Genomic DNA, 69,520 nt, shown 5'->3' on the forward strand with positions numbered 1-69,520 from the left:
ATGGGTGAAGACGGTGCCCAGGCAGCGGCTCCTAGAGGCTGTCGGCCAAGCCCGCCCCTTCAGGAAAAGATAAAGCATCAGACAAAAAAGTGCAGATAAAAGGGAAGAATGGCGTAAAGGGCAAACAGGCTGAAGTAGCTGACCAGCAAACTACAGATCTACCTGAAGAAAATGGAGACACAGAAAACCAGAGTCCCACCTCTGAAGAAGAGAAAGAAGCGAAGTCTGACTAAGCATCCATCACGTCTGTCAGTGGTCCCTGCCTCCCTTCCTATACATTCCAGAGGGATATTTTTATCAACTATTTTGTAAATGCGAGTTTTTTAGTAGCTCTAGAAACATTTTTAAAAGGTAAGGGAATCCCACCTCATCCCATCTTTTAAGTGTAAATGGTTCTTTAAGAGGTTAAATCATTTGCTGGTTGTTTATTTTTTGGTACAACCAGAAAATATCAGGACACTGAATCAGGAGAGGCTGTGACTGTCTCGGGAGTCACCATAACATTCCGCAGAGGGGGGTAGTTTTACATCCTACAGTACAAAGCATATTAAATGGCGGTTTGGGGTCTCAGTCGTGCATTCATGTCTGGGATATTTTCTGTTATATCTGGTCCTGTGTTTCTAGTAGAAACATTTTGTAAGCTAGCCAGTCTTTGATCCTCGCCCTGTAAGAACTGTGATGCCTGTGGTCATAGCAGTCCGTTTTTCTAACAGTTGTGATAATGCGCTGTGAAAAATGGAGATTTTGAATATGTTCTATGTGTGGCATAAAACTGTGAGTCGGTGGAATGGAGGATTATGAGCATTTGGTTGTGAGGAACTTGCCAAGTTTGAGACTGGAACATCATGGGAATAAGTTCAAAGAAAAACAATATATAGCTCCTTCATTTGTGTACATGAACACAATGTGACTCTTCAGAGTTTGGGTAGGTGTGGTAAGAATTGGAATGTCTGTGTACTCTGCTCCTTGACCAATAAAATCTTTGTTAAGAAAAAGTAAAGAGAGAGAGAGAGAGAGAGAGAGAGAGAGAGAGAGAGAGAGAGAATGAATGAATGAATTAGACAACACTGTAGTATGACCCCAGCCAGTCCTGGGGCTGAGGAGGGTTTATTTTTTTCCAGTCTGCTTTTATACCATCTTAATTAAACGCAAATAATAAGGTCAGTTCTAGGTCAAGGAACAGACAAGACAGTAAACACAAATAGTCAAGGAACAAGCAAGGCAACCAAGTCCACATGATCACTGTTTCTAGGGGCTTATCAAGACCAAGCTATCTGAGCCTACTTCCCTGTCCTAGCCCCAAAGTCAAATTCTTGCCTGAAGCCTACTTCTTTGTTCTACCCCCAAATCAGATTCCTGCCTGAGCTTACTTCTGTGTCCTGGCCCAATGTTGATTTCCTGCCAAATTTCTAGATGCAGCCCCAAAAGCTCTCCATAGATGGATGAGTGGATGGATGGATGGATGGATGGATGGATGGATGGATGGATGGATGGATGGATGGGTGGATGGATGGATGGATGGATGGATGGATGGGTAGATGGATGGATGGATGGATGGATGGATGGATGGATGGATGGATGGATGGATGGATGGATGGATGGTATGGATGGATGGATGATGGATGGATGGAGTAGATGGATGGATGGATGGGTAGATGGATGGATGATTGGATGGATGGATGGATGAATGGATGGATGGGTAGATGGATGAGTAGATGGATGGATGGCAGGCAGAAGGGTGGATAGATGGATGTATGAATAAGTGAGGAGACAGGGGAATATGTAGGTGGCAAGACGTATAGATCAAAGAGCATGTGGATGGGATGGTGGGTAGATGAAAGAGGCAGAAACCTAAGAACTTTGAAATCCCTCTTAGCAACTGGAAGCTGCCTTGTTCCCTGTTCCACAGACTGCATTCCAATTCCAGCCACCTTGGCCCCGTCTCCAGGTTGCTATAGATCCAGCAAGCTGGATCAAGTTCTGAACCCATTGTCCGTGTCTGGCAGCTGTGATAAGCAGTCAGGTGACTGAAGGATAGCTTCCTGTCCTTGCTGTTGTTTATCACCGGGCTCCACAGGTCCCACCAAGAGACTTGGGGACATCAACAGCAGGCTGCAAATGGGAATTTCTCAGAAAGCAGCTTCTTCGGCCGACCATGACTGAGAATAAACTCTGCTCCAAAGGAAGTCCAGGACCTGAGGGTGAGGGCTGGCATATGAGGAGCATGCACTGTGCTAGCAATCTCTTTTAGCTCTGTCTGTGTTTTCCCATCTATAAATAGGTAACACCAGGCAAGAGTTCGAGGAATGACAGGGGTAAAAATGAAGCAGCCTGCCTGTGGTAGGTTCTCAGTAAATAGAAGGTCCCTTCCTTTTGTCCCTGATCATGGAGAAATTCTGGATATGGAAGAGAACATGGCTGCTGGACATCTGACAAGATTTTGTTTTGTTTCAGTTTTTTCCTGAGTCCTTTGAGGCATGAAGTGCATTTGAGGGCAGTAGTGGAAGGAATAAATAGATTTCTGGTAGGGCTTTAGGTACAGGGGTATTCTGCAGAGTCCCTAGTGGTGATGCTCAGAAACCCTTTAACAGGGGTATTCTGCAGAGTCCCTAGTGGTGATGCTCAGAAACCCTTTAACAGATCTAAGGCAGTAACCAGAACTTCCATGTGCCTTTGACTTCTGCACAAACACCTCTATCACCCATGTCTCCCTAACCCAACAGTCCCTATTCTTCCGGAATGGTTGACCTTCAGCCACCTGGTAGAAGAGACCCCTGTGTTTAAGTTCGGGTTTGGTGGCACAGTGTTACCACTGAGACTGGGAAGTCATGGAGACTAGATCCAGGGTTAGCTGTGCTCCAGGCTTCAGTTCTCAGCCCTCCACCTGCCATGATGAGCCAAGGAGCCAGGGATCCCTGAGAGATGAACTTCAGCCCAAGACAGCCTTAGGCTTGATCTTGACAGCTCCTAAATGTCTATCTTTGGACCCGATTCAGCTCTGAACTTCAGTTCTTGCCCATAAATGGGAACTATAATGAAGGACCCTAGGGGTTTTCACCAGCCTTACACCCATCCACCTCTGGTCAAGGCTAGACAAAGTTCCATTCTCCACCCACAGGAACATTCTTGAATAGAACATTCTCAGAATGTACTGACTGATGCTTAAAGGTCAATATGCTTAACCAAAAAAATTGAAACTGTAACCCTGCTGATGTAACCTGCATCCCTAAAAAGTATTAAAAATGGCTTGTAATAGCCATTCAGAGTTGCCTTCTAGTCACTTGCTTTGAGAGATTAATTGAAGGTCGACACTGACGCACTGGAAAAGAAACCTCTTACTTTGCATCAATATGCATCTCAGTGTCTCACTCAGGGGCACCTTGAAGTACCACTGACAGAGGGTCAGGGTCTTACAGTAAAATCACCTATTTCATTGTTTTGAGTATTCAGTGAGGACGTGTTTGAAACAAGTGGAGTTTTGGTGTCTGTCTCATGAATGCTCAATAGTGTTTTGTTTACAGTGCTGGGGATGGAACCCAGAACCCATGCTTACACATGCTAGTCAAGCACTCTCCCTCAAAGCTATATCTCCAGTCTAAGATATGTTGTCTTCATTATTAAAAGGGGTTTCTAGGTTATGTCCCATTTGATCTGGGTTCCATGTGCACACATGTTCATGTATGTATCCACATATTCAGGCATGTATCCACTGGACGGTAATCTTTGAGCCCCTCTATTCTCCTATTCAATCTCTGCAGTCTTCTGTCATCCTTTCCTTCCTTTGGCCCTTCTTTCCTCAGTGCCCATGCAGCCAGCCTCTCCTGAATATAATCCTCCCTTTGTCCCACTTAAATACAGTAACTTCTGCAAAGGAAAATTTTAAAGATAACTGGAAGAACAGAAGTGGCTTACTAAATGCCTCACTGGTTGACATTCCAGGTCTTGTCCCCACACTCCATTTCTGGGGGGGGTCTCCTGATCTTGGGTGCTCTTGTTGGTGAGACACCGGGGCAGGCTTCAAGGTTTCCAAAGATTGTGTCATTCCCAGTGTCTGTCCACCTCTCTTCTCTCCTCCTCCTTCCCCCAGCTCTTGGTATTAGCCGCTCCCTGCTCTTCATGGTTGTGGATCAAGATGTGAGCTCTCAGCTGTTCCTCTGCTCTGACGTCATAGGCTGTCAAGCTCTAAAGCTGTAAGCCAAATCAAATGCTTTGTTTTATGAGTTGCCTTGGTCATGATATAAAGGTAACTAAGACATTACCTTTGCTTATTTGTGTGTATGTGTACACACACATGCACCACACAGTGTGTCTTGGAAGTCAGAGTGTGATTTGTGGGAGTTGGTTCTCTCATTCCACCATGTGGGTCTCGGGGCTTTAAATGCATGTGGTCAGTCTGGCAGACAGTACCTTAACCCACAGTAAGAGGTCATCTTGCTGGCCCCTTGCTGCTGACTTCCATCTGTCTTGCTGCCTCTACTCTATGATGCTAGCCTTCTCCAGGCCCTAGGTTTGATTACTCCATTCATCTGCCCACTTCAAGCCCTCCTGAGGTCCCTTCTCATTTCTGCTTACATTCCTTTGACCCATCTCAGTATCTCTGAATTCAGGAGTTGTGGGGTTTTTTAGAGGAGTCCTACTGCCTTGCTCTTGCATGGTTCTTGGGTTTCCATGTTGTGGTTTGTGCATTGGCTGGTTAGGGTAGCTCTTCAGACTTCATCAGGACATCTTAGCAAGCAGCTTGCTCTCGAGGGCTAAATCACTACCACCCCTCGGGGGAACAAACTACTACAGCATCACCAATCACCACAGAACAGAGAGTGCTGAAACTAATAAAGGCCACAGCGTGACCAATTAAAGCAGCCAGGAAAGGATGAACTCAAGGAATTTAGAAAATCGGGGGAAATGAAGGCAGAAGAGGAGCAGAGAAAGTGTTGTGAAAGAGAAGAGGAAGAGGCAACAAATTAGAAAAAGAAAAAGAAGTGGTGATGCACACATCTTTAATCTCAGCACCTAGGTCCTTGAAGGTGGGAGACCACTGGGAACATGAAGGCTGCTTCTTGTTGCTTACGTTGAACCTGTATTGGACAAGTATCCAATGTCTGCCAGAGCTGCCCTCTCTTCAGAGCCGCCCTCTCTTCAGTAGCTTCTGGTTTTTGTGGACCAGACTTCCACTTCTGGCCACATCTGGTTTTGCAGTCTGTGAACTGGGCAGGTTTTCCCACCCATCCGGGACTCTGCAGTTCATATCCCCCAATGGTTACTAGAGGGTGTTTGTCAAGTGTAGGAGAAAAACGCACACCACTGCCCTGACCATGAACCCCCTACTGGGTGGATGTGGCTGTGGATGCTAAGTGTTCTGCAGGATCTCTGGAATTCTGAGACAACAGACGAGATATCTCAGTGAGTAAAGGCACTGACTGCTGAGCTTGTAAACCTGAGTCCGCACCTACATGGTACAAGGAAAGAATCAGGCCTGCAAGCTGTCCTCTGACCCACACACACCCACACACGCACACTCATACAAATGAGAGTAAATAGAAATAGGAATGAGAGGAACCGATAATCCAAAGAGAACTAGGAAGGAGTCCATCGTGCCCAGCAAAGTAACCCAGAAATGATCTAATACTAATAGGATTGGAAAGTGGGTGGGGCTGGAACGATAGATCAGCCAGTGAATGTTTGCCTTACAAACATGAAGAGCCGAGTTTGAACATGGGTGCGGCAGGCGGGATGTGCATTGGAGAGATGGACGCAGACAGCTTGCTGGGACCTGCTCGCTGCTGAGTCTAGCCAGATCAAGGCACAAAGCAAAAAGAGCTATTTCTAAAAAGGAAGTAGTTAGCACTGGAGAAATAAGCAAGAGTGTCCTCTGGTCTCCATATACATGCACAACGTACATGTGTACCATCCACAAGCATGCACATAAAAAAACTTCAGCCAACATTAGCAATCCAATGTCAGTGGTAATCTTAAATGTAAATGGCCTCACAGCTCACCAATAAAAGAACTGAGACTAGTTGATTGGATTAAATAAGACAGATCCCATGTATCTGCTGTCTCCAGGAACTAGATCTCACTAGCAATGACATCCTATTTAGAGTCAGCAAAGGATGGAAATCAATTGACTCAAGCAAATGGAGCCTCCCACTTCCCTGCAAAAGCTTACATAGATAGTTTCACATCCTTTATTTTCATATTTATTTATGATGTGTATGAGGGTGTGTGTGTGTGTGTGTGTGTGTGTGTGTGTGTGTGTGTGTGTACATACACCATTGTGCATATATGGAAGTCAGAAGAAAGTTTTAGGGCCTCTTTACACCAGGTAGGGCCCAGAGATTCATCAAGATTGGCAGCGAGTGTCCTTATCCACTGTGCCCCAGAGAGAGAGAGAGAGAGAGAGAGAGAGAGAGAGAGAGAGAGAGAGAGAGAGAATATCATGGAAGATGGCAACAGTAATTAATAACAATTATAAGGCTATACATCACATACATCATATCCTTACTTTTATAAAACAAACACTAAAGGGCATAGAAGATCAGGTACCTCCTGACACAAAAACAATACAGACACTTGCGGGATATTCTTCTCAGTGGCCTATGTAGCCTTCTTTAAAATAGGTTGTAAACATTCTAGGTTGCAAAGCAAGTTTATTTAACAAATATCAAATAATCTATTTTCTATTATCAAATCAATAAAACTAGATATCAATAGCAACAGAAACCACATGAATACATGTGGACTAAACATACTCGCATGAGGAGTGGTTCACTGAAAAATGAGGGAGAAAATTAAAATGGTACTAGAATCAAATGAAAATGAAAGCCCAACGTCTTCCAGCCTTTGCAACAGAGCGATAGAGCCCAGGCGGTTCTAAGGGGAGAGCTCACAGTTGACATGAAAAGATCAGCAAGATTGAATACAAACAACTTAATGATGCACCCAGAGGTGTTAGGGGGAAAAAGGCCACCACAAGCAGGAGATGGCAAGAAAGAAAGGATATCCCGGTGTAAACCGATAAGACTGAGAGGCTAAGACGTAAGCAGGCACTGTGTCTGGTTGATAGCAGTCCCAGGTTGAAGCACTCCTTGCATGAGGGAGTAGGAAGGCTCATGAGACTCAGAAGGAAACAAACTTCATATGCATGGGAAAGCTGACACTTAAAAGATTCCCAAGAGCTGTGCCGCATACTATAGAAACAGTGAGCTTGCTGGGGTGGGTGAGCATGTGGCTCTGACCCACGAAGCTGCCTGGAAGAGACGCTCAGAGCCATCGAACTGTTTACAAGTTGTACAGAGAACTTCATGGTCGCCACTTCCAGGGGTTATCACCCGCACCAGGCCCGGCTTGTGGTGATACAGATACTTTTGAATTCCTGCTGCCATAAGTAACCCCTCAATCATACCTCTGTAAGTACCATAAATGAACGTATTATCTCACAATACGTGCAGCAGTTCACCAAGTTGGATTCTGGTGTGATCGGTGCTTTGGTCTGTCACGGGTTTCCTACCTGAGGTATTGACAGATGTAAGTTGTGTCTCCTCAGGAGAGCTCACCCGACAGTGGCTCACACCTGTAGTCCCAGCACTCAGAAAGCAAGAGGAGCATGAGCCCAGGGCCAGCAGGTGAAAAGTCAGGACTGGCAATATGGCTCAGTGTGTAAAGGCACTTGACACCAAGCCCGACACCCCGTGGGTTCAAGCTCCAGAATCCACAAGGTGGAAGGAAGGAACCAACTTCTGATAGTTGTCCTCTGACACACACACGCATGAGTAAATACAATTTTAAAGATTTTTAAAGGAAATATTGATAGATCTCTACCTAGCCTAACCCAAAGAGAAAATTCAAATTAATAGAATTGAAATATAGAAGGGGGATCCTACAACAGACTTCAGTGAAATCCAGAGGATTGTTTGGGAATATTTTGAAAAGTAACATTTGAAGACTGGGAGAGCGGCCCAGTGAGATGGCTCGGGGAGGTGGGGGTGGGGGGAGGAGGCACTTGCCATGCGCGCAGGCCTGACAACCAAGTCCCATCTCTAGAATCCACGTAAAGGTGATGGGAAAGATCCAGGTGCAGGAAATTGTTCTCTGTCCCGAAATCTCCATCTGAGGTGAGAAGACCCACTCTGGGCCACACGTTCTGGTGGTGAAGGACCCTAGTGGCTTTCTCCAGCCTTACACCCACCCTCCTCAGGTCAAGGCTTGGCCAGGTTCCATTCTCCACCCACAGGAACATTCTTGAGTAAAAAATTGTCAGAAAGTACTGACTGATAGCCACCTGACCCTCTGGAAAGCCCCAGGTAGAGTTCAATTGTGTGTCACGATCTGCTTGTTAGCCAATAGATTTATGCTTAGCCAGTAAGTTTGAACTCTAACCTTGCCGAGGTAAACTGTGCCCCTAAAATATATAAAAGCTGCTTGTAATAGCCATTCAGGGTTGCCTTCTAGTCACTTGCCTCGAGGGGCTGATTGAGGGTCGACCTCAATGTGCCAGAAAATAAACATCTTGCTTTTGCATTGGATCTGCATCTCACTCTAGGGACATCTAGAAGTAAGTACCGATGGCCGAGGGGTGGGGTCTTACAGTGGCAGCCACATCAAAGGACATGGAAGGAGGAAGCTTGTGCTGTTTGTCTGCTTTGCCTTCACTCTGGCTGGCAAGGTCATCCTCATTGATAGGGCATTCCCTTCACCAGTATTAGAACCTACTTTGGGATTCCAATGTAGCCTGAAGAGCAGCAGCTCTCTAGGAATCTTCTGGGCTCCAGCTCTAAATGTGAACTGCTGAGACAGCCAGCCTTGTGGACTCAACAGCCTCTTGGCCTTTCCGTTATGAAACGTCCACGCCAGACTACTGAGCCCATGGCCAGTAAACCACTCTAATAAATCCTAATCATTCCGTTTGAATATATATATATATATATATATATATATATATATTCATTCATTCTATCCGTTCTGCTCCTTTAGAGAACCTTGGCCAAGACAGCAAATAAAATAAATTTAAAACATTGTTAAGGCTAGGGGCTAAAGACATAGGTCATCAGTTAAGAGCATTTACTGTGCTTGCAATGTGAGAAGCTATTTCTCTGCCAGTGAAATGAGCCAACCCAAGCCAGAGTAAAATATATTAAAGGCAGGTTTATTGGAGAGCTGCTCTAGGGCGGGTGACTTCACTGGCCTCAAGGAAGAGGCTAGGGGAGTGGCCATGGGGAGAGGGGAGGAGGGAAGAGAAAGTAAGAAAAAAGAGAGGGAGAAAAAGAGAGAGGGGGAGAGGGACCAAAATGTCTGGATTATATAGGGAGGAACATTAGGGGAAGGGTAGCCCAGCCTCTGGGGTGAAAAGGTTCATAGTTGGGGGCACAGTATGCTTTGTAGGGACTGAGGAATGCTGGGAGAATCTGGAGGCCAGGTCTGCTTTGATATGTGAAATATGCACCTCAGTCCCAGATCCAAAACCAAACACAGTGGACCTAGGTTCAGCTCATGGAACCCATGTCAGGAGTTGGGGATCTAACACCCTCTTCTGGCCTCCTCAGACACCAGGCACACATGGTATATTCACTTCTGTGCAGGCAAACACTTATACACATACATCTTAACCATAAATATTTTAGAAATATAAAATAGTGAAAATGGGTAAAGAGAAAGTAAGAAATGCCAATTAAAACTGCTCTGAGATTCCATCTCGCTAGAGTCAGAATGTCTGTGATCCAGGCGACCAACAACAGTAAATGCTGGCAAGGACACACTGGCAGTCACAATAACACCACTGTCACCACTACAGAACTTACAGCTTCCTCCACAAAATTCAAACTACCATCTCACCCACTCTTGAGTTTCTACCCGAGAGACAGCAAGGCAACATAAGACAGAGATATATTTACACAGGTATGTTTATTGATAAGGTATTCCATTGCTGAGAAACAGAACCAGGCTAGATGCCCATCAACAGATGGCTTTTTAAAATATACATATAAAATGAAATTTTATTCAGAAAAAAAGGGAAAGCGGTATTATATTTGCAGGAAGGTAAATGTAATTGGATATTATCTTCTAAGGCAGAATAAGTGATACATATATAACATGCTTCCTCTCATGCAGCAGGGAGGGACTGGTAAGGAAAGACTGAGCTTGCTAGCATACACCTATAGTCCCAGTACCCAGGAGACAGAGGCAGGAGGATCAGGGGTTCAAGGCCATCCTCAGCTACATAGCAAGTTCAAGGCCAGATAAGTCTACTAAGACCCTGTCTCAAAAACCACTACCACCACCACCACCACCACCATCACCATCATCAACGTCATCATCGTCGTCGTCGTCGTCATCATCGTCGTCGTCGTCATCATCATCATCATCATCATCATCATCATCGTCGTCGTCGTCGTCGGGGCTGAAGTAGCTTGGCTGTAAGAGCACTAGCTATTCTTGCCGAGGGGCTGAGTTTGATTCCTGACACCCATATGGTGCTCTGAAGCCTTTGTTAAGTCTAGCGTCAGAGAACCCAATGCTGCCTCTGGCCTCTGCAGACACTAGGCACGCACATGGAACACAGATATGCAGCTATCAAAACACATAAAAAGCCACAACTGGTCAAAAATGCAGAGGTCAATTGACCATGAGGTAGCTGACCCGGAGAGGTACAATTACACACAACTCCTCCCATCCTCAAGGCTCCAGGGACATCAAGTGGGAGGAGCCAAAGCCGGAAGACCATCATAGGAGGAGGAGCCAAAGCCGGAAGACCAGGACATCCACTCAAGATGTCTTTCCTTAAAAAAGAGCACATGGGAGACAGTGGGGCGGGTGTGACCAACAGACACTGTGTGGCATTCTCTAGGATAAAATAAAAATTTAAAAAACGAGTACCTGCTCCATTTCCCAGAAATTGTGGTTAGAGATGCCAACATCACAGGCTGATTAGGAAAACACATACCGACAAGTCAAAGCCAATCGAACCGATGTAGCTGTGGATACTGGAGTACAAGACTGGCCTAACATCAGGCCTGGAGAAGCATCCAAAGAGACTTGTATCAGATCTGAGAGGGGTCTTGCTTCCTGCCCTTAAGGCATGCAATTTAATCAGGGCTTGAGACCAAGACCTGAGCGCTACACTGCAACAGAATGAAGCCTCCAGGAGAATCCAAGGTCAAGGAGAAAAGCAAACCATAAGTTAAGCCAGCTACAGGGAGGGACAGACTGGAGCTCCAAATTTGCTGTGCAGAAGCACCAGGAGGGCTGGTAGCCAATGGGTAGCGCCATCATGACTGCAGTTGGAAAGAATGAATGCCCGGCGTGGCGCGCGCCGCCTGCTAGCGCCCTCAGAGGCAGGTTACCTTTCTACTGTCTGACTCTTTCAGATAAGGAACAGGAACCCAGAGAGGTTTCAAGATCCTAGAGCTGGTAGGCTGCTGAATAGCATTGCCTGGTGCTTCACCCTGACCTCCTTATGACTCGGATAATGCACAGTTTATTACTCATCCTTTCCATTGAAGATGTCCACAGCCTCGGCGGAACCCGCAGATGCGTCACCTCGGGGGTGTGTGTACAACTGGGTGCTGAGCAGACCGAAATGAGGAGGGAAGGAAAGAAGATCGGACATGGTAGGAGGGGTAGACAATGTAGGGAGACAGAGAGACACACAGGAACAAGAGAAGGAAAAAACAGACGGCTTAAGTTTCCATGTTTGCACAAACCAAGGAGACTGGCTTGCCTCTGCCTCTTCCACCGAGCATGGGTAGCTGTAGGGATTTCACAGGGATAGAGGGGTTGGCGTGGAGCAAAGCAGGTTAGAACTGGTGCGTTTTGCGCTCCTATCCTATCCGCAGCTTTTCTTTTATTGCTCTACTGTTGTGGAGACCAGCATGCTCTGGGGCTGCTCCGCTCTCACCAGGGCGGTTTTGTGTTCCTGGGGCAGATCATTCTGCCACGGTTCACAGTTGTTGGCTCGCCAGCTCAGTCGAGCCTCAACAGACCCGTTTCCTATCCAAGTACTGCTGGGTGCTCATGGAATCCCGCCTCCAGCGCATCATCTTTCTCAGCTGGTCGGTCATGAACTTCTTTTTCAGGTGGTCGTACAAGTAGCTCATCTTCCTCTTGGTCTTGTCAGAGGCTTTCATCTTATGAAAAACAGAGGTGGATTTGGGATAAACAAGTCACTTCGTAGCAAGAGACATCCGAGGCTGCTGACCTGACCTACCAGTGGCAAGGTGCCTGTTAGACCCGATTTCCATCCCACAAAACAGCTTGGACTACAGGGAACCTCAGTTTCCCTTTTCATAAAGCCTGGGCACCAAGCTGGGTAGACTACTGTGGTGTTCTCTGATGCTGTGCAGCTGAGGAACCTTGTTTCAACCTTAACAATCTGAAGACTGAGCTTAAGGAATAGGTATTTTGGGGGCCAGGAATGTAGCTCAATTATGGAGAACTGGCCTAGTGTGAAGCCCTGGATTCAATGCCTAACACCATAAAAATAAGTAATAAGTATATGAAAATCATGTGGGAATGTAGAAATGGAGGTCATGGGAGCAAGGAGGTTCACCTTGGTTTGGAGTTTGGTTTGTTTCCCAAGACAGTTGCCCTGGCTATCCTGGAACTCACTCTATAGACCAGGCTGACCTCGAACTCAGAGACTGAGATTCTGTGTCTCCCAAGTGCCAGATTAAAGGTGTGTGCTGCCTATGCCCGCCTTCTATCTTGCTTCTTTCTCCTTCCAAAAATCCTCCCACGGTGTCCCTGTTTACCCGCTGCACTGTTTACATACTATCTGTGACTTCTAGCTCCGAGTGTCTACCTAACCCATGTCTACAGTTACCTGCCACAGCCTGTCATCATCGGGAGTTCTAGCTTCATCCTGTCCATAATTCCTGTGCTGTGGTCTGGGAGGACAAATCCTTAGCTTACTCACTCAGTGAGCGCTACAATGACCGGGCTGCAGGAGGGAATGTGGGAGCCAACTGCAGGTAAACCCCCCCTCAACTACAATGTAATCAGGGTGTAAGATAATGTTCAACTATTTCTAAGCCCGGTAGACAGTGACACACCCCTAAAAGAAATCGAGACTTTAGATACAGACAGCAAGAGCTATGGAGGAGGCTGGGAAGAGTCGGCTACCCTGTCCTACCTGTTACATGAACTCACGTCCTCTAGTTTGCTTAAACCAGTTCAGATTTACATTACAGAACCCATAACTAGAAGAGTTTCAAACCCTGTTTTACAAATAAAGTGTTTAAAACTGGACTATCTCTGAGTCCTAACCTATTTTGCCAGACCATAGCATGAGACATCTAACAGAACATACATGGAGCCCGACCCTGTTTGTGTCTTGTCCTGGGTTTGCTGCTGTTGTTGCTAGCTTCGGTTCTCCTCTGGAAATGGGATAACTTTTATAAGAAAAAAAAACAAAAAAAAACCTAACCACGTAGTGCTGATGCCAACGCGAACCGTGAGCCTGTAGTTCTGCATGAATGATAACGCGTTTTGAGGAGACGAGACATAAGCTAAGGGGCACGGTCGTTCCATCTGCTATGCAGAGTAAGTGTGATACCTTGGGCAAGACACCAATCCCATGTGTCACCATCTCCTCTGTAAAGATGGGGCCTGACTTCAAACACTTTCATGGCCCCCTATGAGCTCAAAGAGCTGAGAGCTCCACTTCTAACCCAGGAGACACAGGCAACCAGCAAGGGAGGAAGGAAAGATGAGGAGTGTGAACTGGTCAGGCCACTAATAGGCTCCAGCCCAGACCCTGGTGGGCACTTTACCTCCATCTCATAGACGCGCTGTGCGTTGAGGTTGTCCCGAATAATCACCCGAGACAAATGGCTCTTGGGTAACATTTTCTTCACATTTGCATCACTGGTATTAATTAAGCTAGAGGAGAGAGGGGAAGATGGGATAGGTTAGACAGCAGGATAGGTCAGAGAGCAGCTCGAGGCCTGATTTGATAGGTGCTGGAATGGTGGAAGACACCTCTTTGGGTTTATTTAGTTTTTCTTTTGGAGACAGGGTTTTGCTATGTTGCTCTGGCTGGTCTGGAACTCACTGTAGACCAGGCTAGCCTAGAACTCATCGAGATCCACCTATCTCTGCTTCCCAAGTACTGGGACTAAAGGCATGTGCCACCACACCTGGGTTTCAAGAGAAGTGGTTTTCTCATTTTCGGAGGAGTGAGGAAAGCATTCTAAGTTTTGCCTGTAGACAAGGTATGCTAAAAGGCTGTTTTCCTGAGCACGGGATGGGGGTGGGGGACAGGAAGGTCCAATGCAGTCCACAAGAGAGGTGGCAACAGAGTCCTCAGAATTATGACTGTTATTTAAGGGACTCTGGCCAGCTCCAGTGGGTAGAGCATGGCTCTGGTAGGCCTCGCCTTTCTCCCCCATTTCCTCTGCCTTGCTAAAAACAGATCACATCTCTAAACTGGCCCCCAAGATCTGGTCCCTTATTTGGCCACTTCCTCCTCCTGAAGCTGACTACCCAGGTCCAGCTATCAAAATATTGAAGTCCAGGAATTAAAAACCCCCTTCGGCTCACCTAATATTAACATGCCCAACAAAACTTAAACACCCATCCTAGCACATGGTTCCCCATTGTACCTTTATAAGCCACTATTTCCTATGTGCCAAGTCGGTCTCCTCTCAACCCAGAGGCAGCCCTTTGCCCTTCAGGATAAATACCTCTGTCCCATCTCCTCTGTTCCCTTCCCCTTCTCCCTCATCCTCTATCGCCTGTCTTTGTCTCCTATTTCCTGCCTTCTGTCACTCTGGAGCAAATAAATCTCTGTGCTGAAAACTTGGTCTTGGGGGTCCTGAGCCAATACTTTCCCTAGCAGCTATTGTCATCACTGTTCCTCTGTGGAGGTGCTGGTGTGGAGCCTGGGGCTGCAAATGCTAGTCAAGCACTCTCCGGTTGAGCAACCCCCCAAAATGCTGAGTGGTCAGGTCAGTGAGAAAATGTGGGGTAAGAGCAAAGGTGTGGAGGTCTTTGATGGATAAAATTTGGAAGGTAGAGGTAAAAGATGAATTTGAGGGCTGGAGAGATGGCTCAGTGGTTAAGACTACCGACTGCTCTTCCAGAGGTCCTGAGTTCAAATCCCAACAACCACATGATGGCTCTCAACCATCGGTAATGGGATCCAATGTCTTCTTCTGGTGTGTCTGAAGACAGCAACGGTGTACTCATATATAATAAATAAATCTTTTAAAAAAAGAATTTGAGAGAGGAAGAGGTGGGGAGCTCTTCCTTCACAGCCTAGATCTAAGGGGGATCTGGGAGGAGTTGGGGAGAGGAGAACAGGATAGGAAAAATAAAGGGAAAAGAAAACTGGCTGTGTTGGTTCATGTCCGTGAGCTCAGCACTTGGGAAGCTGGAAGCAGGAAGACAGGGAGCTCAAGACCAGCCTAGGCTACACAGGCAACTGTCAAAGGGAAAGGAAGGAAGGAAGGAAGGAAGGAAGGAAGGAAGGAAGGAAGGAGATAAGGGAGGATTTAGGTGGACACAGATTTAGCTAGTAAGTAAAGTCTAAAGGAAGAGTTTGGGAAATGTTTAAAAATGAGGAAAGTTTGCTGTGTTACAGGACTTTTGAGGACTCTGAGGAGTGTTCCAGTCATCACTTTGACACGACAAGACAACAATGCCACTGATCAAGTTTACTCTCAAGAACCAAGTTAATGTTTCAGTTTGCTACGTCATGCTGTGTTGGATGTTGGTATCCATAGGCATCCTGGGCCCTGTGGCATCAGTGGTTGGAGACACCTACACGAGTAAGAAGTGTGGAGCAATATGAACGGAGTGGGCAACTAGGAATGAGTTGGTAGAGTGTGTTAGCACATACATGGTTCTGATAATCTCCAGCATCAATAAAAACTCACCTGTAATCCCAGCACTTGGGAGGCAGAAGCCGGAGAGTCAGAAGTTCAAGGCCGTTCTTAGTTACTTTATGAATTTAAGCCAACCTGGCCACCTGTCTCAACAAACAACAGATGATGTTGCCAGCCTGTAGGGTCTTATGTTTTTGATAATTTAGTTACAGTATGAAGTGTTTTTCAGTGGTTTTCCCCATTTAAAAAACAACTGTTCACACATTCTAAAACTTGGAAGCCAAGTGGACAACTGTGCTAAGTCAGTTGATAGAATACATATAACCAAGTATGAACAACTTGGTATAATAACTAGGCAGGAAAAAAACAGATCACTAAACAGTGAGTTTTTGTGTTGTATTTTAAATATAACACGCATATACTTAGATATGTATTATCTTAGCCTATCAGTTGCTGTGATAACATATTGACCCAAAACAACTTGAAGAGAGTGTTCACTTTCAGCTTACAGATTACAGTCCCTCATCGAGAAAGGCCAAGGCAAGACTCAAGGTGGGAACCTGAAATCAGGAACTAAAGCAGAGACCACGGTGGAAGGCTGCTTACTGGCCACTTTTCATGGCTTGCTCAACTGGCCTTCTTATACAACTCACCCACCTGCCCAGGTATGACACTGCCCACCGCCTACATCCCCCACATCGATCATTAGGAAAACGCCCAGCAGGCCATCAGCTGTAGGCAATTCCCCGACTGAGGTTCCCTCATCCTAGGTAATTCTAGTTGGTTTCAAACTGATAAAACTAACCAGCACAGGTAAACATCACAATGTTAACAGTCATCATCTCTAGTCGTTCGGTTTGCTGTCCTGACTTCTGTTTGGTTCGTTGTTGTTGTTGAGTGTACATTGCTTTTGCAATGGTTCACAAACCAATTTAAAGGAAACCAGAGAAATGACGGATAGGCTGGTGAAGTGTTCCCGAATACGGAAAGGGAAAAACCACACACACCTGAACTGACTGAAACAGAAATGGCTGATACAGGAATAGAAGGAACAAACCTGAACGCTTACACTAAACTCAGACTCCATTGGTTAGCACATCAGAATAAGATCATCATGAAATACACATTTATAATTAGACCAAACAACAACAACAACACAACAAACCCCAACAAACAAAAAGATGGACATTTTTTGACAGGGTCTCATGTATCCAGGTTGATACATGGGGGGGTGGGTGGTGGGTGGGGAAGGTCAGGAATTTACACGCAATTCTAAATCCTATTTTCAACCAAAAAAAAGCCTAAATATTTAAAGATCCTCTTTACTCAGTAATGCACCAAATTTATCAATATTGGAAATGTAGGGGTTGGGGATTTAGCTCAGTGGTAGGGCGCTTGCCTAGGAAGCGCAAGGCCCTGGGTTCGGTCCCCAGCTCCGAAAAAAAAAAAAAAAAGAAAAAGAAAAAGAAAAAAAGAAAAAGGAAATGAAAACAGGAGAAAGATTGTAAGTAGTCTCTATCAAGTAAAAGATGGTAAGTTTTGAACCAGTTGTGCTTCCATAATAAATCCTCTGTAGGGTTTATTACATCCTTGGCTGACGCTGGGAAAGGGGTTGAGGAGGGGGACAGAATTAGAGCCAGACAATGGGGAACTGAAGGCTTTTGCAGGACACTGGAGAATGGAAAGGCCTGGCGTTGTCAAGTAAATTGGAGCCTGAGACCTGAGCTTTACCAGGCGTCACGTCAAAGTGCGCTCGGCGCACGATGTCAAGCCTACAGTAAGCTCGTGTCAGGATTCATTCGGAGGGCTGGAAATGGCACAGCGCCTTCGGCCCAGAGACTGGGCTTCTGAGCGTCCTATGGGGTTGGCATGGGTCTGAAAAATCCGGACAGTGCTGCGAGCTAAGGAACTCGTATGGGCGGGAGGTCGGGGGTGGGCAACATGAGTCTGAAAGCTTGGATTCCCTTAGGGTTCCCGGGTCTGACAACTGCTTTATAAACCCGAGCCACACCTGAATAACAACTTGGGGATTGGGGACCGCGGCCGCAGGAAGTAGATCTGCGGTTGGACGTTGAGGCCAATATCCGGCTGGCTATCTGTTCTCTCGCGCCGGAAGTCCGAGCCAGAAGCGATGGTCTCACTCGAAACGTCCTCGTAATCCGAGCCCAAGTCCCACTTGACGGAAGGCCTTTTGGGCTGTGTGGAGGGCTCTGGCGGACTAGAATCAGAAAAGCTAGCAAAGCGGAATACCATGATGGAAGGACGAGGACACGGAGCGACTATCTACACAGGAGCCTAAGGCGGAGCGCTGCGCGTTGCCAGGGAAACGTACAGGGCAGAGGGACCTGCAGGCGGACCTCGTGACAGTGTTTTGGCGTTCTTTGTGACTCTCAGCTGGGCGTGTTGCCTAGGAGACAGACGGGCGAGTGGGCGGGGCGTGCAGGCCATGGGCAGAGCAATGGTCCTTCCGGTTGCTTGGCGCGTTTCCGTGGAGACGGGCGGGTCCGCTCTGCTGCAGCCCACCCGGCTTTTCGGAGGCGTTTGGGAACTGCGCGAGTCCGACGAGGTACAGAATCAGTCGCGGGGGTTCCTGTAGGCCCAGAACTGTCCATTGTTCCGCGAGGAGAAGTCGTTGCCACTGAGATCCGGAATCATGAAGGGCCCTCTCTGTTTTAGAGACGGTCGCCCGCGGCTCCGCCCTGCAGTTGCTTCCTGAAAGATTTCCGGGGTACTGAGGGAAGGAGGTAAGATCGTGTGAGTCTTGTCTCTGTGTTGAGAGGCCAACTCTCTAGGATGCTTCCTGGGCTTGATGTGGCACCTCCCACTCATCTACTTGTGGACTCTGTTTCACGTTTATAACCCGGAATTTAACCAACGCCCCACCTATATTTGCCAACTTTCTCCAGAAAGTGTAATCCACCAGAAATATCAGCCTTCAGAACTTGCTGTCCGATAATGAACAAAACTGGTTTTCCTCGAGTCTCAAGTTTCAGGGGTACAAATTAGATGTCAAAGACCTCATTGGTTGTAGAGTGAGAAAACAAAGGTGACGAGGTTTGTTTCCTCTTTTCCCCCTTCTCCCTAGTTCTTCCTCCCCCTCCCCCTCTTCGGTCCTGAGAGTTTCAGTAGTCAGGCTGATCCGGAACATCCAATCTTCTTGCCTCAGCTTCCAGGTCAGCTCTACCATGCCCTACTGTCTGTGACCACTTCCTACTCTCTTTGCAACACTATAACCCCAAGCCTGAAACAAATGCCCTTAGTTGTCATTCCCACAAAGCTTTGCATTTTAACTTTACTACAAGCACTTGTAGTACCTCCCGTTCATCGGTTCATCCGTCTGTCTTTATGAGGTAGGCGTGCTGCCCCTATCGACCAACAGTTTAAAGACCCCATTTGACTTTATTTTCTATTCTGAAATTGCATAACACCCCACTCTGGACGGTAGAACATTCGTTCCATTGAGCTAAGCCAAGAAGGTCTGTGGATTCTACAGATAGAAAAGGACTGAAGAGAGCAGAAACAAAACCATCCGGTCACTTGGAAGTCACATTCCTTGGAAAGCAGGGACAGTTGAAAAATAACTGGTGGGCCTGAGGTTACCTTGAATGACTTTTCATTATGAGGAGATTAAGATAGGCGTTGTCCTTGTGCTAGCTGAAACTGGCCTGCCTGGGAAATCCTGATTTTTCAAAGGTTAATTTAAAACAACAACAAACAACGAAACAGCTTTGTTTCCGTGACAAAGACAAAACTAAATCAAAACAAAACAAAAAAAAACCCTGTAATTTGTTTCCTTGGCTCGCTGTTGGGGGGCGGGGCCCATGAAACAAAGGCCCCCACCTTCCTCTTCTACCTCCTGAATATCATGTTCCAGGTGAACATCACAGAGCCTCTTCTCCACTTGCTCTCAGTTGACTTAGAGGTCATTACTGTTGGAAGTCACACAGCTGAGCAGAGAACATGGAACGTTTCCCACTAGCTAGCTCTGCTGTAGATGGCACCAGTTGTGTGGGCATTCTTCAGGGACCGGGACCCCTTTTGGCTGAGAACAGCTAGACTTGCTGACTGGTTATGAGAAGATGGAAAGGCTTGGCATAGCATTCTCCCTCTTGTCGCCCTTAACCTTTGGGTCCAGTTCTACTTACGGTAATAGGAACATGTCTACCCCAATGTTCTTTCAGCAGCTGTACTCCCTCAGCTCCTAACCACCCTCTTTCTCCTGGATCCACCCAAGTAAACCCAAGGCCCACCCCTTCCATTGTTCAGTCTCCCTGGCCATGGCTGACCTCCCTTCCTCCAGTGTTTCCTTTGTGAAAGGACCCCCAGCGCTCAGGCAATGGTTCTGGCTTTCGATGTGAACATTGGTGTAATCACTGAGTTCTCTGCTGTACTTTTACATCGATGATCAAAGGACTGCCTCTGACCTTAGACACCCAGCCATCCCCTTCCCAGAAGTCTTCTGGGTTCTTAACCTCCAAACTTCCTCCTCCTTCTTGCAGGGTTCATAGCCTAGCAGAAAGATGAAAGCTTAACACGTCACCAACTGTTGACCTCCACCTTGATGACTTCACCTTGGAGTGCCTGCCCAGTTCAATTCCCACAGCCCTCAATCAGTGGCCTCTCACAGATCACCAAGAGCCTGTTTATCAGCAATGGTGCGGCTGCCAACGACAAGCTCCTACTGTCCAGCAATCAGATCACCACGGTGATCAATGTCTCAGTAGAGATAGCGAACACCTTCTATGAGGACATCCAGTACGTGCAGGTGCCTGTGGTGGATGCGCCCATCGCGCACCTCTCCGATTTCTTCGACCCCATCGCTGACCACATCCATTCGGTGGAGATGAAGCAGGGCCGAACGCTGCTGCATTGCGCTGCTGGCGTGAGTCGCTCGGCCGCCCTGTGCCTCGCGTACCTCATGAAGTACCATGCCATGTCCCTCCTAGATGCCCACGCTTGGACCAAATCACGCAGGCCCATCATCCGGCCCAACAGTGGCTTTTGGGAGCAGCTCATCCATTATGAGTTCCAGTTGTTTGGCAAGAATACGATGCAGATGGTTAACTCTCCCATGGGACTGATCCCCGACATCTACGAGAAGGAGACCCGTATGATGATTCCACTGTAAGCCAGCCCGCCAGCTCCTGAACTGGGGTCGGTCATACAGCTCTTGTCATTAACAGCACCCCGAGGTCTAAACCTGAACATTCTACTTTTGTTGCTACAGGAGTACACCAGATGGTGCTTTTCATAAGGGCAAGGAAAAAGCGTTGCTATGACATTTACCCTCGTAATCCAGCCAGGTTTGGTGGTACATGCCTGTAGCCTCAGATTGCTGAAGCAGGAAGATGACAAGGTGAGTTTGAGGCCAGCCTAGGCTATATATGAGACCCCGTCTCAAAAACAAAAACCAACAAAAGAAAATCCCCAACAAGTGCTATCCTCTCATCTATGTTTTTAGAGATTAAATTTATTGCTTATAACACAGTGAAGGTAACTTCTCCATGAGTGGTAGGTTGCTGGGTGGGTGGGGTGGAGCGGGCAAGTGGTGCCAGGCCATAAAAACCAATGCCCAGTTGCATATGTCGAGCTTGGGTTCCTGCAGCCCTTCTCGAGATGACCAACCCAGAGATGAATCTGCCAAAATACCCACCTCGTTCATTCAGAGGCAGAGCCTTAAGCATTCTGGTGCTCTCCGATGTCTCACAGTAAGTGCCAGCCTACTACATTAGGGGCCTTCAAGCAGGGCTCCAGAGGCTGCCCCTTCTACCTTTATTTACCTCAGTGGCCCAATTCTGGTCTTCTAGATCAGATTCACACAGTGCTTGGATCATGGTGGTGCCCAGATCAGCTATCCTCCCCATACACAGGCCTTTGTTTATACACGTCCTCAGAAGCCTCTGTGTGAGAGAGAAGAAGGTCTAGTTCCCCATAGCCTTTGCCAGAGCTCTCCCTTTGCAACCTAGGAATCCTGACACAAGGCCTCATGCAGAATTGCAGACCACGAGATCCAGGGTCCCAGACTGGCTGACTGTTGAGGAACTGTGAGGACAGAGGTCAGAACAAGTGAGTTGTCCCTAGTAGGCCCTAGTAGTGTGACTCAGGGCTGCTCAGAAGCCTTTGCTGTCAGGGTCTGATTCAAGAAGGCTTCGTTTGGCTTAAACCGTGGTCCCAAGTAGCCCAGGCTGTGTAACCTCGAGCATCTGTCTCCTTGCCTGTACTTTAGGAAGGCTGGGCTCACAGGTATGTGCCACCTTGCCCAGGAAGAAAAGGTTTATTTGACTTGTATGTTGCTCTGTCATAAAGAAATAAGGCTTGCTCCCCATGGCTTGCTCAGTGCCACCTGCCCAAGTAGCACAACCACAGTGGACTAGGCCCTCTCACATCAAGAAGCCCCCTTGGTGGAGGGTCCCTTGTCCCAGGTGACTCCAGTTTGTCACACTAACAAACACTAAGTCTAACATAGAGCTTTTCAGAGCATTTAGGAGGCAAACAGCACAACTGTCCTGTTGGGGTTGCTATGGTGCCATGCATTCCAAGAGCTATGGGGAACTAGACCTTCCCCATGTGTGAGTCGGGTTCTCAGCAGGCACAGAACTGGTACGGTGAAGAAAAATGAAAAGTTTGTTAATTTAATGTTTGGTGAAATAGTAACCAACTTGTCTTCTGCCTGAGAGGCTGAGAGGCCAACAGTTGCTTGGCCCTTGAGGCTAGGTGCCCAGCAGTGGGAGCAGTCCCCCAGTGGCTGTCTCTCAACGGAGAGGCCCACAGCCCAGGAGCTGCTCGGTCTACAAGGCTGGGACATCAGCAATCCCGACTTGGCAGCAAAAACCCGAGGCTTCCTGAAAGGTCACTCATCCTTAGTCCAGAGAAGCCTGGAAAGACTGGTTTTGATGCCAGTGGAGAGGATCAATCAACTGAGCGGCAAGCGGGAAGGCCGAGAGGTCTTCAGGCCCTCACGCCCTCCTTACCCGAGCTACTTCCCACCCATTAAAGGCAACTGGGCAAATTCTCCTGCTGTGGCTCCCTGTCAGTGATTCTGATCTGTGACAAGTTGACTTTAAACAAATCACTACACTCCCTAGATCTACCCTTGCCCCATTTTCACAGAGGGACTGCCCGGGGGGAGAGGGGGTTGGAATGAGGCAGTCAGGAGAGGAGGAAGCTAACTGCTGCTCTAGACTCCTGTCATCCCTCAGCAAGAACAACCCCACCCCTACTCACCTCACAGCCGCAGGGTGGCTAAGCCCCCGACACCTCACCTTTCAGAAGAAGCAGCCCCCACCCAACAGACTGGTGTGACAGAGCCCCCGCCATGCAACTCTCTTGGTAGGAACACAGAATCGTTTTTAAAAACTTTATTCAAGTCTTTTGGTCATTAAAAGAAGATATTTGAAGGCGGAGAGATGGCTCGGTGATTGTGAGCACTGACTGCTCCTGCAGAGGACCTGGGTTTGATTCCCAGCACCCACTTAGTGGCTCACAACTGTCTATGGCTCCAGTACCAAGGAACCCATTGCTCTTTTCTGGTCTCCTAGACACCAGGCACACAGACAGACAGTAGGGAAATACATGCAGTACACATACATATATGTAGGGAAAACACTCGTACACAGAAAATAAAAATAAATCTTTTTTTAAAAAACCTAAATTAGCACATAAAATTAACTCAAATTCAAAGTTCTCTGGGTCAACCGACCCTAATTGGACTCAAACCTAAGGCCTCACACGTGCTAGGCAGATGCTCCACCACAAAGCTAATCCCTCGTCCAGTTCTCTGACATTGGTTTTGGGTCAGGGTCTCCCTACGTAATTCTGACTGCCCTGTAACTTGACACGTAGTCTAGGATTGCCTCCAATTCAGATCAGCCTGGAGCACAGATTCATATATTTATCACAAATCAGGACTCTGGCAGTTCTACTGCACAAAATATCCTGTCCAGGGTCCCTTTTGTGGTCAGATCCCCAGCCCAACCCTGCAGTCTCTGATAAGCTTGTACCTGTGTGGATCCTATGGGTTTATCGCTACTCGGTGCAGCCTGGAGTGCACATTTCTCACAGCCGCACGTCTTTGCTCTATGGTGTTGCGTGTGGCTATGCCACTCTGGCCTCAATGAAGCATACTTGAGTAGTTAGTTTTAGGGGATTGTAGATACAATTACTATAAACATGTGTATGCAGGTTGCTGTACGTGTGGACATACATTTCCATTTCTCTAGGGTGTGGACGACGGAATGAGATATTAGTCATGTGATAATGGTGTGTGTAACCATCTTTATGTTTAAAATGCTAACCTTACAGAGTAGCCCTCTTGCCTTCTCACCAGACTTGGATGAACACTACCCACCCCTCATTTCCTCTCTCACTCCCTCCCACATTTTCTGAACACCTTTTCCCAGTAAGTTACATTGCTCCCCCCCATGCACATGATATTTCTGTGTTCATGTCTTAAAAAACTATCTGGGCTAGCATAAAAGTCAGGCTCTCTGTTGTAGCAGCTTCATGCATGGCGTTACACTGTTCTAGGTGTCCCCCTCCTGGTCCACATTTTTATTTTTTAAACAATATAGTTTTGGGAAATACACATGGATAGCATCTATTAGCTCATCTCCATTCTTCCAGTTCCTCCAGTTCCTCCAGTTCCTCCTCGTGCCCTCGTCCTGCTTCCCTCCCAACATGTCCGCCCTTTTTTGTTCTTAACATCAATAACCCTGAATCCAGTTAGTATTGCCTGTCTGCTCATGGTGTGGGATCATCTGCTAGGGTGTGGGCACCTTACTGGCAGTGTTGCCAAAGGAGGGTGACCTCCCTCCCTCAGCAACCATTAGTGCCAACAGCTCCTCCCCCAAGGGCAGGTGGATAGGCGCATAACCACCAGTGCTACAGCTGACATGAGGACAACCTTAAGCTAGCCAGCAGCCAGCATCCCTCTCCTCCTCGCCCTCCGGCTCAGACATTCTTCCCACTCCTGGGGCATGAAAAGGAACAGGAAGCTGTTTGACACCTCCTGCAGAATTCCAGCATGATTAGCATTTGTTGTAAGGATTGTCAGCTCGAACAACACTTTTTATTTATAGATATTTTGTGTTAAAATAATAGCGAACCCTGCTCAAGGCCTAAATTTATTCAGGTATGGCCTTACTTCTACATAGTTTCTGGGAATTTAAAAAATAAGACTAAACCTTTTTTTTTTTTTTAACAATAAAAATGTCTTGGGGTTGGGGATTTAGCTCAGTGGTAGAGCGCTTGCCTAGCAAGCACAAGGCCCTGGGTTCGGTCCCCAGCTCCGGAAAAAAAAAAAAAAAAAAAAAAAGTCTTAACTTCCTCTGTAAGCCTGTGACCTGTGGCTTTCTTTACCTTAGCAGCTGTGATCCTGTCCAATGTATAGGAACCAGCCGTGATCACAGTAGGCTAAGTTCCAAAGCCACTGGAAATGTGTGTGTGTGTGTGTGTGTGAGAGAGAGAGAGAGAGACAGAGACAGAGACAGAGACAGAGAGACAGAGACAGAGAGAGACAGAGAGAGACAGAGAGACAGAGAGAGGCAGAGAGAGAGACAGAGAAGACAGAGATACACACACTGGGGGTGGGGTGGGTTTGGGGTGCTGACTTAACCGGGTCCTCTTTTTCTAAATCCTTGTGCTTAAAATGTTTGGTTTTTAAAAATAAACTCTTAACTCTGTCTCAAACTGGCTCATCCTAAATTTCTTTTCTACTTGGAGACCAAAAATCCATCTCTACTTAAACAGAGATCCCTAAAACAGGTAAGGGCACTCCTCTGGCTGCAGAGGGGAGACAAAGACTGCTTTTACACTACAGCCTCTGACAATGAGCAAAGGAACCAGGGAGATGTATTCAGGGAGCCTATGCACATTCATACATACACATTCATACAGACACATTCATACGGGAGCTGGCCCGTTCCTGAACACATGTGCTCGGCTGGACTTCACAGTTGAAGAAGGGCCTGCTGAGCTGAGGGACTCGAAGCACGTTTAAGGGTAAAGCCGGAAGGCAGGGACATCTCCACATGCTTACCTCACCTCACAAGGAACTAGCTAAAAATAAACGGACCACTTTGCAGGCGTATTAACACGGGATTCTGCCTTTAAAGGTGCCTGCCTCGACTAGTTAGCAGAGGTAAGTAAGGTTTTCAGGGGCTCATGGGGTGAGCAGTGTCCTGTGCTAAGAGCCAGCCGCTGAGCATTTCTCGTAATCAGGCTGAGCAGAAGTCTCTCTAGGTGGTCAGATGTCAAAACATACCGTGTTGGTAGGAAGGAGACCTGCAGATGTCTCTCTCCCCTCAGACTTTATTTTGGTGTTTTTAAGACAGAGTCTCAATATGTAGACCAGGCTGACCTAGAATTTACTTAATGTGTAGCCTGGATTGATTTCAGACTCAAACACAATAATCCTGCCCAAGCCTACCAAGGGCTGTGACTATAGGTATATGGCACAGTGTTTCTGGAAAAGGGCATCAGTTCACTGTGTAAACAGTAAGTATTCTGTTAACTGAGCAGAAGAATTTGGCTTTATAGAAAATGGCTAACAAACACAGAAAGGTATATTCCAAGACCTTGAAATAGGTAATTAAAACCACAAGGAGCTGCCTGTTCATTTCAAAGTTTATGTGTTGGCTGGGGGAGAAAGGGGTTGAGGGTGTGTGTGTGTATGTGTGTGTGTGTGTGTGTGTGTGTGTGTGTGTGTGTGTGTGTGTGTATAGAGGGGTGGGGACATGAGACATGATTTCTTTATAGCCCAGGACTTGCAATTCTTTCTCACCCTCCAGAGTGCTGGAATTACTGGTGAGCGCTGCCTGCCAGGGTGAGGGACACATCATGTTCTTCAGGTTACATTTTGGTAAGGATTAAAGGATTACCAGGTAACCTCATGACCATACCAGTTACAGTTGCCTGTTTGGGAAATGGGCCATCCTTTCTTCCTGCTTTGATTTCTATTACGATAATAACCTAGTCTCGGGTAGTTGGAACTTTACCAGTTTTATTTGTAATCAGACATACTAAGGCCTAGTGCAAAAGCTAATTCAAAATACTGAACTTCCGGAATTTGTTGGGGTTTATTTGTTTTTGTTTTTGTTTTGTTTTGTTTTTCTTTCCCCCAAGACAGGGTTTCTATGTGTAGCCCTGGCTGGCCTAGAACTCACTCTGTAGAGCAGGCTAACCTCAAACAGAGATCCACCTGCTTCCTGAGTGCTGGGTTCAAAGGTGTGTGTCACCATGGAAACTTGCAGACATTTTTTTAACAATCTTTTTCTCTACTCTACCCCTATCTCTCTCACCACTGTCATCTAGCCCTGGGCCATCTGGTTCAGCTCCTTCAGTATTTCCTCCACCTGGGCTTAAACTGAAGGTCTAATTACTCAACAAAGTGGACTGGCCACCCGCTCAGCAGGTAGAGGCTCACCATGGTTTTGGGGGGGAGGGAGAAGTACGGGGACACAGAGCAGAAAGAGTCCTTTGTCTTGTTTTGCTGTTACTGTCCATTTGGTTTGGGTTTTGTTTCCATGTAGCCTAAGCTATCCCCGAAATCACTTTGTTGCTGAAAGGTGAGTGAATTTCTGAACCTCTTGCCTTTACCTCCCAAGTGCTTGAATTATTGGCAGGTCGAACCTAGTATTTTGTGCGTTCTACTAATGGAGCCATATCCTCAATCCCAAGAAGTCTAATAGAACTAGAGAGAGAAAGAGCCAAGTACAAGACCCTTGAGTTCAACCCCTGGCACTGAAAAAAAGGAGTCCTTGTTTGCCCTGGCTTTCTAGACTGACAAGCCAAGGGTGCCAGGGCAGGGTAGGAGGGGACCCCTAGTAGCTGAGGCTGAGACAAGGCTTTGCCTGCAGTTCACAGTGGCAGGATGCCCAGCATGGCTCCAGCTTCCTGGCTTCCCCAAGACCTGGCAAGGAGCCCGGGGGCCAGGACTACACCCTTGTCCTGTCTTGCAGGAGCATGCCCTGAGGCTACCAGAGTGCAGGTGGCAGAGGAAGGGTGGAGAGAAGACCAAGTTGCCCAGGGGAGGAACAGTGGAAGCATCACTGAATTAGTAACAGCAGGACGCTCTGCTGAGCACTTCCCAAGAGCTACAGAGCTAGAGTCAGATTTCACCGCTGCCCCATTTACAGCAAGGAGGCCTGGGAACTGAAGGCCCTTGCTCCAGTTCACAGCATACCAGAGCCAGGATTCAAACCTAGTTCTTGGCCCCGGAGCTCCTGTGTTTCACCAGTGTAGTAGCACACCCCCACATCCTTCCCAGTCTCACCTTCCACGATTTCTTTTGATGCTTACAAAATATCTTATATAAAATATACTTATAAGTAATATATTTATCTATCCACAATTTTTGATAGTGATCTTTGTGGAGGGCAGTCTCGGTTGTCCACCAGATAATGCCTAGCATTACCCAGGTCGGGCCTCTGGGTTTGCCTGTGGTGCATTACATCTTGAGTGGGTAACTGAGGTGGGCAGATCTGCCCACTGTGAGCAGCACCATTCCCTGGGCTGGGGGCCTGGACTGTTTTAAAAAGGAGAAACTGACATGAATGTACGCATTAACCAACCACTCTCAGATTTTTAACTGTGGGTTTGGTGTAACAAATTACTTCAGGCTCCTGCACTTGACTTCCCCAACAAGATGGACTGGAACTTCAAATACTAAACAAGCAAGCCCTTTCTTCCTTAAAAATCAGTTTTGTTGGGGAGCCGGGAGGGAGGTAGGAACAGAAAAGGTAATTAATGCAACTGGCAGCTATGGTCTGAAAATATCAAATGGTTAATTCCAGAAATAAATAAATTCCTGCGCTTTAAATCATGTGCCATTCTGAGTGGGGCGTGATACCACACCTGTCCTGCTTCTGCTTACCCAGGTTCTTGGAGTATTTCTTTGTCCAACATGTCTTCACAGGATAGGCTACCCTATCAGTCCACACAGTAGGTGTCTTAGTTACAGTTACCAGATGTGGTGTCACCATGGTTGTGCATAGTTACTTTTATTTTATGTTACCCGACAAACACAAGAAGAGCAGAGTGAACAAGTGACAAGGTTCTTATTAAGGCCTTAATAAGAAAGGCATTGAGCGTTTGGCTAAGGCCAAGACTTGTAAGAACAAGCCTGTGGCATTGTGAGAAAGAACAGCTAGTCCACTATTATACTTCAGACCATAACACTTAAGGCCAAGGGTGTGATAAGGGTTTGGTTAAGATGGAAATCGCATGAAATGCGCATAGTCAAAGATTACAGCCAGCAGAGGGTCGTTTCCATCACCGCTAGAGGTCTGTGATGCATCTGACTGTCACAGCTGCTCCCAGCCACATCCTATGCCAGTGCTGAAGACAGTGATCTGGGAGCCAGGTCTGGTGAGGAAGAAGAGAAAGGCAGATCTGCTCTCAGGTGGAAGGCCACATTCAGCTGGGGCTTCAGACTTGGTGTGTCGGGGCGGCAGGCAGTGGGGAGGGGAGAGGAGAGCTTTCCCAGGAAGGCAACATAGGTTATCTGGGGTACAAGGATCAAAGATGAAGGCTCAGAGAGAGAGGCCTCTCACAAGGCAACAGATCCCCCGGAGGGACAGAGAACTTGCAGGGGGACTCTACCTACCAGCTATCCTGTGATCTCACTCCCAATGACACCAGGGGACCAGGAAAGACTAGCTTAGGGTCCTGCTGTGAGTAGAAAGATGTAGTACTGAGACCCATGCTTTCTGCTGTGCTCCTGCTGGAAATTGGAGAGCACTGGGAGCATCAATTCAGTGCCTGGTGACAGGCCAACACCTAAGTCAAGCACAGGTCAACTTAACCCCTGTTCTGTCCCCAAACCACTAGGCTTTGACCCCCGTGTGTGCGTGCGTGTATGTGTATAGGGTGGGGGACTGACTCCCCGGGCAGCAGGCATCTATCTCTGAGGCCAGAGAGCCTTGGTGAGGGCCAGTCAGGAAGTTCCCGGGCAGTGGGAAGTCTCCAATAAAGAAGATAAGTCACCAAGGAGGTTCTCCTCTGACCAAAGCATCTCTCCTGCCCAGCCCGGGAGTGGAATCCAGAGATGGGCAGGCTGTATAAGGGTGGGACAGACCCAGCCATGGCATCTCTGAGTCATAGAGAGGTGGGTGGCAGTGACTCAGTAAGGCCGTCTCTAAGACCAGCCTGGTAGAGACTAAGGCTAGGAAATCCTATGCCTGCCTGTGCTGCTTGGCACTCATCACCTGTCCCTCTCCCACTCAGCCTCAGGCTACCCTCCATATGCCCTGGCACAGGAGCTCCTCTGTGAATTATGGCTAAGTGAATGAATAGGTAGTTCCTCTCTTGCCCCCAGTCCCAGTCTGCTCTAATGTCATCCTCACTCAAAAGGAACCCATATTCAGTTGGGTCTGCAACTGAGGTGGGGGTGGGGATGGTGGGTGACTGGCCACCTGAGACAATGACAGTCGTTTGATACTGGTCACCCACTCCCTTGACAGTGGGCTGCTCATGCCCATTCAACAACCCCCACCCCCATGATGATTAGCATCGTTAACTAGTGGTCAGAGAGGAGAGCGAGGGCCCAGAGAGGTAGCTCAGTTGGTAGGATGCTGCTTGCCAGGGATGCTTGAAATTCCAGTACCGCATAACATACCAGGTGACTGTTGTGGTAAACATGCCGGTTATCCCAGCCCTCGGGAGGCAGAGGCAGGGGATCTCTTAAGTCAAAGACCAGCTTAGTCTACGAGTGAGTTCCAGGACAGTCAAAGTTAGAGTTCAAAGTCACCCTCAACTACATAGTGGCTACATGGAACCCTGTCTAAAAAAACTAAAAGGGCTGACTACACTTAGGAATAGTTAGGTTGACAGAATAGGGTTAGGCGCCAGGCCTCTGTGCCCCAGGCTAGGTTCTTACTGTTTCAGTAAGTGTAGGGTCTCAGCTATCTATGAAGGTTGAGGTGGTGGTGGTAGTGAGGCAGGGGTTGGGGGACGGACAAAGCTGTGCTAGCCAGTTGGGGAGCTCTGGGCTAGCCAGTTGGGGAGCTCTGGGCCAGCTTTTAAGGTAGGGGATCTTGCTTTAGGTTCAGTGCATTGAGACCTGCTCCCCCAGGGCCCTGGGCTGGCCTTGGGTACTTCCTGGTACCTGCCCCTCTGCCAAGCTGTCCTTATGACTGACCCTGTGCACCTACAACCCTAAACTCAGCCCTCATCAAGCAGTCCAGGCCTCCTTGAAAGGACAGTAGCATGTTGGGAGTCTCTCTCTTCCAGGTAAGGATGTAGCCAGGAGAAGGGAGGAAGGTGTGTAGTTAAGGAACCGAGCATGACAGCACGCACGAAGGTTCTGGTGGGTGGGCTGGCACTGTGCTCATGGGAGAGGGGGAGAGAATGAAGGAGACTTCATGGTGTACAGCATGGTGTCCTCAGAGCAGAGTGGAGCTCCAGAACATGTGTTTTAGGAGGGAGGATTCCTCCAAGAGAACAGTGTCTGAAACAGATGGTCCAGACCAGGGCAAGGCGGGGCAGGGAGGGAACCAATGCCACTGTCCTGAAGCTGGTCTATGGTACCTGACCATGGAGGGGCAGCATAGAGAACAGTGCTAGGCTGGAGGCTAACACAGGGTCAGGGAGCTAGGGAGAACCATGTGGTAGCCCACCACTCCCTGGATGTTCCCTTGGCTGGAGCCTCAAGGAATGACACGGGTGTCCCAAGAAAAAATACTTTATTGGGGATGGAAGACCCAAATCCAGGGGAGGAGGCACCAGAGTGAGGCTGCAGTAGCTACCTGAAGTTGGCATAGACTACCCCATCTTTAGGGGAGCCCAGCCATGAAGAAGCCTTCTCTGGTGACCCTCACATCCTGCCCCCAGGAAAGACTGTGCAACCGCCGGGCAACGTCTTCCTCATAACACTTTGAGGTTTTCCTAAGTTTGCCCAGCAATCTTCATCATAGTCACTGACACCAATCCATCTGACAGGCGCATGTGCCAGACTTGGACCCACCATCCAGTGGCAGGGTTTGCTGTGAGTCGTGAGGAAGGCAGGGACAGGAGGTGGGTCTCTCTGAGATCCCTGGTGTAGCCTCCCAGGCAGCCCTTCCAGAAGGTACCTTCTTCCCCTGCCCTGGCAGACATAGCACCTCTCCGCTTTCCTCATGGCCACTGTCCGAGGTTAGATTCAGGCTGGGGCTGTCCGGGTCTAGTTCATGAGCTCTCCCAGGTCTCAAAGACCTTTGCCAGGCTGGTCCCTGTTCCACAACCCCCGGCGGGTAGCCCAGGAGGCCACAGACTCACAGTTGTGATAAAGAAACATTCCTGAAAGGGTGAGAGCGATGCCCACGTAGCTGAGAGCGCTGAGGTGGCTGCCGAACAGGAGCCGAGACAGGATGAGGTTACCCACAACCGTGAGGTTGCCCAGTACGTGGACGGTGAGGGCAGATGTGAGTGCCAGCAAGGAGAAGCTGGCCAGGTTGTAGACGACAGACAAGAAGCAGCTGAGCAGGACGCAGGCCCAGAGGCGAGAGTCGGTGGGAGGCAGCGGTGGGGCGGCACCAGCCTCCAGCACCAGCGCCGCGCCTGCCAGCAGGCAGAAACTGGGCAAAGAAGTGGCGTACAGCAGAGTCACCGCATCCAGCCTCTCTTCCTGCAGCAGAGCACCTGAAACCAAGAGAGTGACCTGTCATCAGCTGGTATAGAGACAGTACCCAGTGAGCCCCGCCCAGCCCCGCCCCGCCCTGCCCCCGCACAGCCCCGCACAGCCCCGCACAGCCCCATCCTCGTGACCCAGCCTCCCAGAAGCTGATCCTGACTCTGAGCAGGGTTAGGGCCTCCTGCCCTAAAGTATGACTTGCAAGCGGTAGGGGAGTCAGCCCCCCTCCCCCCCGGGCTTGTGACCTGTGCCCATTCCCCACTTATTGAGTAAACTGTGAAATTTTACAAAGCAAATACAAAAGCCTTATTATAGTAAGTGCTCAGGAAATGTTAAGAAGAAGGTCTTCGCAGCTCCAGTCAGGAAGCAGGGGCAGAGCAGCAGAGAGCCCAGCTCTGTCACTGCCCGCTATAACAAGAGAAGACGAAGAAGCTGGGGAGGGAGGGAAGGAGCACTACAGAGGAGGGGGAGGAAGGAGGAAACCGGTTAAGAAAATAATTTTGAGTCAAAATGGTGAGAGCAGTCGTCAGGCTTCAACCACGGGGATGACAAAGGAGCAACAGGACAGTCATTGTTGGCTCCTGGCAGTTACTCACTGTTTATGACAGAGAATCCGGGACTTTGTTTGATTTTGTATTCGGAAACAAATTCTTGTATAGCCAAGAGTGGCCTTGAGCTCGCCATGTAGCTGAGGCTAGCCTTGAATTCTTCATCCTCCTGTTTTCCCAGTGTTGTTATCCACCCCCAAGAGTTGGGATTACAGGTGTATATTATAGTGTCTGGCTTGATAATCTGCATATTATCTTTTTTTAAAAAAAACTACCAAAACAGTAGGGCTGGTCGAGATGGATCCAGAAGTATGAGAGAACCTTTTAGGTTTTCAAGGGAAGGGGAGCTTGCTGCCTACACAAGCATGGCTGTAGGTGCCAATGTCCATACCAGCTTCTATAGAGCTGATTGACTCACAAAGAGAAGCGTGGTCACCACCAGAGGCCTACACACCCTGGGTGAAATGTCTGGAACCTTCTCTAAGTCAGTGGGGCAGAGTCAACACTTGATACGGGTGCCCGCCTGGGCCCCCAGGTTGCTGTTTCCTGACACACACTTTCCAAGGAGCCCGCAGTGCTTATTCACAGCCCATACTTGGAACAGGAAGTGGTATTTATTCCCCTCTCAGTTCATTCTGCTGTTTGGGTTTGGTTCCCTAGGCAACAGCCTCTCCAGCTCATGCATTCCTAGAAACGAATAGATAACCATGATGCTGCCTGCTCATTCACTCCAAAGGGAGCCGGAGCTGTCCGTGGCTTGGGCCTTAAAGACAGTACAGGAAGGCTTCTGGTTTCAGGTGGACTTCACTCTCAGGGGTAGCCTGTGCACCTGCCCTGCATCCTGCCCAACCTCCCACACCCCTTCACACAGCCCACAAAAGAGCAGTGATTCCTGTGGCAGAAGTGACTAACTCCTGGTGTCCTGACTCCTCGGTGACCCTGCCCTTGCCAAAACCCTCTCCATCCTCCTCTGCTTTCCCAAAGATATTTTGTTGCTTCCTTTTGGTGCTGGGGCCTGTGCTAAGAAAGATCTTTATCACTGAGCTACACAGCCCCAGCTCCTCCCAAGCGGGGGTAGGGGGAGGGTGAGACAGTCTCTGTAACATTAAAAAATATCCACACGTTTTCATAATATACGTATATATACATATATATATACATATATGCATATATACACACATATATACATATATATATATTGCACACATGCAATTTGTGTGATGTATGTATGTATATATATGGACTATGTGAAGGTCGCAGGGCAACTTGCAGGAGCTCGTTCCGTCCTTCCACTGTGGGTTCTGAAGATCAGACTCACGTCATCTGTGCAGCAAATGCTTTCACACCCTGAGCAACCTCACTAGCCCTGAGACAAGGGCTTTCCAAGTAGCTCAGGCTGACCCAGAACACAGGCTGGCCCACACTAGACATGTGACCCTCCTGTCTCTGTTTCTAAAGTGATGGGGCTACAGGCATGTGCCACCTTGCCAGGCTGAAAAGATGTTCTATTTTTTTCTTATAGACAGAATCTGACTTGGTAGCCCCAGCTGGCTTTGAACTCATCACTCTCCCAGGATGTCAGGGTTGCGGGCATCACACCTGCCTCAAAGGTACTTTCATGTCAGCGTCTGAACACACTCAGCCTCTGCTGCACACACACAGCAGTGACCTCTTGGCCTATCCCCACGTTGCCCCTTCCCTAGCTGTGTAACAGTCACCTCTCTGCCTCAGTCTCCTTGTGGAGGGGGGCAGGAGAGCACTTACACTCCGTGTACAACTCTCAGCACTGAGGCCGACACCATCCTCTGAATCTGAGGACTGACGGGGAGTCTGCCACAGCCTGTGTCACATCCAAGGATGTCCTCTGCTGCTCTGTCACCAGCACTGTGGCTGGAGAGCTCCCTTGGCAGCCTTGTCAAGCCCCCCACCACACCTGTGCCCACCTTGCGCTCGATACAACTTCTGTCTTGCTAAGTACAGCGCTCTACTCTCTGGGGACTCAAAGGAAGTTCTGAAACACAGGTGGCTACAGAAGACAGCAGGCTCGGCTGCTGGCCGGCACCTCATTTGCTTGCCTCTCTGGGTCTGAGGGCAACACCATACAGACGATTCCGTACATCCCCCTGTATCTGCAGCCAGCCCAAGTAGAAAAGAAGAGGCTGTCTAGGGCTGCCTGAGCTCTCTTTCTGGACTCCTACCGACTGCTCTCAGGCCTTTCAGGGAAGGAGTGAGCTAGCACCGGTACACTCTCTGGCTGGCCCAAGAGCCCTTAGCAAAACAGACTTCCTCTTTTTAGAAACCCATTCCTAATCCTGGATCCAGTCACTCTCCTCATCTCTGCTAGGCTCCCATTTGATAGGGGAACCTCCAGCTCTCTAAGGGCTCTTTACCAACCTGACGTCAACTGGCATCAAAACCATCAATTAAAGACATCATCTGAATTTCTTCCCTACACCAGGCCCCAGGCCGGGGGCTGAGGACACAGAGATGACCCAGCACACAGCCTGGGAACCAAATGGCCCACAGCTGTCGAAGTAAAGGACACCCAATGCGCACTCAGTGTAAGAAGTCGAGTCTTGGGGGTTGGAGAGATGGCTCAGTGGCTAAGAGCACTGACTGCTCTTCCAGAGGTCCTGAGTTCAATTCCCAGCAACCACATGGTGGCTCACAGCCATCTGTGATGGGATCTGATGCCCTCTTCTGGTGTGTCTGAAGACAGCTACAGTATATTCATATACATAAACTAAATAATTCTAAAAAAAAAAAAATCTTAAAAAAAAAAAAGAGGTCCAGTCTTGAGAGAGAGAGGAAAGGAGCCAGCAGAAACCAAGAGGTGTCTGCCAGTCACATGCTACTATGAACAGACCTGAGCACCCTAATGCCTGGCTGGCCACAGCTCCTCCTATAGACAGGAGCTGCCCAGAGCCCAGTATGAGGAGGACTTGGCTCTGGCAGGTGCAATTGGGGCTGGAAGCTGGGCATTCTCTGCCTAGTGTCCCTACCCAGAAAGGCCCTTCAGAGTCAGGTTTCTCTGAGCCACTTCAAGGCCCAATTCAGGCCTCAGCTCATGTAACCTGAGGGCTAAAATAGAACTGTGTTTTCACCCTGCTCACGGCCTGGAGAGACAGTGACGGGACCTTCGGGGCCCAGATGGAAGATGCCAGGCAGGGCTAAGGCCTCACTTCGCCGTTCCTCACTGCAGGCTACACTAACCATAGCTCAACGCCCCTGGGAACCCCTTACTTTCTACACGCTCCTCCTCCTTCCTTGAGTTATGGTGGAGGAAGGGAAGAGCTATGACTCAAAAGCCCCTCCATGCTCAGGAGATCAGCCTCCACCCCCGGCATACTGGGGCTGGGTGGGGAAGGATACCTTCCTTCTACCCTGAGTCCTGCTTCTGCCCACTCACAAGAGGCCAGCATCCAGTCACTCAGACCAGACTTGGAAGTCCTCGTGACCCTGGGCCAATCATAAACCTCTTTGGCAGCACTCAGGAGGTTGAGTCAGGAGGATCACAAGTTTGAGGCCAGCCTGAGCTTCCCTGCCCTGCCCCTCCCCCAGTAAAACACTCTCTTATTCATTCCATCACCTCTGATGTGAAGACAAAGATGGGAATTGCCATGACAACCGATGACCAACACCCAGAACCAGGTTCATCACACTGCAGCTCCTGGTAAACGCTGCTTGGGCTCTGACAAACCCCTGTGTTCCCAACCAGCTCCAGACCCTTCTGCCTTTCCTTTTCTTCCCTAGATTGTGCTCCCTGGCCTTCTGGATTCATAATCCTAGGACACACAGCATGGAGTCTGAATACCACGCTCAAATCGTGCCTCTGCTGTTCGCTGGCACAAGGCCCAGGTTCTGCACGTCTGTCAAGCGGGGATAATAAAGTGCTTGCTTCAATGAGAGGCAGTAGGATGGAGTGGGACAAAAGGACTCTCGAGTTATAGAACACAGCTCACCAACAACTGTCATTAACTATGCCTCTAAGGCTTAAGTTTGAGGCCTGAACTCGCTGGATCCTCTCTCCGAGCCGTGTCCGTAAAAGAGGATCACTGCCACCCCCTCACAGCAACAAGGCGGCTACACACCCCACCTCCTCAGATGGCGACCCAGGCACTCACTCTGTTGAACAGACTTGAAGCCTCGGAGACAGGTGGCCACCAGCAAGAAGCCACAACCAGCAGGAGGTGCCCGGAGCTCTCCAGCCAGACTGCATGCAGCCCCTAGGCAGAGCGGACCCATGGCAGCAAACTGCAGGGGATGGTGTCTTCGGCCAAGCAGCAACGCGGACAAGGCCAAAGTGAACAGTGGTGTGGTGGTGGTGGCTAGCTGTGCTAGGTCCAAGGGGACAGTGCTCAGGCCCACGTTGCCACACGCCATGGAGGTCCCGAAGGTGAGGCTGAGTAACAGCACCCTGCGGTGGATGCTAGGGGGCACGGGTCGCTGGGCCCCCCAGTGGCATGCCACAGCGGCTGCCAGCATGTGCAGGGCTGACAATAACAGGGGCCGTCCGAAGCCATGCACTGTGAAGATCCACTTGTTGAGACTTGACATGCTGGCTCCTGCCAACAGCCACACCAGTGCTGCCACAACCACTCTTGCCGGAGCAGGCTGCCCAAGGACTTGAGGTTTGTCAGGAGGCCACTTGGGACGGCCATGCTCCTGGGCACTTCCAGCCACAGCAACTGCTTCGGCTGAGGTCATCCTGACTTCATGGTGCTCCAGTGGGCAGCGGCACATCCGCACCAGTAGGGCTGGGGCAGGAAGGCAGGCTTTTCCAGGGACTCGCTGAGCCAGGTCCTGATTCCTCAGATAGGAGAGGGCACTGCTTCAGGTGCTAGACCCTGAGCCAGCCGATAATTCTGGTTCCGTCAGAGAAGAACCGAGGTCGTGGCTGCTGAGATGCCGGACTGGCTGGTGCCCCCAGGCCTCGTAAGCCCTGGGCACCTCCCGCACCAGGGGAGGTCTTCTCCCTCCTCCTCGCCCCGAGCTCACGCGATGGTTTTACACAGAATCCGCTTGCCTTTTTCCATCTTCGGTCCCCAGACTGTCAGGATGAGGACACTGATCCCGACCTCCTGTGTGTTTGGTGCTCAGGCCGTGACCAGGCCAGGCAGGGTCGATAATGTTCCCAGCGTGGGAATGGAGGTCGCAGTCCCCCTCCTCCAGCCCCCCTTCGCCTCTTACTGTGCGGGGAATAGACGCTGATGAGCCGGCAGACGCAGAACCGCGAGCTCGGACTGGCTGCAGCTGCGCAGGCTGCTCTGACTGCGGCTCCGCTCCCGCGGTGGATCTGGCAGCTTCGGGCACCGGGCTCTAGAACCTCCCAAGCGCGCCCGCGGCTCCGCGCTCCCGGCCCCGCCCTCTCCGCGGCTACCGAAGCAGCGCTCCACCCGGAAAGTTCGGCTCAGCCCGGGCCCCACCCACAAGGACCAGCGGGGGAGCCCGGGGACGTCTAGCCCCTCCCACAGCCTTTGCGCCTCCCCGGCTGGGCTTGCGCAGCTGCGGCAGAGTCTTTTAGTGGAGAGTGAGGGCTGTACCAGCCACCAACGGGAATCCGGATTGTCTGCAGCGCTAAGGGCCTTCCTTAAAGACCAGTATCAGTGTTGACAACCCTGGGGCAACCTGCAGAGCCGTCCCAAAGTTGTCTGTCGTCAAGAAGCAGGGCGTTGAAAAGGGACATACGACATCACCTGATCCCAGACCACAAATGTCTCCTTGAGATCTTGGAATTAAACGGAGCTAGACCACGTGGTCCCTTAAGGCTGCCTCATCTTATTTCCCCTCCATTCCTCTCCAGATCTTTTCTCCCCCTCTCAGGCCAGGGCGGCGCCCCCTCTGGGGCAGCAGAAGGGAAAATGAATCACCAAAGCTAACCACAGCTTCGGGAAGCAGGGTACCGCGGGCCGGCATCCATCCCGAGCTTGCCCACTTTGTGTACTGCTCCCTAGGCACTCCGAGGTGACTCACAGCTGGATTTCATGGGGCCCACCCAGCAGAATCCTGGATGGGTTTTGGGTTTCCCATCCGAAAAATAGATGCCTCTGATTTCCAGTTAGGGTAAGCAGCTGAACCCCAGGGGCTGGTTCCAAACCCAACTTGCTCCACGTGAGCAAGAACAAGGTCCATCCTGGGCTAGCCCCTTTGCGGTAATTGGATTTCTGGGGAAGCTCCCGCCCACCTGGACAGGCCCCACCCGGCTGTCGCCTAACAAGTACTGGATGACAACCTGCCTAGAGAAATAAAATGGCAAAGCGAGACTGTGTAGCTCGGCCCGCAGCGCCCTCTGGTGGTCGTGACTCCGCACGGTTGCAAGCGTTCCTAATCCCTTCACTATGAAATAAAGGTGAAGTCAGTCAGTTCCCACCGGAGACCTCTGTCCCAGATGAACCAGGAATCTACATTGTCACACTTGCCTCCGATGAGTTTGATGCCTGCGGGAGCCCGTAGATCGCTGCTGAGTAACCCAAGTTGAAGGGCAGCGAGTGTAGATAGGAGACTTCCAGGAAGAGAACCAAAATCTGGGGCATTTAGTTTTTCCAAGAAGAGTTGTGGGAAGGAAACTGAATCAACCCCCTCCCATCCCCACACGCGAGCTGTATTCCTCTGGAATTTTTAATCCATTATCTACTACGCTTCTTTCAATTAAAAGGTATTTCTTCCAATTTAAATTTCTTGTTTATCATTAGTGGTGTGTATGTTCATATGGGAGTGTTGAGATTACAAGAGCCTGCTATTGCCCACTTCTGTGCACATTAAAAAAAAAGATTTATGTGCATCAGTGTTTAGCATCTATGCATGTCTGTCTATGTGAGAGTGTTGGATCCTCTGGAACTGGAGTTACAGACAGTGTGAGCTGCCCTGTGGGTGCTGGGAATTAACCCGGGGTTTCTGGAAGAGCAGCCAGTTCTCCCGCTGAGCCACCTCTCCAGCTCCTTGAACACTTTTTATTTTTTAGATATTTTATAGGGATGAGTGATTTACTTACATTTACATGGGTGCACCATGGGTGTGCCTGGTGCCTGTAGAGCCAAAGGGCATCAGAGCTCCCGGATCTGGAGTTAGTAGTGGTTGTGAACTACTATGTCAGTGTTAAAGACCAAACTCAGGTCCTCTGCAAGAGCAGTAAGTGCTTTTAGCCACTGAGCCATCTCTCCAGCCTCTGAAGCCTATTTCAACCTGTCTCAACCTCAGACTGCAGGGCTCTCAGTAGGAAGACATTTGTATGTGGGTGGACAGAGGGCTAGGAGGTCCAGATTCAAGGAAAACATCACTGGGGTAAAGGGTTCATTCACATTCCTTGGGGTCTACTCAAAATCTCAGAGAAGTCTGTGCTTCCCAGCACCCCTCATATCTGAACCCTGCGATTTGAGGGGCCCAGCTCTCTGTGAAGCCGGTGGTACAGTGAACACTTCTGAGGGAGGCTGGGAAGCAGAAAAGAACCTATCCCTAGTGGCCGTGCTGCAGATGTTGAGGTCTGGGCTGTTTTTCTTAGGGCTTCAAGCCTGACCAGGTCATTTCTATTTGGGCTCTAGTGTCCTTTATGTAACCTATGAGGAGACCATAGTCCACAAACCCATCATAAACCAGAGAGAGCATCACCCCACAGCTCTGAGTCACAAACCAGGCTGGAGAGGAGCTGTAGGACATAGCCCTAAGTCCCAACTTCTAGTTTTTGATTGACCTTGACTGTCTTCAGGTTAGAGGGTGGGGTCTTTTGGGCAAATATAGCTTTGTTTTAGATTTCTATTTTGAGACAGTTTTGCTGTTGTCGTTGTTTTGTTTGGGGTGGTTGCTTTTGTTTTTTGTTGTTTTGGGTTTTTAAGACAGGGGTCTTTCTGTGTAGCCCTGGCTGTCCTGGAATCTCTTTTGTAAATCAAGTTGGACTTAAACTCACAGATCTCCCTGCCTCTGCCTCCCAAGCACTGGGATTAAAGTCGAATGCCACCACCACCACCCCCACTTAAGACAAAGGTAGATATCCAGGTTGGCCTCAAAATTTCTTTTCAGAAAAGGGTAACCCCAAACTTCTGATGTTTCTGTCTCTGTCTCCCCAGCACTGGGATTTCAGGGGTGTGCCACCAAGTCTGACTTTATGTGGCGCTAACCTCAGGGCTTTGTGCACGCTAGGCAGGCACTGTGAGTGACAATGCAGCTACATCCCTAACCCGTCGAATGGTGTCTAGTTCTTGTTTCCTGCAGTTCTGGGGACAGAACCGAAACCTTTGCGAATGCCCGGTATGTTTTCTGCTCCTCAGTACAGCCTCAGTCCCCAGCCAATATCTCTTCCTCCATCAGGACCAGACACCATGTCTGTGTCATGTCTCCTGCCTAACATCCCCTCCTACAGTGTCACTGCCCAGCTTGAGACCTTGGGGGAGTCCCTGGTTTCCCCATCTTCACAGTGAGAGATGAAAATGCTCACAACCCACAGGCCTGCTTCACACAATCGTCAACTCTGTTTATGCCGGTTCACCATGCGATACACTAAAGAGAGCAATCAAAGTCCTGCCGGATTCCCCAGAGGTCTCTTCTGTCTCTGCTCTCCCTCCTCCCAGGCAGTAAACATGAGGCACCAGGACACTGCAGCCACGTAAGGTAAATCAAGGCTTTAATTGTGTTGGAAGACCCTGTTGAGGGCCAAAGGCTGCCTCACGACCAGCTTTGGGACCACCACCCTGAGAGAGAGCAGGGGGAGGGTGTGCGGGTCAGAACCACAGCCCCTGGGCCATGGAGGTCCTTCTTGTAGGACCCCAGTCCTAACCCAACAGTCCCAGAGCAATGGTACTCACAGCACCCATGGCCAACGGACTCCTTTATGTAGAGGGAGATGAGGGCAGCCTGTTCCTCAGACTTAGGGGCAATCTTCATGAAAGACCTGTGGAGTCAGGCGGGGCCACACTCAAGCTAGCAGCCTCCCTAAGGGAGGAGGTGTTTTCCTTCCTGCTCTAAGGTGGACAGTGGCTTAGGTCCTCTTTGGGAAGTTAGCTGAGGTGATCTGGGGGACATTGTTCCAAGCGCACTTGAGGTGGCAGCAGGGTCCGAAGGCATCAGGAGGGAGCCTAGGGCTACCATCTAACTAGCCGCAATTCGATGGTTTCCCCGTTCTTGGGTTTGTAGTCAGCAATGCCTGCAGAAAACAATGAAGCAAAGGGGGTTAGCAAGGAGTGTCCCGCTCTGGCCACATCATGTGACTACCGCCCCGAAGCTACAACTGTAAGATCCACTCAGGGTTTGGTGGTGGGAAGCTGGGATCTGTCCAGAGCCAGCCAGAGACTCAGAACCAGCCTTGGTAGGATTCCTCCGGCCACAGGCTTACACAGCACAGAGGGCGCCCCCAGTGGGTAGCCATGGGACTAACAGCTGGAGAACAGCGACGGAAACCAGGGCAGTATCTATCTGCCCAGCAGGGTCAACATCATTAAAATGGAGTTGTCAGGCAAAGGGACTGGCTCCGTGTGGTCCACAGGGTGTCACGAATGAGTGTCCCAGAAGCAGTCCAGGAAAGTACCTGGCTTCAAGTCTCACATTCTAATTGGAGAAAGGGGGATGATAATAAAACCAGCATCCAAGTTGGGCATCGTCAGTGGAAGATCCACTGCCTGGCAGGCCTAGGACCCTAGTTCATTCTAAGCCCCACAGAATTAACAGTTTGGAAATAATAAACAGCAACAATTTGGAGGGATTAGAGAGGTCCCTTAAGAAGCCAGGTGTCCAGGGACAGTTCCATTTGGTGGGGACAGTGGCTAAGACAGGGTCTGGCTATGTAGACCAGGCCAGCAACAAACTCACAGCGATCCTCCTCCCGCAGTCTCCTGAAGTATGTACCACCAAGGTAGGTCCCTCTTAAACACGCATGCTCTGGTATGAATGTCTGTGTCCCCCAAACCCATGTGCTCAAATCTAACCCAACAGTGACAGTTACAAGGTGACTGGGAGGTGATTAAGTTAAGAAGTGGAGCCTTCAAAGCCAGGATGGTGGGGACACACCAGAAATCCCAGGAGGCTGAGACATGGGGATCGTGAGTTCAAGACCAACCTAGGCTGCATGCTCAAAAAATTAACCTAATTAAAAAAAAAAAAAAAAAAAGAAATAAAAAGGCATTTAAATATGCCATTAGAGATTCTACATTGGGACTTTACATCCTGGAATGATACATTTTGAGATACAGTGGGCTAAATAAGATATATCATATAATGTTAGTTTCGCCAACGAGGAAACATTTCCATATCTACCTGACATTTTATATGTGTTGGATAGTGTTGACAGAATACTATTCCGTTTTTAAATGAAAACAAGCATTGTACATATTTCCTGTAGTTATAAGAAAATGTATCAAAAGTGAAAAAGACTTGAGCTGGAGAGACGGCTCTGTGGTTAAGAGCACTGGCTGCTCTTTCAGAGGTCCTGAGTTTAGTTCCCAGCACACACATGGTGGCTCACAGCCATGAGGATCCAACCCTTTTCTGGCTTCCTAGAGTACTTCACTCATGTGTGCGCATACACACACACACACACACACACACACACACACACACACACCACTCACACAGGCACACATATACACATAGTTAAAAACAATGTTTTAGAAAAAAAATCTCTTCTAAAATTTCGAACATAGTTTCTGGGCAGTGAATTGTAAGCTTCCGTTCTTTCCTGTGTCATGGACTGTCCACAACTTCCATAAAAACTCTGAGAATTCAGTTAAATATTTTGGATCCAACCTTGAGCATGAGTGGTTTCCTGAGGATGTGGTCCAGGAAGGCTCAAGGGCAAGGCTGGGCTGGGTTAACGCAGCCTCGCTGCTGGGCCAGGCCTCGGGTAGCAGGCCGCAGGCGTATCCAGGCAACAGGCTGCAGACTCACCTTGCAGCAGAGGGGTATCAGGGACTCGGAGAAGCTGCCAGTATTCTCGATCCCCAGCTTCTTTCCCTAGTACGGATGTCAGGTAGGGACCTGACAAGGAGGCTTGGGTCCCATACCTAGAAAAATAGAAAAGTGATTGCTGATCCTGCCTCTCTCAGGGCCAGCGCTCTCCTAGTAGCGCTTCAACTTGAAACGAACTGTTGACATCTGGGAAGAGAGACGGTTGCCATCAGATTGGTCAGTGGGCATGCCCTTGGGGCAGCGCCTTGATTGATGATTGATTGTGGGCAGCATCCACCCCCTCTGCCAGCCTCTCCCACTGGAGCTTACCCAGTCCTTGGTTTGATCCACCATATAAACTGACTATGGGAGCACGCACCCCTAATCTCAGGACTAGATGGCTGAGATAACCCTCAGCTAACAGCACGGTAAAAAAAGAGGGGGGCCAGGGGTGGCTTAGTGGTAGACGGTTGCCACCATCATGTGTAAAGCTCAACCTCCAGAACCAAGGGACACAAATATCAGGAAGCTACTTTGGTGATTTAGACAAAGAGAAAGTACAAGCATCCCTCCATGTCTTCAGAAGATTGGTTCAAGGCCCCAGACAAACACTAAAGTCCAGGAAAGTGCAAGTCTGTCATATAAACTGGTGGGGTATTCACACAAGCTCCTGTGAGCCTCTTCCCGCGTGCTTTATGTCGCCACTAAAGTCATTTATAATATTGAATACGATGAAACACTATGGCAATGGTGACAAGCAAAAGTCTGTGTGTTCAGCACAGATTAATACAATTTAGTTAAATTTATGAACTGTAAAAGGTGCAGATTTGGTAGAAATGGATGATTTAGGGGATGTCACAGAACAGCCATTTTCGTTTTTTAACATTTGTGTGTGTATGCATGCACGAGTGCGTGTGCGTGTACGTGTGCACGTGTGTGCGTGCGTGTGTGTGTGTGTGCGTGCATGTGCGTGTGTGTGTGTGTGTAGGTCAGAAGAGGGCCTTGAATCCCCTGGATCTGGAGTTACAGGCAGTTCTGAGCTCTGCTATGTGGATGCTGGGAACTGGACTTGGGTTCTGTAAGAACAGCACAGCTCTTAACTGCCAAGCAGTCCTACCCCATGAGCAGTCCTTTTCTTCTTCTTTCTTCGTTTAGATTTTCGAGGCAGGGTTTGTCTGTGTAGCCCTGGCTTTCCTGAAACTTTCTTTATAGATCAGGCTGGGCTTGAACTCAGAGATCTGCCTGTCTCTCCTCCTGAGTATTGGGATTAAAAGCGCCTTGTGTCACCACTGCACCGCCATGAACAACCCTTTCCAATGCTCATCCCTTAACACTGAGGCCCTCCATGCCTGTTCTGGGCCACGTCTCTCCACATCTGTCTGTCTGCTGTGTAATCTAGGGCCTCCCATGTAGTCTCCCTGTCTGGCCCTGAGCTCATCTCAGACAGCCCTCCACTCGAACAGAGGAGCTTCTCAGATTGACAGCCAGGATGGCCTCTCAGAGGACCTCAAAGACCTGACTAGAAAGCCTGAAATTCTATCTTTTCTGCATTCTGATTCAGTATACAAACACAAAATACTGGGAAGGGGAGGGAGAAGGGGAAGGAGCAGAGGACATTGTAGAAGTGACTACTGTAGGACTGGGAGTTCAAGGCCAGCCTGAGAACAGAGAGAGACACGTGACGATCAATCTTCATTATCGGCTTACTGGGATTTAGAGTCACCATGGAAACAGATTTCTGGGTTTGTCTGGGGAGGGGGATTACTAGATTAGCTTAATTGAAGGAAGACCCACTCCAAATCCGGGTGATCCTACCACACACACTGGGTGACTCACTGAGAGGGAAGGAGAGCGGACTGTGAACAGTCCATCACTCTCACTGTGCTTTCCCAACTGTGAACATGACACTGTCCCACCTCAATGACCTGTCTCACCCAGAACTGCAAGCCCAGACCAGCTTCTCTCCACACTTTGCCTCTGCAAGGTCTTTTGTCACAGCAGTGAGGCAGGTGACTAATGCAGATAGCTCAATAGCAGAAATCTCATTTAGCCTATGAAAGACTCTAGATTCAATCCTCTGTGGAGTGGTGGTGGTGGTGAGGTCACTTCCAGGTCACTTAACCTGGGAATCGGGGCATTTTTGTTCCTTAAAGACAATGACCTTTGATCCCAGCACTCAGGAGGCAGATGTGGGCGGATCTCTGTGAGGTTGAGGCCAGCCTGGTCTACAGAGTGAGTTCCAGGACAGCCAGGGCTACACAGAAAAACCATGTCTTGAAAAACAAAAACAAAAAAAAGGCAGTCATATTTGCACAGCTGTGTTCTAAGAGTTCCCAGCCTAAATGACCAAACAGTACCCCAGTGGCCCTCCCTAGAACTCTTGTTGGGAACAGAAAGCAGGAATTTCTCAAGATGAGGCAAGAATCCAGGGGAGAGAGCAGGCTGGTAGGAAGGACTCTGCTGCTCTGGGCCAGAGCTAAGAGGAACGTCCATCTCCATGCATGGCCAGGACCCAGCAAGGAGCTGCAACTAAGCTGTGTTCACTCTCAGGCTTGTCAAGTCTCAATGGACAAGTGTCAACCTTCTCAGGGTTATTAATGGCAAGATTTTATCAAGGTTATTTGATGCAATTAGTCCTCCTGGAGTTCTCACCACAGACCAAGCATTAAACCTACACAAAACACGCCCACCGGTGTACCCTCATAGGCTCCTCTCAGTGGCTCTATGAAGAGGAGGAGTATCTCATGCCCTCACTTAATAACTGCCTAGCCTATAGCTGTCGGGGAGTGGATGGGGAACAAGGAACTGGGCCAAACACCACAGGTCCAAAACACAGGCCAGAAAGGAGTGGAAAAAGTACACACAGAAATTAAACCAGAACTTCTCCCAAGAAACTCCTCTGTTCCTCATCCTTCCCATGATACCATTTCAAACATGGAGGCCTGAGGGGAGTGAGGGCTAGGATGAGGGATGGGGAGTCTCACGTGAATTCTCCAAGGTCTTGCGCCCTCTTCAGGACATCTTCCAAGGAGGCCCCAGCAAAGACGGAAACTGTTCGTTCGTATGGTGGCAAGACACTGGAGACCTTCAGCGTGACGCTGATGACTTCTGACAAGTGGACAGGGTCCTCAGTGGCGGGCACCAACATGACTATGCCAGGGAGAAAGGAAGAAGCAGCCATCATGAGGATTGGGAGCAAGAATAGGGGTCCTCCTTTCTTCCTATGGACACCTTGCCCACGTGACCCACGGCCTCCCCCAAAATAGCTCAGTCAATGGCATGAACACTTTCTGGGCTGAAACCTGGTTCTTATCCCAGCCTCCTCGGCCCTCAGTCTCCATATCCTGTGGCAGTCCAAGCCTGAGCACCTCAAAGGACCCTTTCTGCATTTGTTCAAGTCACGTCCTGGTCACCTCTAGCAGACACATCTTTCTTTGCATTTATCCTCTACTCCTGTCATTCTCCCAGACCCACTCTTTCCCATGATGCCTTGCGTTATTGGGCTTGGTGCCTCTGCTTTGGCCTTCTCTGCTCCTTTGCCCTCTCCTCCCACTTCCTGGCAAGTCCTTGGGTATCAACATTAAGCAAATGTGTCTCTCCACCCATTGAGTTATTCACTCATCTCTGATGATCTTATTTTTTTCAACCTGGCTGGATCTAGAATCAACTAAAATGCAAGTCTCTGGGTATTCATGAGATGGATTTTCTTGATCGGATTCTTCAACACGGGGAAGACCCTCTGTAAATGTAGGCAGATCACACAAAAGGATGTGGAAGAAAGAACCTGCTGTTTGGCTGCTTGCCCTCATTCTCACTATATCTGCCCTATTTACAGCACTCCTTTGCTGGTATTAAAACCAACTTCTCCACACTTCCAATGTAGACAGAAGGCTAGCAGCTCTCCAGAATCCTTCAGGCCTCCCGCATCACACGGGGACTGGGGAGACATCCAGGGAGAGAGCCACTGTTGGACTATCTGTACCATATAGTGTATGCCAATCCAATAAATCGCCCATCAGTGCTGCTCCTTTAGAGGACCGACCCTGGCTAATACACCCCTCCATCCATTCGCACAAACATTTCCACAGTGGGTATCACAGAGTGGGTAACACCCAGAGCACTTATTTGGTCTCTGTGTCCACACCATGAGCATCAGAAGGCTGCGGCCTCGTTTTAGCTGCTGTGTCCTATGCAGACCCACACACTCATGTTGGCTCAGCCAAGCCTAACTGTCTGATCACCCATCACTGGAACCCACAGAAAGTAGCTTATCACTCAGGAGACAGAAAGGGCTCAGCTACCCCTGGGTGCCTGGCAGTCTGGGGAGATAAGATTCAAGTAGGTCTTGTGGTTCAGGACGGGTAGCAGCTGGGAAATCATCATAGGATTCTGGAAGGCTCCATCCTGTAGGCTGAGCAGCAGGGATTTCCTTGCCTTGAGGCAAGCTGGGCCCAGCCCTACCCCAGGAGAGGTCATTAGCATCTGTGGGGAAGAGAAGGTCGTGGGTCAGCCACTGGGAAAGAACCAGCCTCTAACCAGCCCACCCTCTGCTGACTGGCTGAGCGGCCATGGTTCCAGAGTCTCTTTCCAACCTGTAGTGCCAGCGGAGTGCTATAGATATTTCCAAAGTAGCCCTCAGGGGCCTGGGCCTTCAGGATCTTCTCTCGCACTGTCTCGATGGCCGTGGTGATCCGTGGTCTCAGGTCAGAGTTGAAATTGAATCGTTCCAAACAAGTGAAGGCCAAGCCGGCCATGGCTTCTGTGTCTAGGGGGATAGGACCTAGTATGAACTGGATAGCTTAGGGTTAGGGGAGGTTCAGGATCATGTACAGTACCAGTCTAGATGGTTTGCCCAGGACTTCCCTGTCCTAACACTGTACGCTCTAAGCCCCAGATAACCTCTCAGACAAACTGTTGGTCACCGAGTGGCTTGAGAGCAACAGGTCAGATGGACAGACTGAAGAACAGGGAGGGACCCAAGAGGATGGATTCTACAGTCCCTGCTCCTAAACCAGGGCGCACATTGAGACCACAGAGGGAGGTTTATTTTATTGATTAATTAATTCATGTTGTTTCCGTAGTGTTGAGTTTTGAATTTAGGACCTCAGGCATGCTAGTTACTTACCATTGGGCTACATCTCCAGCCTCGTTGGAGAGTTTGACACCAACAGCTAGCTTCCTGATCTACCCTCCAGCAGTCTGATTTAATTGATAAACGGAGATGTCAGGGCCTGGGGATTTTTAAGATCTCCTCTTCCGGATAGGTAACATTAATGTGTCCTTTGTGTTTCTCTACAAGTCTCTGAGGCAAGTCTTTCATTGACAGAGGTCTTAGTGCTTTTTCTCTCTGGACAATCATCTACCAATAAACCCCCTTTCCTGCTTTATCCTGCCCACCCTCCATGAGGCCTTATTCACTCACAGAAGTCCAGGCCTAGCAGAGACCTTGAATCATGATGATTAAAAATTGGTATGGTGGCCCATATCAATTTGAGACTCAGATCAAAGTCTAGGTATCAGAATTCCAGGTTCTATGGTGCTAAGAGCATAAGGTGTGCTAAGACCTCTGTTTGTAAAGCACCTTTTATTGAGGTGCTGCTGGGAGGTCGCTTTAAAGGAAAAGCCTGACTGATGGGGGGAAGGGGCATGATGACCTACAGTGCAATGTGATGGAGCTGGGGTCAGGATGCAAGTCCAATTTCAAAGCTGACTCACAGTCCCCGCCATTTCATTTCTAAGGGATCTGAAGAGGAGATGTTCCAAGGAAAGGTGAGCATAGGGGCAGGTCACGCAGCCCTTCCCCTGGGGCTGGGGAGGCTAGCTTTGTCCACTCACCCACAGAGAGGTGGCCCTGGTAGGTAAAGTAGTCATGTTCAACAGCATACAGGAGCTTGCCCACCACACTGTCATGGACCCGCTTCCGGTGGACACACAGAGCCAGGATACTGAGGCCATACTGGTAATAGCTGGTGTGGGGGTGGCCTTCATGATGGTGCCCTGAGATTAGGAAGGCAAGGAGTAGAGAGACTTGAGTGTCAGGCTTGAGGGCTTCCCTTCCAGTCTCTTCCTAACAAGAAGCCCATAGCTCACAGAACCACAGGCTGCCCGGCTGAGGTCCCAGTGTAAGCCAGGTTCTGTGTTTGCAGGTCAGGATAGAAGATGATAGCTCAACACGCACTCATGGGACAGCACAACTGTAACAGAAATATGGCCCGAGGTCCCCAGAGCCGACAACAGAAGTCTTTAAATAGCTGGGAAACTGAGCAGAATTACTCATGGAAGTCACTCTGTGGGGCAAATACAAATATCCAGACTTGTTTGCAGAGGTCACTGTGCCTGGAGTACATAGAGAAGCAAGCAAAGCCTAGAAAGCCTAAGAGACCAGTCAGGCTGGGCCTGGGGGTTATGAATGGAAGAGTGAGGGGGCGCTGAAAGGTGTAGGCTGCGGGAAGAACAGGTTTGTATTGAAAAGCCCTGCTTCAGCTGTTGGGCACTGGGTCCAAGTCAGGCTGGAAAGTTGACAGAGGCTAAGGAGAGGGGGAGAGTAGGCGGTACCAGTGTCCCAGAGGTGGAAAACCACTCAGTCTTGGTGTCTGAGCATCCCAACAGCTCGTGCATAGGGTATAGAAGGTTGGGTAAAGTGTGGCAACTGAGTCCAGCCTGAGCCTCTAGGTAGACCCGATGTGGACATTATTAGAAGAGGTCTGAAAAGAAACCCCAAAGTTCTGATTCCCACAGAGAACCTCATCTAACGAAAACAATTATGAGTCCGAGGACTGACTCAAAACTACAAACAACGAGACCATTTGATGAGTCCTCCTAGATGTTCCTACCTACTCAGATGTTGTTCTTCTTACCAATGGCCTTCTTCTCATCCTCCAAGAACCACTTGAGCTGTGAGACCATCCTGTCACCCTTTCGGCTCCCCAGGAGCTCACAGTTGGCCCTGAGAGCAAGCAGGTAGAGGGCCAAGCTGCCCCCAGAAATCTTAGTCTGGCAACTACTGTTAGCATCACTGGAGGTGGACCTAGGACAAGACAAGACAGGAGCACCTTTATGAGAAGATGCTCCCTTGATAAGCTGTGCTTAGCCCACACTAAGATCACAAAGTGGAATTAGCAGTCAGCTGTACTGGTATGAGGTACATGCCACAGATTCTTAAAAAGGTGAGATAAATCAAGGATAAAACATAAGGGTACCTACATCCAGTTTTACCTCCAGTTTGGCCATGAACTCTCTCCTTTTTTTTTCTCCCTTCCCTGAAATCTTGAGAAGGAATGGAATTGGGAAGGTACTTTATGCCTTTTTTGGGTGTGTGTGTGTGTGTGTGTGTGTGTGTGTGTGTGTGTGTTTTGGTTTTCGAGACAGGATTTATCCCTAGATGTCCTGGAACTTGATCTGCAGACCAGGTTGGTCTTGAACTCACAGAGAACTGCCTGTCTCTGCCTTCCAAGAGCAGGCATTAAAGGTGTGCATCACTATACCTAGTGATTGATGGCTTTTTCTTATTCTTCGCCTCTCACTCAAACCCCAGAGCAGGCCTCTCTTTAATGGCCACTCTTTGGAGAAGGAGCACTGAAATACGCTGCTTCTCCACTCTGCATGAAAGAACATAGTCGTGAACTAGCAGGGTCTGTCTGTAGTACAAGAGTAAGCTACAGAAAGTTAGATACTGCTTCTTTGTATCAGTATACAATCAGATGTTTGGTTATGGATTAGTGATGTCTGCCTGAGGTACGGGTTGGGGAGCACCAAACGAGTTAGGTGCTGCTTTGGGGCTCATGGATTACTGATTTTTGCCTCAGACGCAAATGGGACAACACAGGAAGACTCAGGTGCTGCTTCAGGCATCGGGGATGCCATTTGTCATGCTGACAAAGGCATGAGTCAGCATCTCTGATCTAGTACCACTTATCCCTGCACTCTGCAGGTGGAGCAAGGCTCAGAGAAATAGCAAAATGTGCCTAGAGTTTGTCAAAAAGCCACAGAATACCCCAATTAAAATCCAGTCTCCTATCTCTCGTGCCATGGATCAACTCATGGGGAAAGACAAGAGAACAGTAATACCGCAGGAGGCACTGCTGGTAATGGAGTTTGATGTTGTGAAGGTAGAGGTTCTCCTTGGTCCCAGCCTGCATGCTGGAAAGCCGCAGGCCGACGTAGATGCTGGGGTTCAACTGCTCTGAGGAAAGCTGATCCATCCAAGGTAAGAGACGCTGGCCCAGCTTCTCTACCAGCTGGCCGTCCATCTTTGGTATTACTGAGAAAAGAAAATGGTGTGAGAGAGGCCACACAGAGCTATGCCATTAGCAAGCAACTCTTCTGACCTCCTTACCGGACAAAACTTTCTCTAGGGAATAAGGGTGTCTATTCCCATCACCACAGCCCACAGAGAAACAGAGATGCCCACTGTGGTGAAAGGCAGCGGTTAGAAAGGAAAGCGCACATCTCCTAAGAGGAATTAGAGTGGGCCAAGGAGAGGGGGTGCATCGGCTGGGATCAAAGGATGTGGTTGCCAGGCAACCTTCCCACCTATCAGGAGTGACTGTAGACCAAGCCCAGCAGTGGACCAGGCATCCATCTCTTTTGACCCTCTCATCAGCCCTGTGGTGTTGATAGGTATTCTTGTTGTTTTGCACAGAAAAGGAAATAGAGGTTCAAAGTCAGGCTGGCTCTTATATGATGCTGTGGAGCCAAGACTGTGTCAAACTGCCACCCCTCCCCTTGCTCCTGGCACTCTTGTGCGAATGTACTCTACTCATTGTTCGAAGCCCCAGCCTTCACGCAGTGAGTGTCCCACATCGAAGTTCACGTGCTATAGGCTGCCGACTGATTCTCCCAGCTGCCCAAGGAGACTCCAGTTTTTCTGCTATCCTTATTTAAGTTAGAAGGGTCTGGCCCCGGGAGACCAGCCACTAACATCCTGTCAGGACTTGGGAACGCCTGCGATATGTGAGCAACACACTCAGATGCCCCAGAAGCAGAAATCTCAGGGATATTTCCAGTGATGGCTGATTTCCTTCCTTAGGAAGGGTCCATGCTCAGAATGGGGGGGAGTAGATTGTCTGGTAGGCACTGTGGACTTTCTGCCCCATTTACTGACTCCCAGTCACCACCCACTCCAGATGTCCGATGGTCCTATATCCCAGCATGCCAGAAAGTCCCTTCCTCCAGAGGAATAAGAAAACGGCCTGCCACAGGGTTCTTTGCCTACCTTGTTGGGCTTTCTAGTCTTAGACCCAGGGTCCCTTGATCATAGCCTCATCTCTCTAAACATTTTCACAGAAGTCATAGGTGTCTACGAATGTAAGGGGGCCATTCCCAAGTATGAACTCGAAATGACTGTTGGCTCTACGGGCCAGGCCAGGGCACCTTCTCATGACATGCCCATTCTGACAGTTAGACACAAGCGGGACAGGGTGCCTGCAATCTCGGCGCTTGAAGGGCTAAGGCCTGGAATACATCATAGTGGGACCCTGGGAGGAACAGGGAAGACTTAGTTTTGGGATACCTGTCTCTATTTTTCCAGAGTTCTGTCAGCATCTTCGACGTCCTCTTCTGCGGCTCTCTAGCTTTCTGACTACCCCTGGAGGGCACTTTATTACTGAAGCGGGGTCTCATGCATTGCAGGGGCCTCAAACACAGTATGTCCTTGAGGATGACCTTAGAACTCCTGATCTTCCTGCCTCTGCTGCCCCTACGTTGGGCTTACAGGTGTCTGCCACCACGCCCAGGTTACACAATGCTGGAGACTCAACCCAGGGCTTTGTTCATAAAAGGCAGGCACTCTCCCAACTGAGCTCTGTCTCAGCTCAAGACCTCTGATCTTCTGCTCTTCCTTGAAATTAGTAAGGGAGCCGGGAGACCCCACCCCAGGCTCTGACCTCCATCCTGAGTCAGCTATCGAGATAAGTGATAAGATTAGGCACAGTCTATAACAGGAGGCTGATAAGCCACCACTTACTGTCTCTAGAAAGAAGGAGCCTGGGTTGGGGATTTAGCTCAGTGGTAGAGCGCTTGCCTAGGGAAGCGCAAGGCCCTGGGTTCGGTCCCCAGCTCGAAAAAAAAGAACCAAAAAAAAAAAAAAAAAAAAAAAGAAAGAAGGAGCCAGGAGATTCACTCAAGCCAGTCAAAGTGGCTTTCGGCAAGGTTGCTACGATGGCTAATCCTGGTTGCCAACTTAACCTTGTCAGGAACCAACTGACCCCCAAGCTGCTGGGCACTTCTGTGAGGCTTTTCTTCTTAATGAGATTACAATTCGAAAGAAGTCAGAAGACACACTCTAAATCTGGCCCAAACTTTTGGATGGCAGCCCAGGTAAGGGGAAGGAGGAAACTTTGCCTGCTTGCTCCTACTCTCACTGGCAAGTTCATCTACCCTATTGCTGTGGCTGGTATCGAGTCTGCCTTCTTCATGGTTCCCATATACACTGAAGACCATCAACTCCCCAGGAATTCTCCAGGCCCCTAGCAACCGGATCGAGGCTGCAGAGATAACCAGCCCCACAGACTGAACGACTATGGGATTCTCAGCCTTTTTCCATCAAGAGACAGCCATTGCTGGACTGCCGGGACCACATCCTGTAAGTCAGTGCGTCTAAATACACACGCATCAATTCTGCGGCTCCGCTAGAGCCGCGGTTCTCAACCTGCGGATCGTGACCCACCTCGGCAAACCTCTATCTCCAAAAAGTATTTATGTTACGATTCATAACAGCAGTAAAACCACACACTTGAGAAACGGAAGCAGAAATAATTTGAAGGTTAGGAAGTCACTGCAACGTGAGGAAATGTGGTAAAGGGTTGCAGCATTAGAAAGGTTGTGGACCACTGCACTACAGTGCCCTGACTAACACAGCCCCATCACACACACACACACACACACACACACACACACACACACACACACACACACACACTTACTTCTGCACTATGTCATCCTGTTCACAGGGTTTCCAGCCCTCTTTCCCGAGGACGGATTGACTGGCATTCAGAAGCCTGGAGCCCTCTCTGTGTACTTTAGAAATCAGGCCTATCCACTTCATTGTATACGGAACCTTAGTCGATGATGCAAGTGTGGTGTCCTCACACCACGCCAAGGAGGAAGGAAGGAGGAACAAACAGCCTCAGTTCACTTCACCAAAGTCTCGGAAATGGAGAAGGGACTGCACCCCAACAACCCCCCAAAGTTCTCATGATGGTGAAGGAAGGAGCTCTCATGTGGTCAGGAATGGGGGCTAACAGCTCAAGACTGAGATGGGTTCCATGAAGGAATCCCTGAGGACTGTCTAGACAGCAACCAGGGGCCTGAGATAAGGAACTTTAACAGGACGTGGCCAGAAAGTCTAGGTGTCTAGGAATGATGCTGGCCTCGGGTCCCAAGAATTGAATCCAGAAGGTTCTGTTAAAGCTGGGGCACCATTGAGCAGCCCATTTGGTTTCTCTGATCTGCAGCTTCTTTACCTGTCACCTGTTTCTTAAGGTTTGGCCCACTTCACCTAAGACCCCATATACAGGGTGCATAAGAGAAAGGGGAGTCCTGCCTCATCCCCCTGTGACTGTGCCTGAGCCTATAACCTAAAGGTCACACTCATGTTCTGAGAGGTCTGTAGAAACTATGAGGTCTCCTGGGGACTACAGCCCTGGGATGAAAATCTGGAGCAGTCAGGGGGAGCCTTCAAGCACCTGCTTCATTTCACCTGGAATGTTCGCCCCCTGTCCCTTCCCTCTGGGACTTCCTCCCAAAGCCTTCTAGTCTTCAGACGTCCTTTCCCCATCCCTTCCCTTGATTGGATGGGCCCCTGTGTCTTTCTATTGTTGTCCCAGGGTGACTTGTTTTGCATCACTCATGGCACCCCCTGCCTTTTGCCAGCCCCGTTTCTTAGAGCATAAACTCTAGCAGAGCTGAGGCCAGACCTGTGTACTCTGACTCTTTCTCCAAACTAAACACCGGGCCTATCTCAGAGAGGCCTCACGTGCACATGCACGTGTATGCGCACCGAGTAAATGAACAGATTGCTGGATGAATTGGGGAGATCCTGTCTGGGGGGAAGGGGAGCAGGTATCCACACAGCATGCCCAAGCACTAAGGTCCAGTTAAAAGCTGCTGTGGGACACCCGAGACACAGGTAAGTTTCTCCATCCCCTACTCCCAGTTTCCAATTCTCCAAGGGGATTGGACAAAGCGGTAATCCCTCTGTGAGACCCCAGAGGCAACAGGTCCAAACATTGGCTGGTTACTTACCACAGAATTCAGCAAGAGCCCCGAGGACTCCAGACAGGAGCAGCAGTGCCTTCAGGAGCTCCATGGCAGGCACAGGTGGGAGGTGAGAGACTCCTGGAACCCGCCTTGAGGGCTTGTCTGCCCGCAACTTGTCACTTGCTTAGAAAGAGGCAACCTCACAGATTAATTGTACCTTCAACACCCGGAAGCACGCTGCTAAATCAGCAGAGAGAAAGGGGGAAAGGTCTGTTATGGGGCAGGAGGCCAAAGAACAGAGGAAGGAAGGAAGGAAGGGCAGAGCGGCTTGTCCTCCAGATGGGAACAAAAGGGGACTCCGTGAGGCAACTCGAAGCCAACCTTTTCTGTCCCCAAAGCTTTAAAGACCTCGGAAGCATCACAGAAAACCAGATGCCTATTCTGTCCCAAGTCTCTCTGTCAGTGCTGCCGGTCCGCCCTGCCGTTGTCTGCACACCCAAACCCCCATCCGCATATCCCAACCCTCTGCCCACACCTCACCCCCAACCCTGCCTGTACAACCCCCCATTGTTGCCGCTCTGGCTGCAGACATTCAGGATTAGGGTACCTACCTGGTGCACTTCACGGGAGTCCCTGGAAAGTACTTACTCTGACTCTCGGGGACAAGAAACTGAGCAGGGAACAGTGGTGGTCACGTGACGGAGCTCTGTCGTCAGCTGTTCTTTGTGGGCCAGCCTGCCAAGGAGGCGGGGCAGCTGCTGGACCTGGCCCAGACAAACAAGTCTCCTCAATCCATCAGACACCACCGCGGGTTTCCTGGAGGCGGCAGAACAAGTTGAAGAATGACAGAACAAGTTGAAGAACGAGGGTGAATTCAGCAACCTCCAAAACCTCTGGGAACAGGGCTGCAGGGCTACCTGCCCTGAACTGGCAGATAGAACGAAAGATTCCTTATCTGCCCAGCCCCACTGGAGACTCAAAGTATCAATCTAGCAGTGCTGGGTGGCTACAGTGTTTAACTTCTCTGAGTTTCAAGTTATTCTCTCTATATAAAATGAGAGCGTTGTACAAGATTATCCTAACAGCAATTTGCCAGTTCCACTTGTAGGGATGGAACGCCTATAAAATGCCTCTAATCATCTTCAACGGAAATGTTTGTTGTGATTATTTTTACAGCAAACAGCCAAAGGTCACACTTTCTTTCCTTTTTTTTTTTTTTTTTTTTTTTTTTTTTTTTTCGGAGCTGGGGACCGAACCTAGGGCCTTGCGCTTGCTAGGCAAGTGCTCTACCACTGAGCTAAATCCCCAACCCCTCCTTTTTTTTTTAAGATTTATTTATTATACATGAGTACACTGTTGCTGTCTTCAGACACACCAGAAGAGGGCATCGGGTCTTGTTACAGATGGTTCTGAGCCACCATGTGGTTGCTGGGAATTGAACTCAGGACCTCTGGAAGAGCAGCCAGCGCTCTTAACCGCTGAGCCATCTCTCCAGCTCAAGGTCACACTTTCAAGAGAACCTATCTTTGTGCCAGGGTAATTATCACAGGCTAAGACCCGACACGGATAAATAAGGATTTGTGTAGCAGTAATTAATTAGCAGTACTCATTAATGTAATGCATGTGTTGTTGCCGGCCTAGATCATGTCAGAGAAACTGAAAAAGACAGAGGACTTTATCATAATGCGGGAGTCACATGTAGGGTGCACACCTCTAGCCCCAGACACTCAGGAGACTGATGAAGTAGGACAGATGGGCAGCCAGCTCCAGCAACCATGAAGACCCTATCTCTTTAAAAGGAGGAAGAGAAGCTGGAAGAGGAGGGGGTGGGGAGCCAAGTATGGGTCTGGGTGCACACCTATATCTAGAATGTGGGAGGCTGAGTCAGGAGAATCATTCCAAGTAAGTTTCAAGCCAGACTGGGCTACTGAGTGAGACCTCATCTCAAAACTCAGGGAGACATGAGATGGGAGGAGGGCAGGGAGGAAGGAAGGAAGGAAGGAAGGAAGGAAGGAAGGAAGGAAGGAAGGAGCAGCAATTAGCTTGGAGTTAGAAGGGAAGTCTGCATGCACATGCCTTTTGCTGGGAGAAGAGGCTACCATGTTGTGGGGTATTCACCAGAGAAGACTGTGCTATCGTGGGTTTGAATCATTAGAAAGTCTTTATTAGTTGGTGGTGACTACACTGGGTGTTCGGAATCCCAGTGTAGCCCCAAGCCTTTCTCAGGGGAGCTTTTAAGCACAAAAACCATGTCCTGGGTTGACATACTTCAGTTAACAATCACAGTTAGCCAGAGTGGAACTACAGAAGCCAAGAAGCAGGGTTAGTACACTGAGAGACTTTCCCAGAACTGTGGACTTTGACAGATTAGGTCTTTGATCTGGTTTTGGCAGGTGATGATGTCTGCTTGCTGAGTTTTACAACCTGAATGGCAATTCCATCATGGAGTCAGTTGTGCTAAGGTCTGGAGCCCTTATTAACTGGTTATAAAGTGTCACCAGGAAACTATTTCTGCCATGCATTCAAGTGTAAAGTGTCCCAATAACCAATAATCTTTGAGGGTCTACTGCTCTTTTAATGGGGAATTCTTTTCTTCCCCTAACATCATAGGCTCTCAAACTTTTGCTATTCAAAAACATATTCATAAGAACAAAACTCCCGGGCTGGAGAGATGGCTCAGTGGTTAAGAGCACTGACTGCTCTTCCAGAGGTCCTGAGTTCAATTCCCAGCAACCACATGGTAGGTCACAACCATCTGTAATGGGATCCTGTGCCTTCTTCTGGTGTGTCTGAGGACAACTACAGTGTTTCATATACCTAAAATAAATAAATATTTAAAAAAAGAGACTATATTTAAGAACAAAACTCCCCATTCTAGTCTGGGCTGCTATATAACTTTAACCAAGACCGGGAGCTACAAGAAAGGAATTTCTGGACTTCACATTCCACACCCACCTTTCCAATTTCTAAGAAAACAGACTCTCTGGAGTCACTGAGCTGTCCAGACCTGAAGCTGACCCTTGTGGCTTTGAATGTCCATCAAAATCTCCGTGGATGATCTTGGACTCAACTCCACCTTCCCTCTGGCCTTCAGTGACCTTTGCCTCTGAAGAAGAGTCCACAGGTCCTTTGTGGGGACTCTCCCCTACAAGCAATGTCAGCACCCCCTGCTGATCTCGGGTGGATGGGCTAGAACGTAGCCCACCGTTAGAAATGTTATCCCAAGGAGAAAAAGCCAGACTGCATGAGATGGATGGGCGGAACAAATGTGGACCCATGCAGGTACTCAGAGAACATTCATTGTGTAATAATAATAATAAAAAATACACAATGTTGCAATCTTATTCTCAGGATGAAAGACGAGTACGCTCCCAGGTATGGTGGAGGAGAAGGTTTTTAGTGGAGCTATGAGGGAGTGCACAGCCAAGGGCATCTGGAAGAGTTCAGACTGCATGAGGCCATGAGAAGAGATGAGGGGAGAGTAAAAGAAAGGGGGGTGGAGAGAGAAGCCAAGGACCAAGGGAGTGTGTAGCCAAAATGGCTGAGTTAAATAGGAGGAAGAGGAGAAGAAGACAGGTGGAGGGGAAGGAAGGCAGAGGGGCTGGAGAGGTTTAGGGTAGGGGGCGGGGTGGGCCAGCCAGGACCACTCTGTAGCAGGTTCTTGCTAGTGGGGACTGAGAGAGCCTAGAGTTATGGAGCTATGCTGATAAGCACCACAGGAATGGGGCACTGGAGGAGCCACATGTGCCTTTCACCGCAGATCAGGAGAGTGACTCCTTTTAGCAAGTAGGAACCATCGTAAGTCTCGGAGGGAATGCTGCTGGCTTGTCTGAATGCCGGAGTTAGCAAAAAAGGAATTTCCTGGAACCTGACAACTGGAAAGATCTGGAGGGGGCAAAGAATGATAAAATAAGGAGGGGGTTCTATGGGGTGGGACCCAGGAAGGAGTGGGGATAAGAGAATGATGGGAGAGGGGACAGAGGAGGACAGAGGACTGGCACACCATGTGCAAATGACACACTCGTTACTCTGTATGGAAGCTTTATGTTAATAGGGGCTGGGGCTCAGTACATCAGGGGGTTGCCTAGCTTATGCAGTTTATGCCTCAGCACTGGGCATGGTAGCACATGAGTATTGTTCAGGCTCTCCAGAGGCTGAGGCAGAAGCATTGCTCAGAGTTTGAGGCCATCCTGTGCTAGGTAATGAGTTCTAGGTTAGCCTAGGCTATGGTTGTGAGATCTTACCAAAAAAAAGTGTGTGTGTGTGTTTGTGTGTGTGTGTGTGTGTGTGTTGTGGTGGTGTGTGTGTGTGTGTTCTTGTTGGTTTTGGTTATTTGTTTTGTTTTGTTTGGCCATGGTTTGGGTTTTGAGGCAGGATCTCACTATGTAAGCTAGACTAGCCTCAAACTGTTCATCCTCCTGCCTTTACCTTGCAAGTACCAGGTCACATGCTGTGATGGCGTGTATATGCTTGGCTCAGGAAGTGGCACTATTAGGAGGTGTGGCCCTGTAGGAGTGGGTGTGTCTCTGTGGGCGTGGTCTTAAGACCCTCACCTCAGATGCTTAGAAGTCAGTCCTCCACTAGCAGCCTTCAGATGAAGATGTAGCTTTCAGTTCACCATGCCTGTCTGGATGCTGCCTCCTCTTGCCTTGACGATAAAGGACTGAACCTCTGAACCTGTAAGGCAGCCCCAATGAAATGTCCTTTATAAGACTTGCCATGGTCATGGGGTTTGTTCATAGCAGTAAAACCCTTAGACACATGCACAATCAGAGCTAGCTTAGGAATCCCAGATAAAGTAACAACAAGAACAATTGATAACTAAAAGCAAACTAAGACTCCCTGAAGGACTCAGACTCACCCACACAGACTTGCTGCAACCTCCCTAAGCCTGCTTCTTTGTTAACTGGGAGCGTAGCACTTTTCTGTGGATGTCTATGTGGTTTTCAGCTTTATTTAGATCTACTTGACAAAAACCTGTGCACATCTGAAAGGTATCCAATGGGAAGGTTTGTATTCGTGTACACTGTGAAGAACTTCTCGTTATAAAAACATTAACATGTTTTGAACCACTGTCTTCAGACTACAGCAGTCAACCCAGTCTGTATCAGAAGCAGTTCCCCTGAGATGGGGTCAGCTGACACTCTCTCACAGAAGGAAGGGGTGGGGAGGGCCAGTAGACCCTCACCAGAGACTGCAGCCTCTTCTACACCTCCCACCCGGCTATGTGTAATTCTGCCACTAATTGCAGGTTGCTTCTGGTCTCAGAGTGCCAGCAAAGGTATAAAGTAAAGTGAAGTGGGAACCCCATCTAGGCAGCTGTTAGGAAGTCATCATTCATGCTGAGTGAGACTTTTCTGGGCCACTCATGCTCGGTGAGTAAATCAAACAAACCCACGGGTTTTTACCGCAGTCTGTCACTGGGGCCCCATCTTTGCTCTCACCTCCCCAGGAAAAGTTCAAACAATATCCATCACCTTATTAGTCACAGCGTGTGTGTGTGTGTGTGTGTGTGTGTGTGTGTGTGTCTGTGTGTGTGTCTCTGTGTGTCTGTGTGCGCATGCATATGTGTATGTTTGTGTGTGTGGGTTTGTGTAAGTTCAGAATACATTTCTGTTTACTTAACAGATGACAGAGCCAATGACCGAAATGCAAACGAGACTTTGTGACTCAGTTCCAACTGTAATGAGACTTCATGACGAAGCTCCAGCTTTCAGCAGAGAGATGCCTGGCTCGTGGCTGTTTTTGGATAACATTATCTATACAACTGTTTCTGGTGTTCCTTCCCTAATTGCTTTTTGCCTTTGAAAGCACTGGTGTTGTGTCCTGGGATGGTCTGGAGGAGAGAAATGGAACAGGAAGGAATTGCCTTAATGAAAAATAAGCTTAATAAAATCACCAAGCAGAATGTCTTTACTTTGCCCCCTGAGGCTGGGACAGAGGCCAAGACTATGGACAAGCAGAAAACCCACAAATAAAGTTGGGGACATTGCCTGCTAATTCTGTAGCCATAATATCAGTCTGGGTAAGTTTATAAAAAGAAATGATATGCAAAAGAGTTTAGGAATTTAGGAATCGGAGAACCTAGGTTATTCCTGAGAAGCCCTGCTGCATTTTACTGGAGACTATTAAAATAATAAGGATGGTGTCTTAGTCAGGGTTTCTATTCCTGCACAAACATCATGACCAAGAAGCAAGTTGGGGAAGAAAAGGTTTATTCAGCTTACACTTCCACATTGCTGTTCATCACCAAAGGAAGTCAGGACTGGAACTCAGGCAGGTCAGGAAGCAGGAGCTGATGCAGAGGCCGTGGAGGGATGTTACTTACTGGCTTGCTTCCCCTGGCTTGCTCAGCTTGCTCTCTTATAGAACCCAAGACCACCAGCCCAGGGACAGCATCACCCACAATGGGCAGGGTTCTCCTCCCTGGATCACTAACTGAGAAAATGCCTTACAGCTGGGTCTCATGAAGGCATTTCCACAACTGAGGCTCCTTTCCCAGCTTGTGTCAAGTTGACACACAAAACCAGCCAGTACAGATGGTAACTTTGTAGAGACGAGAATTTGATGTTCCCCTCACACACAATGGTGAAATCAGTATTGGGGAGGCATATATAAGGAATAGAAAAGGAAATAAGCAATGGAAAGGCCTGAAATGGGTTATAATTCAGCTTGCTAAGGTTTTGCTGGGCTTCTTATGATCGCATTTAAAAGACGAACTTTTTCAGACTTCAAACTATCAAGCACCGGTAACGGAAAGGCTTCGATAGGGAGACCAAGGCCTCTCCTCCCTGCCCTGCTTAGCTTAACTTTATCTAAGATGACTGACCCTTAGCACAGGGCCTGATACCTGCATGGTTCATTTGGTGTCCGCTCTTCCCAACAGCTAGGGCAGTTCAGGAAAGAGTGTGAACCAACAGTTAGTGTCCACCTAGCAAGTTTCCAGGTCTGCGGCTGGACTGAGAAAGAGAAAACTTCAGTGCATGTGGCCCGAGACTCAGAACATTGTAAGGTGGTGGTGGAAGCAGCAGGCGTGAGTGTTCTGCCTGCGACTCTGAATTGCCAGGTGACAGGCTTCATCGCACCCCTGCACCACCTCTCCTCAGGTGGCTCTGCTGGCCAGAACTCCTCGAGGAGGCACACCAGGTTCCTGCTGACAAGTCCCAGGAGGACTTTCTGTACCTGGCCTTCACACTGGTTTGTGTCTCCCATGGATGCACCGTCAAAGTGGACACTAAACCTATTTTGCTTGCTTTGACCATGTCTCTGGCCAAGAAGTGCTCCAGACAGAGGGAAAGGTGCACCGGAAAGTCAGAGATGGCCAAGAAAAGGGAACTGGTAAAGACGCGTGAGACACGATGCCTCTGGCTCCTACAGGGCTCTGGAGTCTCAGACTTGGACAAGCTGCTTACTGCCGAGTAGACTTAAGTCTGTCACTTTTTCTCCCTGCCGTGGCTTCCTTAATCTCTAGGGGAAGCAGACCAGTACCCAGGGCTGTGATGTCAGCTCTAGATCGCCCCTCCTAGCCGTCATCCTGATTGTCATGGGACACGGGCTAATCTGGAACTTGCCAAGTCGCTAAGATTATAGACGTGCTCCCGCACCTTGCCCTGTGAATATTTTTAAAATTTGTTTTGCTGTTTATTTTGTGCACGCATGTCTGTGTGTGTGTCCCTGCCACTTGCCTGCCTAACATGCAGGCTATGGTTGGAGGTAGCATTGTGAACTCACGTGAAGCCACTATAGAGGGCTACACATAAGACTTTTCAATGTTGCGATGCTTTGTTTTAATTGTCAGCTTGGTAAATCTAGAATCGTCTGGGAAGGGCATCTCAGTGATTGCCTAGGTTAGGTAGGCACATCTAAGGGTAATTATCTTGATTATATAGAGCTGGAAGATCTACAGAAACTGAGACATGAAGATACGTGTGTATCTCCTCATTTTGTCTGTTGGGAGGATCTAAAAGGAAGGACTTGTCTGTGGTGGCTAGAACACCAGGTTCTCAGGTCTACGTTTATAATTTCATCCTCCAATAAGAAAGCAGGGGAGCCTGGAGAGATGGCCCAGTGGTTAGGAGCACTGGGTGTGCTTCACAAGGACTTGATTTCAGTTCCCGTCACCCACGTGACAGTACACAATTGTCTAAGCCTCCAGTTGCAGGGAGTCGCATGCCCTCTTCTGGCCTCCCAGGGCACCTGGCATGCAAGGGGTGCATAATAGACATACACACAGACAAAACATTCATACACGTAATAAAATGAAATTTAAATCTAAATTTTTTTTAAAAAGAGAGAAATGTGGCCTACACATACGCACACATGCACACATGCACACATATACATACACATGCATATATGCACATGTGTATATACATGCATGTGTGTACACATGTATCTACACACACACACACACACACACACACACACAAACACACACACACACAAACACTCAAGCACCCACAAACAGAAGCCCCAGCCTCCTGGAGAAAGTGTGACTATGATAATAGTGAATGTTTGTTCTCACTTTCCCTGGAGCCATTTTATTTTTCATGGGGCTATCTATAGCCATTTTCCAGTTGATTGGTCTTAGGTAAAAGGGTAGCAAAGCTTATCTCCTTAAGAGGACCCAAGGGCTATTGCCCAGAAGGACTCCAGGGCAAGCTTCCATGTTCATAGGCAGACTGAATGCTGTTCAGGCCTGTTAATCTGCTAAATAACGAAGCTCTGACTTTGGAAGAATTTGTATTAACACAACAGCCAAGGTACTGGATGATGACTCCATAGTTGTGGTTTCCTCATGTTGTTTGCAGGGGATGGGCCACTCTGCCTGCTACCTGCCCAGATATCCTTGGCGAGCCGCGCTCCCAGTGACCTGCCCAGAGAATCTACTTAGATCGGCAGATCAAAAGTACAGACACACACACACACTAGTTAATCTTAAATTGCTAAGGGTCAATTGCTGGGCACTACAAATCTCCTGCAGATAGTATGCTGTCTCCAATACTCTTAGCTCAGCACCCCAAATTCTTCATTAACTTTAGTTGTTAAGTTACCTTTAGTCTCAGCTCAACAACCCATCCTCCCACCTAGAGAAGCAGCCTATGGCTGCCTCTCCCGAGGTCTCGCTTGGCTGGTCACCTTTACTCCTGCAGAAGCATTACCCAAAATCTCTCTCTTCTCCTCTGCATCTGCTCTCTCAGGTCCTGCCTATTCCGCCCAGACCATTGGTCCTTAGCATCTTTATTGACAGATCAAGAACCAACTGGGGAAGAGGACTTCAGCGTCAGAAAAAAACCCTTACATCCTCATTGTCAGAGTTGGCAGTCATGGACTGAAAATATCTGGGAAGAGATACACTGGTTGTGAGCAGTGAGCAGTCTCAGCCCAGGGACAACCATACACGAGCTATCAAGCCTTCACTTTTTCTTTAAAATGCCTGTAATCTCAGAATTTGGGAGGCAGAGGTGTTAGAACCATAATGAAGGTCTTTCCCAGAAGCAAATGTCAACACTGAACATTGCTTGAGAGGCTTACACACTCATGACGTACAGATGAGTTTCATTATGAAATTTCACACACCTATATTGAGCGCTTTGTTCATTTGAGTCCCCCATTCATTACAGTCTATTGAAGCCCACTCCCTACTAGTTCCCTTCTTCCCAAATAATTCCTATTCTATTGGCATGTCACATATAGAAATATAGATACATAGATATGGATTCTACACACAGTCATACAATACTTGTGTTTCTGAGTCTGGCTTATTTCATTTACCATGATGGTCTCTGGTTCCATCTATCCCTGGGGTGGTTTGAATAAGTATGACCCCCATAGATTCATGGGTTTGAATATTTGACCATAGGGAGTGGCACTATTAGGAGGTATGGCCTTGTTGGAGTAGGTATGATCTTTTTAGAGGAAGTGTGTCACTGTGTAGGGGGGCTTTGAGGTCTCCTATGCTAAGGCTCTGCCCAGTATGGACGAGAACTCCTTCTGGCTGCCTTTGAATCAAGGTATAGAAACTTTGGCTCCTCTAGCACTAGACCTCTGAAAGTGTAAGGCAGCCTCAATGAAATGTTTCCTTTTATAAGAGTTGCCTTGGTCATGGTGTCTCTTCACAGCAATGGAACCCTAACTATGACAGAAGTTGGTACCAGGAACTGGGTTATTGCTGTGACAGGCCTGACTGTGCTTTTGTTTGGAGGAAGGTGGATTTTGGAACTTTGAACTAGGAAAGCAGTAGAATGCTTTAAGTAATGGGCCATCTTAGTAGAAGCATGGAAGGCAGTGTTGTTGAGGGCTTTTTGAATGATGATGTCTTGGCTCAAGAAGTTTCAGAGAAGAATTTCAGTATGTTACCTAGAGATTGTCGTGTAATATTTTGTTGAAGAATGTGGCTGCTTTTTTGCTCTTGTCTGACTTAGTTGAAACGATTTAGATGAGTTGCGTTAACAAAAGGAATCTCAAAAAAAGCCTAGCATAGACTTTGTCCTGTGTTTGACTCTTATGAAGAGTGTTTTGATCAAACATAGCAAGCTTAGAAAGGAAAAATACGGGGTTGGGGATTTTGCTTAGTGGTAGAGCACTTGCCTAGCAAGCACAAGGCCCTGGGTTTAGTCCCCAGCTCTGAAAAAAAAAAAAGGAAAAATACAAAAGGCATGGTTCAAGAATTAAAAGGGGGGGGAAATGAACTAAAGGGAAGCCAGGAAGTGGAATAGCACTAAATCCTGTGCTCAAGGAGATACACAGATGAAAGATAGTAAAAGGAATTAAGGGAATAGTGACCTTGGGCAAGAGCCCATCAAGCTAAGCTTTCATCTTGTAAAAACAATGTCAAAAAAGGGAGACTGCCAGCTATTCTAAATTTACTGTGCATTTATGGTTGTACAAGAGAGAGTCATTTCTTGTTAGGCATTATTATGACCTGGATCTTGTTTTTATTGGGACATAAGGAGATAAGCTTGTGTGTCAAGTTGGCAAGGGCTGGATTGTGTTGACTATTCTCGGTTGTCTACTTGACTATATCTGGAACTGCAATCCAGAAATGCGGGGCGCTTATGTGAGCCATATCTTGATGCCGAAAGGCTTTAGAGCCAGCTTGAAGTGGGATGACATATGCTTGTGATCCAGATCTTGAGGCATAGTGGCCAAGCTTACCAAGATCTTGTGAAAACTCTTGGGCATATACCCAAAGCTGTTCCACCATGCCACGGGGCATGTGTTCCACTATGTTCATAACAGCCTTATTTAAGATAGCCAGAAGCTGGAAACAACCCAGATGTCCTACAAAGGAAGAATGGATACATAAAATGTGATTCATTTACACAATGGAATACTACTCAGCTATTAAGGACGAGGACATCGGTTGGGGATTTAGCTCAGTGGTAGAGCGCTTGCCTAGCAAGCGCAAGGTCCTGGGTTCGGTCCCCAGCTCCGAAAAAAAGAAAGAAAGAAAAAAAAAGAACGAGGACATCATGAGTTTTGCAGCCAAATGGATAGAACTAGAAAATGTCAGCCTGAGTGAAGTTACTCAGATGCATGATATGTACTCACTAATACGTGAATATTAGCCAAAAAGGTACAGAATTGCTAGGATACAGTCCACAGAACTCAAGAAGGCTAACAAGCCAAAGGGCCCAAGTGAGGATGCCTCAATCCCACTTGGGAGGAAGAAAGCAATCACAGGATGGGGGACCGAGAGGGAGGGACCTGGGTGGGAAAGGCAACAGGGAGGGGAAGAGGGGGACACGATCAGGTATTGGGGGGAAGAACAGGACTGAATCCCTGAGGGCCAGCAGAAAGAATCAAAACAGGCAACCTTGGGAGGTAGGAGGTGGGAAGACCCTCTAGAATGGACCTGGGGGGTGAGAGACTCTCAGGACTCAAAGGGACTCTCAGGACCTTAGATGAAATGCCCTACAGTGGGGAGAGGGAACTTGTAGAGTCCACCTCCAGTAGAAAGACAGGGCATCAAGTAGAGGGATGGAGTTGCCACCCAACAGTCAAAAACTCTGACCCAGACTTGTTCCTGTCTGAAAGAACTGCAGGAAAAAAAATGGAGAAGAGACTGAGGGAAAGGAGGTCCAGTGACAGGCCCAAAGTGGGATCCAGCTCAGGGGGAGGCCCCAAGGTCTGATTATTATTGATGCTATGGTGTACTTACAAGCAGGGGCCTATCATGACTGCCCTCCAAAGACCCAACAAGCAGCAAAGAGTCAAATGCAGATATTTACACCCAACCAACGGACAGAAGCTGCTGGCCCCTGTGATTGAATGAGGGAAGAGCTGGAAGAATCTGAGGAGGAGGGTGACCATATAGGAAGACCAGCAGTCTCAACTAACCTGGGTCCTCAGGATCTCTCAGACACTGAGCCACCAACCTGGCAGCATACACCAGCGGATATGAGGTCCCCAACAGATATACAGCAGCAGTCTCCTGGATCTGGACTCAGTCAGAGAAGATGCACCTAACCCTCGATAGACTATGGGCCCCAGGGAGTAGGGAGGTCTGGTAGGGTGGCAGGGTGGGGTGGTGGTGAGGCATCCTCTTAGAGACAGGGGATTGGGAGGAGGTGTGGGATGGGGAACAGTAAGTGGGTGGACTCGGAGGGGGATAAAGTCTGGACTGTAAAAAAAAAAAAAAAAAGATCTTGTGAAAAAGAATTAAAGAAAAGCTTAGGTCCAGGCATGGTGGTACATGCCTTTAATCTCAGGAGACAGAGGCAAGCAGATCTCTGAGTTCAAGGCCAGCTTGGTACAGAGCAAGTTCCAGGTAGAGAAAAACTTAGGTTCAGGCATGGTGGTACACACCTTAAATCCAAGCACCCAGGAGACAGAGGTGTGCAGATCTCATGAGTTCAAACTCACTCTATAGAGCAAGTTCCAGGACAGCCAAGATTAGACAGTAAAGGAAATTACTGAAAACAGAAAACTGGAAAAGATATAATAAAACAAGGAGGCCATGTTCCAGCCCCAGCAAGCAACAGACCTTGGCAACTTTGGCCATGTGGTTCTGGCTTTAGAGTCAAGAAGAGGAGGAGTTGGTTACTGGGACAACTGATGCTGGTTAAGCTAAGAAATTAGTATGGATTAAGAAGAGACCAGCATCACTGAGGTGAAATCTTCTGAGAAGAGTTTTCTGAGAGCACAAAAAAGCTGTGTTCCAGAGATAGACCATGTGCTGGCAGCTGGATTTGGTAATGTGTAAGAATCACCCAAGTGGTACTGGTTTTAAAGCATGAAGGTGTCATGGAGTGTACCTGAGAACTGGCACTGTGAGAAACCAGGAAAGGCCATTGGTGAAGGTACAGCTTCAGTGGCAGTTGAAGGTCCAGGACTGAAGGGATCATGCAAAGAAACGAGGCTTAGTACTATGAGGAAAGCCTATGAGAAGCTATTGGTGAAAGTGTAGCCTAGTTGCAGTGGAAGACCCCAGCGTATTTGAGATGCTAATACCATGGATGACCACCAAGAACAGTAGC

The 69,520-nt window shown here is 48.7% G+C and overlaps 4 protein-coding genes across 7 annotated transcripts; 1 reads left to right on the plus strand and 3 right to left on the minus strand.

Annotated features, from left to right (window-relative positions):
- Window positions 1-11,348: 11,348 nt before the first annotated feature.
- Window positions 11,349-18,140, minus strand: C11H5orf52 (chromosome 11 C5orf52 homolog). The gene is made up of 3 exons (XM_032915936.1): window positions 17,830-18,140; window positions 13,764-13,872; window positions 11,349-12,119 (listed from the first exon to the last, which is right to left on the minus strand). Exons 1-3 carry the CDS (start codon window positions 18,069-18,071, stop codon window positions 11,967-11,969), a joined length of 504 nt encoding a protein of 167 aa, XP_032771827.1. The 5' UTR covers window positions 18,072-18,140; the 3' UTR covers window positions 11,349-11,966.
- Dusp18 (dual specificity phosphatase 18) lies at window positions 17,863-39,640 on the plus strand. Of its 4 annotated transcripts, none has more exons than XR_004389420.1 (4): window positions 17,863-18,562; window positions 20,318-20,942; window positions 21,046-21,174; window positions 34,495-39,640. XR_004389420.1 is itself a non-coding variant. In XM_032915934.1 (3 exons), exons 2-3 carry the CDS (start codon window positions 20,380-20,382, stop codon window positions 21,095-21,097), a joined length of 615 nt encoding a protein of 204 aa, XP_032771825.1. In that variant the 5' UTR covers window positions 17,863-18,562; window positions 20,318-20,379; the 3' UTR covers window positions 21,098-21,306. The 4 variants fall into 4 exon arrangements, 2 of the variants coding, with proteins under 2 accessions (XP_032771825.1, XP_032771826.1); XR_004389421.1 differs by lacking the exon at window positions 34,495-39,640 and adding an exon at window positions 26,606-26,622; XM_032915934.1 differs by lacking the exon at window positions 34,495-39,640 and having other exon boundaries at window positions 21,046-21,306.
- On the minus strand, window positions 31,480-38,248 carry Slc35e4 (solute carrier family 35 member E4). The gene is made up of 2 exons (XM_032915933.1): window positions 37,097-38,248; window positions 31,480-32,432 (listed from the first exon to the last, which is right to left on the minus strand). The coding sequence occupies exons 1-2, from the start codon at window positions 37,713-37,715 to the stop codon at window positions 31,999-32,001; spliced, it is 1,053 nt and encodes a 350-aa protein (XP_032771824.1). The 5' UTR covers window positions 37,716-38,248; the 3' UTR covers window positions 31,480-31,998.
- Window positions 39,641-41,569: 1,929 nt separating the features above from the next.
- Window positions 41,570-56,735, minus strand: Tcn2 (transcobalamin 2). Its single transcript, XM_032916609.1, has 10 exons — window positions 56,651-56,735; window positions 56,085-56,279; window positions 51,909-52,101; window positions 50,699-50,868; window positions 49,677-49,838; window positions 48,434-48,606; window positions 48,143-48,323; window positions 46,826-46,991; window positions 43,842-43,957; window positions 41,570-42,105 (listed from the first exon to the last, which is right to left on the minus strand). The coding sequence occupies exons 2-10, from the start codon at window positions 56,146-56,148 to the stop codon at window positions 42,044-42,046; spliced, it is 1,287 nt and encodes a 428-aa protein (XP_032772500.1). The 5' UTR covers window positions 56,149-56,279; window positions 56,651-56,735; the 3' UTR covers window positions 41,570-42,043.
- Window positions 56,736-69,520: the final 12,785 nt, after the last annotated feature.

Source organism: Rattus rattus, chromosome 11 (assembly GCF_011064425.1).
Source record: "Rattus rattus isolate New Zealand chromosome 11, Rrattus_CSIRO_v1, whole genome shotgun sequence".
NCBI lineage: Eukaryota > Metazoa > Chordata > Mammalia > Rodentia > Muridae > Rattus > Rattus rattus.

Excerpts from the sequence above, each read along its gene's own strand:
- C11H5orf52 (XM_032915936.1), bottom strand. The coding sequence starts at position 18,071 with ATGGTATTCCGCTTTGCTAGCTTTTCTGATTCTAGTCCGCCAGAGCCC. Across the intron at positions 13,873-17,829 it reads ATCCCCAAGTTGTTATTCAG|CTTAATTAATACCAGTGATG; the intron begins GTGTGGCTCGGG and ends TCTCTCCTCTAG. Across the intron at positions 12,120-13,763 it reads AGCGCGTCTATGAGATGGAG|ATGAAAGCCTCTGACAAGAC; the intron begins GTAAAGTGCCCA and ends GTTTTTCATAAG.
- Dusp18 (XM_032915934.1), top strand. The coding sequence starts at position 20,380 with ATGACTTCACCTTGGAGTGCCTGCCCAGTTCAATTCCCACAGCCCTCA. Across the intron at positions 20,943-21,045 it reads ACCCGTATGATGATTCCACT|GAGTACACCAGATGGTGCTT; the intron begins GTAAGCCAGCCC and ends TTGTTGCTACAG.
- Slc35e4 (XM_032915933.1), bottom strand. The coding sequence starts at position 37,715 with ATGTGCCGCTGCCCACTGGAGCACCATGAAGTCAGGATGACCTCAGCC. Across the intron at positions 32,433-37,096 it reads CTTCAAGTCTGTTCAACAGA|GTGCTCTGCTGCAGGAAGAG; the intron begins GTGAGTGCCTGG and ends TCTTGGTTTCAG.
- Tcn2 (XM_032916609.1), bottom strand. The coding sequence starts at position 56,148 with ATGGAGCTCCTGAAGGCACTGCTGCTCCTGTCTGGAGTCCTCGGGGCT. Across the intron at positions 50,869-51,908 it reads TACCAGCAGTGCCTCCTGCG|GTCCACCTCCAGTGATGCTA; the intron begins GTATTACTGTTC and ends GTCTTGTCCTAG. Across the intron at positions 42,106-43,841 it reads TGATACCCCTCTGCTGCAAG|GCATTGCTGACTACAAACCC; the intron begins GTGAGTCTGCAG and ends TGTTTTCTGCAG.